Source organism: Syngnathus scovelli, chromosome 11 (assembly GCF_024217435.2).
Source record: "Syngnathus scovelli strain Florida chromosome 11, RoL_Ssco_1.2, whole genome shotgun sequence".
NCBI lineage: Eukaryota > Metazoa > Chordata > Actinopteri > Syngnathiformes > Syngnathidae > Syngnathus > Syngnathus scovelli.
In genome coordinates, this window is record NC_090857.1 from 15036510 (window position 1) to 15107721 (window position 71212).

General features: G+C 44.8%; 2 long non-coding RNA genes across 2 annotated transcripts; both read left to right on the forward strand.

Annotated features, from left to right (window-relative positions):
* Positions 1–10946: 10946 nt before the first annotated feature.
* LOC137840754 (uncharacterized) lies at positions 10947–11845 on the forward strand. The gene is made up of 3 exons (XR_011087745.1): positions 10947–11445; positions 11554–11631; positions 11706–11845. It is a non-coding gene; the product is annotated as an uncharacterized lncRNA (long non-coding RNA).
* A 12-nt stretch (positions 11846–11857) lies between these two features.
* LOC125977307 (uncharacterized) lies at positions 11858–16813 on the forward strand. The gene is made up of 2 exons (XR_011087746.1): positions 11858–11977; positions 12064–16813. It is a non-coding gene; the product is annotated as an uncharacterized lncRNA (long non-coding RNA).
* Positions 16814–71212: the final 54399 nt, after the last annotated feature.

Here is a 71212-nt window from a genome sequence, read left to right on the forward strand (position 1 = left end):
TGAGCACGTTTTCTGAAATGCGCTCCTCCCGTCACTCTGGTTGGGTGCGCATAGTAAAAAGTGCTCTTGGCAGCTAGAGAGTGCCGCGTTGACCACTGCGCATGAAGAAATAACCACCTGCAACGTTTGGTTTAGGTTTTGGGTGCATTTTTAATTTTATTGCTTAGATCGCAATTTCTCGACGAGCTGAGCACGTTTTCTGAAATGTGCTCCTCCAGTCACTCTGGTTGGGTGTGCATAGTAAAAAGTGCTCTTGGCAGCTAGAGAGTGCCGCGTTGACCACTGCGCATGAAGAAATGACCATCTGCAACGTTTGGTTTAGGTTTTGGGTGCAGTTTTAATTTTATTGCTTAAATCGCATTTTCTCGACGAGCTGAGCACGTTTTCTGGAATGTGCTCCTCCCGTCACTCTGGTTGGGTGTGCATAGTAAAAAGTGCTCTTGGCAGCTAGAGAGTGCCGCGTTGACCACTGCGCATGAAGAAATGACCATCTGCAGCGTTTGGTTTAGGTTTTAGGTGCATTTTTAATTTTATTGCTTAAATCGCATTTTCTCGACGAGCTGAGCACGTTTTCTGAAATGTGCTCCTCCCGTCACTCTGGTTGGGTGCGCATAGTAAAAAGTGCTCTTGGCAGCTAGAGAGTGCCGCGTTGACCACTGCATATGAAGAAATAACCACCTGCAACGTTTGGTTTAGGTTTTAGGTGCATTTTTAATTTTATTGCTTAAATCGCATTTTCTCGACGAGCTGAGCACGTTTTCTGAAATGTGCTCCTCCCGTCACTCTGGGTGGGTGCGCATAGTAAAAAGTGCTCTTGGCAGCTAGAGAGTGCCGCGTTGACCACTGCGCATGAAGAAATAACCACCTGCAACGTTTGGTTTAGGTTTTAGGTGCATTTTTAATTTTATTGCTTAAATCGCATTTTCTCGACGAGCTGAGCACGTTTTCTGAAATGTGCTCCTCCCGTCACTCTGGTTGGGTGCGCATAGTAAAAAGTGCTCTTGGCAGCTAGAGAGTGCCACGTTGACCACTGCGCATGAAGAAATAACCACCTGCAACGTTTGGTTTAGGTTTTAGGTGCATTTTTTATTTTATTGCTTAAATCGCATTTTCTCGACGAGCTGAGCACGTTTTCTGAAATGTGCTCCTCCCGTCACTCTGGTTGGGTGCGCATAGTAAAAAGTGCTCTTGGCAGCTAGAGAGTGCTGCGTTGACCACTGCGCATGAAGAAATAACCACCTGTAACGTTTGGTTTAGGTTTAAGGTGCATTTTTAATTTTATTGCTTAAATCGCATTTTCTCGACGAGCTGAGCACGTTTTCTGAAATGCGCTCCTCCCGTCACTCTTGTTGGGTGTGCATCGTAAAAAGTGCTCTTGCCAGCTAGAGAGTGCCGCGTTGATGACTGCGCATGAAGAAATAACCACCTGCAACGTTTGGTTTAGGTTTTGGGTGCATTTTTAATTTTATTGCTTAAATCGCATTTTCTCGTCGAGCTGAGCACGTTTTCTAAAATGCGCTCCTCCCGTCACTCTGGTTGGGTGCGCATAGTAAAAAGTGCTCTTGGCAGCTAGAGAGTGCCGCGTTGACCACTGCGCATGAAGAAATAACCACCTGCAACGTTTGGTTTAGGTTTTGGGTGCATTTTTAATTTTATTGCTTAAATCGCATTTTCTCGACGAGCTGAGCACGTTTTCTGAAATGTGCTCCTCCCGTCACTCTGGTTGGGTGCGCATAGTAAAAAGTGCTCTTGGCAGCTAGAGAGTGCCGCGTTGACCACTGCGCATGGAGAAATGACCATCTGCAACGTTTGGTTTAGGTTTTGGGTGCATTTTTAATTTTATTGCTTAAATCGCATTTTCTCGACGAGCTGAGCACGTTTTCTGAAATGTGCTCCAACCGTCACTCTGGTTGGGTGTGCATAGTAAAAAGTGCTCTTGGCAGCTAGAGAGTGCCGCGTTGACCACTGCGCATGAAGAAATAACCACCTGCAACGTTTGGTTTAGGTTTTAGTTGCATTTTTAATTGTATTGCTTAAATCGCATTTTCTCGACGAGCTGAGCACGTTTTCTGAAATGTGCTCCTCCCGTCACTCTGGTTGGGTGCGCATAGTAAAAAGTGCTCTTGGCAGCTAGAGAGTGCCGCGTTGACCACTGCGCATGAAGAAATAACCACCTGCAACGTTTGGTTTAGGTTTTAGGTGCATTTTTAATTTTATTGCTTAATTCGCATTTTCTCGACGAGCTGAGCACGTTTTCTGAAATGTGCTCCTCCCGTCACTCTGGTTGGGTGCGCATAGTAAAAAGTGCTCTTGGCAGCTAGAGAGTGCTGCGTTGACCACTGCGCATGAAGAAATAACCACCTGCAACGTTTGGTTTAGGTTTTAGGTGCATTTTTAATTTTATTGCTTAAATCGCATTTTCTCGACGAGCTGAGCACGTTTTCTGAAATGTGCTCCCCCCGTCACTCTGGTTGGGTGCGCATAGTAAAAAATGCTCTTGGCAGCTAGAGAGTGCCGCGTTGACCACTGCGCATGAAGAAATAACCACCTGCAACGTTTGGTTTAGGTTTAAGGTGCATTTTTAATTTTATTGCTTAAATCGCATTTTCTCGACGAGCTGAGCACGTTTTCTGAAATGTGCTCCTCCCGTCTCTCTGGTTGGGTGTGCATAGTAAAAAGTGCTCTTGGCAGCTAGAGAGTGCCGCGTTGACCACTGCGCATGAAGAAATGACCATCTGCAACGTTTGGTTTAGGTTTTGGGTGCATTTTTAATTTTATTGCTTAAATCGCATTTTCTCGACGAGCTGAGCACGTTTTCTGAAATGTGCTCCTCCCGTCACTCTGGTTGGGTGTGCATAGTAAAAAGTGCTCTTGGCAGCTCGAGAGCGCCGCGTTGACTGCTGCGCATGAAGAAATAACCACCTGCAACGTTTGGTTTAGGTTTTAGGTGCATTTTTAATTGTATTGCTTAAATCAAATTTTCTCGTCGAGCTGAGCACGTTTTCTGAAATGCGCTCCTCCCGTCACTCTGGTTGGGTGTGCATCGTAAAAAGTGCTCTTGGCAGCTAGAGAGTGCCGCGTTGATGACCGCGCATGAAGAAATAACCACCTGCAACGTTTGGTTTAGGTTTTGGGTGCATTTTTAATTTTATTGCTTAAATCGCATTTTATCGTCGAGCTGAGCACGTTTTCTGAAATGCGCTCCTCCCGTCACTCTGGTTGGGTGCGCATAGTAAAAAGTGCTCTTGGCAGCTAGAGAGTGCCGCGTTGACCACTGCGCATGAAGAAATAACCACCTGCAACGTTTGGTTTAGGTTTTGGGTGCATTTTTAATTTTATTGCTTAGATCGCAATTTCTCGACGAGCTGAGCACGTTTTCTGAAATGTGCTCCTCCAGTCACTCTGGTTGGGTGTGCATAGTAAAAAGTGCTCTTGACAGCTAGAGAGTGCCGCGTTGACCACTGCGCATGAAGAAATGACCATCTGCAACGTTTGGTTTAGGTTTTGGGTGCAGTTTTAATTTTATTGCTTAAATCGCATTTTCTCGACGAGCTGAGCACGTTTTCTGGAATGTGCTCCTCCCGTCACTCTGGTTGGGTGTGCATAGTAAAAAGTGCTCTTGGCAGCTAGAGAGTGCGGCGTTGACCACTGCGCATGAAGAAATGACCATCTGCAGCGTTTGGTTTAGGTTTTAGGTGCATTTTTAATTTTATTGCTTAAATCGCATTTTCTCGACGAGCTGAGCACGTTTTCTGAAATGTGCTCCTCCCGTCACTCTGGTTGGGTGCGCATAGTAAAAAGTGCTCTTGGCAGCTAGAGAGTGCTGCGTTGACCACTGCGCATGAAGAAATAACCACCTGTAACGTTTGGTTTAGGTTTAAGGTGCATTTTTAATTTTATTGCTTAAATCGCATTTTCTCGACGAGCTGAGCACGTTTTCTGAAATGCGCTCCTCCCGTCACTCTTGTTGGGTGTGCATCGTAAAAAGTGCTCTTGCCAGCTAGAGAGTGCCGCGTTGATGACTGCGCATGAAGAAATAACCACCTGCAACGTTTGGTTTAGGTTTTGGGTGCATTTTTAATTTTATTGCTTAAATCGCATTTTCTCGTCGAGCTGAGCACGTTTTCTAAAATGCGCTCCTCCCGTCACTCTGGTTGGGTGCGCATAGTAAAAAGTGCTCTTGGCAGCTAGAGAGTGCCGCGTTGACCACTGCGCATGAAGAAATAACCACCTGCAACGTTTGGTTTAGGTTTTGGGTGCATTTTTAATTTTATTGCTTAAATCGCATTTTCTCGACGAGCTGAGCACGTTTTCTGAAATGTGCTCCTCCCGTCACTCTGGTTGGGTGCGCATAGTAAAAAGTGCTCTTGGCAGCTAGAGAGTGCCGCGTTGACCACTGCGCATGGAGAAATGACCATCTGCAACGTTTGGTTTAGGTTTTGGGTGCATTTTTAATTTTATTGCTTAAATCGCATTTTCTCGACGAGCTGAGCACGTTTTCTGAAATGTGCTCCAACCGTCACTCTGGTTGGGTGTGCATAGTAAAAAGTGCTCTTGGCAGCTAGAGAGTGCCGCGTTGACCACTGCGCATGAAGAAATAACCACCTGCAACGTTTGGTTTAGGTTTTAGTTGCATTTTTAATTGTATTGCTTAAATCGCATTTTCTCGACGAGCTGAGCACGTTTTCTGAAATGTGCTCCTCCCGTCACTCTGGTTGGGTGCGCATAGTAAAAAGTGCTCTTGGCAGCTAGAGAGTGCCGCGTTGACCACTGCGCATGAAGAAATAACCACCTGCAACGTTTGGTTTAGGTTTTAGGTGCATTTTTAATTTTATTGCTTAATTCGCATTTTCTCGACGAGCTGAGCACGTTTTCTGAAATGTGCTCCTCCCGTCACTCTGGTTGGGTGCGCATAGTAAAAAGTGCTCTTGGCAGCTGGAGAGTGCTGCGTTGACCACTGCGCATGAAGAAATAACCACCTGCAACGTTTGGTTTAGGTTTTAGGTGCATTTTTAATTTTATTGCTTAAATCGCATTTTCTCGACGAGCTGAGCACGTTTTCTGAAATGTGCTCCCCCCGTCACTCTGGTCGGGTGCGCATAGTAAAAAATGCTCTTGGCAGCTAGAGAGTGCCGCGTTGACCACTGCGCATGAAGAAATAACCACCTGCAACGTTTGGTTTAGGTTTAAGGTGCATTTTTAATTTTATTGCTTAAATCGCATTTTCTCGACGAGCTGAGCACGTTTTCTGAAATGTGCTCCTCCCGTCTCTCTGGTTGGGTGTGCATAGTAAAAAGTGCTCTTGGCAGCTAGAGAGTGCCGCGTTGACCACTGCGCATGAAGAAATGACCATCTGCAACGTTTGGTTTAGGTTTTGGGTGCATTTTTAATTTTATTGCTTAAATCGCATTTTCTCGACGAGCTGAGCACGTTTTCTGAAATGTGCTCCTCCCGTCACTCTGGTTGGGTGTGCATAGTAAAAAGTGCTCTTGGCAGCTCGAGAGCGCCGCGTTGACTGCTGCGCATGAAGAAATAACCACCTGCAACGTTTGGTTTAGGTTTTAGGTGCATTTTTAATTGTATTGCTTAAATCAAATTTTCTCGTCGAGCTGAGCACGTTTTCTGAAATGCGCTCCTCCCGTCACTCTGGTTGGGTGTGCATCGTAAAAAGTGCTCTTGGCAGCTAGAGAGTGCCGCGTTGATGACCGCGCATGAAGAAATAACCACCTGCAACGTTTGGTTTAGGTTTTGGGTGCATTTTTAATTTTATTGCTTAAATCGCATTTTATCGTCGAGCTGAGCACGTTTTCTGAAATGTGCTCCTCCAGTCACTCTGGTTGGGTGTGCATAGTAAAAAGTGCTCTTGGCAGCTAGAGAGTGCCGCGTTGACCACTGCGCATGAAGAAATGACCATCTGCAACGTTTGGTTTAGGTTTTGGGTGCAGTTTTAATTTTATTGCTTAAATCGCATTTTCTCGACGAGCTGAGCACGTTTTCTGGAATGTGCTCCTCCCGTCACTCTGGTTGGGTGTGCATAGTAAAAAGTGCTCTTGGCAGCTAGAGAGTGCCACGTTGACCACTGCGCATGAAGAAATAACCACCTGCAACGTTTGGTTTAGGTTTTAGGTGCATTTTTTATTTTATTGCTTAAATCGCATTTTCTCGACGAGCTGAGCACGTTTTCTGAAATGTGCTCCTCCCGTCACTCTGGTTGGGTGCGCATAATTTTATTGCTTAATTCGCATTTTCTCGACGAGCTGAGCACGTTTTCTGAAATGTGCTGAGCACGTTTTCTGAAATGTGCTCCCCCCGTCACTCTGGTTGGGTGCGCATAGTAAAAAGTGCTCTTGGCAGCTAGAGAGTGCCGCGTTGACCACTGCGCATGAAGAAATGACCATCTGCAACGTTTGGTTTAGGTTTAAGGTGCATTTTTAATTTTATTGCTTAAATCGCATTTTCTCGACGAGCTGAGCACGTTTTCTGAAATGTGCTCCTCCCGTCACTCTGGTTGGGTGTGCATAGTAAAAAGTGCTCTTGGCAGCTAGAGAGTGCCGCGTTGACCACTGCGCATGAAGAAATGACCATCTGCAACGTTTGGTTTAGGTTTTAGGTGCATTTTTAATTTTATTGCTTAAATCGCATTTTCTCGACGAGCTGAGCACGTTTTCTGAAATGTGCTCCTCCCGTCACTCTGGTTGGTTGCGCATAGTAAAAAGTGCTCTTGGCAGCTAGAGAGTGCCGCGTTGACCACTGCATATGAAGAAATAACCACGTGCAACGTTTGGTTTAGGTTTTAGGTGCATTTTTAATTTTATTGCTTAAATCGCATTTTCTCGACGAGCTGAGCACGTTTTCTGAAATGTGCTCCTCCCGTCACTCTGGGTGGGTGCGCATAGTAAAAAGTGCTCTTGGCAGCTAGAGAGTGCCGCGTTGACCACTGGGCATGAAGAAATAACCACCTGCAACGTTTGGTTTAGGTTTTAGGTGCATTTTTAATTTTATTGTTTAAATTGCATTTTCTCGACGAGCTGAGCACGTTTTCTGAAATGTGCTCCTCCCGTCACTCTGGTTGGGTGCGCATAGTAAAAAGTGCTCTTGGCAGCTAGAGAGTGCCGCGTTGACCACTGCGCATGAAGAAATAACCACCTGCAACGTTTGGTTTAGGTTTTAGGTGCATTTTTAATTTTATTGCTTAAATCGCATTTTCTCGACGAGCTGAGCACGTTTTCTGAAATGTGCTCCTCCCGTCACTCTGGTTGGATGTGCATAGTAAAAAGTGCTCTTGGCAGCTAGAGAGTGCCGCGTTGACCACTGCGCATGAAGAAATGACCATCTGCAACGTTTGGTTTAGGTTTTAGGTGCATTTTTAATTTTATTGCTTAAATCGCATTTTCTCGACGAGCTGAGCACGTTTTCTGAAATGTGCTCCTCCCGTCACTCTGGTTGGGTGCGCATAGTAAAAAGTGCTCTTGGCAGCTAGAGAGTGCCGCGTTGACCACTGCGCATGAAGAAATAACCACCTGCAACGTTTGGTTTAGGTTTTGGGTGCATTTTTAATTGTATTGCTCAAATCGCATGTTCTCGTCGAGCTGAGCACGTTTTCTGAAATGCGCTCCTCCCGTCACTCTTGTTGGGTGTGCATAGTAAAAAGTGCTCTTGGCAGCTAGAGAGTGCCGCGTTGACCACTGCGCATGAAGAAATGACCATCTGCAACGTTTGGTTTAGGTTTTGGGTGCATTTTTAAATTTATTGCTTAAATCGCATTTTCTCGACGAGCTGAGCACGTTTTCTGAAATGTGCTGTATTGCTTAAATCGCTATTTCTCGACGAGCTGAGCACGTTTTCTGAAATGTGCTCCTCCCGTCACTCTGGTTGGGTGCGCATAGTAAAAAGTGCTCTTGGCAGCTAGAGAGTGCCGCGTTGACCACTGCATATGAAGAAATAACCACGTGCAACGTTTGGTTTAGGTTTTAGGTGCATTTTTAATTTTATTGCTTAAATCGCATTTTCTCGACGAGCTGAGCACGTTTTCTGAAATGTGCTCCTCCCGTCACTCTGGGTGGGTGCGCATAGTAAAAAGTGCTCTTGGCAGCTAGAGAGTGCCGCGTTGACCACTGGGCATGAAGAAATAACCACCTGCAACGTTTGGTTTAGGTTTTAGGTGCATTTTTAATTTTATTGTTTAAATTGCATTTTCTCGACGAGCTGAGCACGTTTTCTGAAATGTGCTCCTCCCGTCACTCTGGTTGGGTGCGCATAGTAAAAAGTGCTCTTGGCAGCTAGAGAGTGCCGCGTTGACCACTGCGCATGAAGAAATAACCACCTGCAACGTTTGGTTTAGGTTTTAGGTGCATTTTTAATTTTATTGCTTAAATCGCATTTTCTCGACGAGCTGAGCACGTTTTCTGAAATGTGCTCCTCCCGTCACTCTGGTTGGATGTGCATAGTAAAAAGTGCTCTTGGCAGCTAGAGAGTGCCGCGTTGACCACTGCGCATGAAGAAATGACCATCTGCAACGTTTGGTTTAGGTTTTAGGTGCATTTTTAATTTTATTGCTTAAATCGCATTTTCTCGACGAGCTGAGCACGTTTTCTGAAATGTGCTCCTCCCGTCACTCTGGTTGGGTGCGCATAGTAAAAAGTGCTCTTGGCAGCTAGAGAGTGCCGCGTTGACCACTGCGCATGAAGAAATAACCACCTGCAACGTTTGGTTTAGGTTTTGGGTGCATTTTTAATTGTATTGCTCAAATCGCATGTTCTCGTCGAGCTGAGCACGTTTTCTGAAATGCGCTCCTCCCGTCACTCTTGTTGGGTGTGCATAGTAAAAAGTGCTCTTGGCAGCTAGAGAGTGCCGCGTTGACCACTGCGCATGAAGAAATGACCATCTGCAACGTTTGGTTTAGGTTTTGGGTGCATTTTTAAATTTATTGCTTAAATCGCATTTTCTCGACGAGCTGAGCACGTTTTCTGAAATGTGCTGTATTGCTTAAATCGCTATTTCTCGACGAGCTGAGCACGTTTTCTGAAATGTGCTCCTCCCGTCACTCTGGTTGGGTGCGCATAGTAAAAAGTGCTCTTGGCAGCTAGAGAGTGCCGCGTTGACCACTGCATATGAAGAAATAACCACGTGCAACGTTTGGTTTAGGTTTTAGGTGCATTTTTAATTTTATTGCTTAAATCGCATTTTCTCGACGAGCTGAGCACGTTTTCTGAAATGTGCTCCTCCCGTCACTCTGGGTGGGTGCGCATAGTAAAAAGTGCTCTTGGCAGCTAGAGAGTGCCGCGTTGACCACTGGGCATGAAGAAATAACCACCTGCAACGTTTGGTTTAGGTTTTAGGTGCATTTTTAATTTTATTGCTTAAATAGCATTTTCTCGACGAGCTGAGCACGTTTTCTGAAATGTGCTCCTCCCGTCACTCTGGTTGGGTGCGCATAGTAAAAAGTGCTCTTGGCAGCTAGAGAGTGCCGCGTTGACTGCTGCGCATGAAGAAATAACCACCTGCAACGTTTGGTTTAGGTTTTGGGTGCATTTTTAATTTTATTGCTTAAATCGCATTTTCTCGACGAGCTGAGCACGTTTTCTGAAATGTGCTCCTCCAGTCACTCTGGTTGGATGTGCATAGTAAAAAGTGCTCTTGGCAGCTAGAGAGTGCCGCGTTGACCACTGCGCATGAAGAAATGACCATCTGCAACGTTTGGTTTAGGTTTTAGGTGCATTTTTAATTTTATTGCTTAAATCGCATTTTCTCGACGAGCTGAGCACGTTTTCTGAAATGTGCTCCTCCCGTCACTCTGGTTGGGTGCGCATAGTAAAAAGTGCTCTTGGCAGCTAGAGAGTGCCGCGTTGACCACTGCGCATGAAGAAATAACCACCTGCAACGTTTGGTTTAGGTTTTGGGTGCATTTTTAATTTTATTGCTCAAATCGCATGTTCTCGTCGAGCTGAGCACGTTTTCTGAAATGCGCTCCTCCCGTCACTCTTGTTGGGTGTGCATAGTAAAAAGTGCTCTTGGCAGCTAGAGAGTGCCGCGTTGACCACTGCGCATGAAGAAATGACCATCTGCAACGTTTGGTTTAGGTTTTGGGTGCATTTTTAAATTTATTGCTTAAATCGCATTTTCTCGACGAGCTGAGCACGTTTTCTGAAATGTGCTCTATTGCTTAAATCGCTATTTCTCGACGAGCTGAGCACGTTTTCTGAAATGTGCTCCTCCCGTCACTCTGGTTGGGTGCGCATAGTAAAAAGTGCTCTTGGCAGCTAGAGAGTGCCGCGTTGACCACTGCATATGAAGAAATAACCACGTGCAACGTTTGGTTTAGGTTTTAGGTGCATTTTTAATTTTATTGCTTAAATCGCATTTTCTCGACGAGCTGAGCACGTTTTCTGAAATGTGCTCCTCCCGTCACTCTGGGTGGGTGCGCATAGTAAAAAGTGCTCTTGGCAGCTAGAGAGTGCCGCGTTGACCACTGGGCATGAAGAAATAACCACCTGCAACGTTTAGTTTAGGTTTTAGGTGCATTTTTAATTTTATTGCTTAAATAGCATTTTCTCGACGAGCTGAGCACGTTTTCTGAAATGTGCTCCTCCCGTCACTCTGGTTGGGTGCGAGAGAATAAGTCAATGCGGCAAGCTTTGATGTCTATTCATATGCAAATGAGTTAGGAAGTCATAAAATTTTATGACCTATTGATGTTAAGATTTATGGCTTTTTTTTTATTGGGGGGTCATAAATCACCCTTGGGGGCATCAAGATGGCGCCAGTCATGACGGCGCCATCTTTGATTGTCGCCATTTTGGTTTGCTGGCGCCATTTTTAAGATGTGGATATGTATGGGCATGTATTTTTATGAATCAAGACAGGTGCAGCACCTGAGCTAACTTTGCTAACAGCCCTCTGAGCTACCTTTGCTTCCGGCCCGTACGTGTGAGCTTGAAGAGAGCCTTTCTGTTAAGAAGAGGAAGAGGAGGAGGGGTTTAGAGAGGCGTCATTAGAGGTGGCAAAGTCATTAGAGGTGGCAAAGTTGGCTTCAAGAGAGTTGCATATAATTTGAGAAACAATAGCTCAGCCAAAGTTATCTGAAAGCGGGAGACGCATGTAATTTGGTAAACATTGCTTTAGAGGATCAAGGGGGTTTTGGAGGATCAAGGGGGGTTTTGTTGAGAAAATCACACGGCTACAAGTCGCAAGGTGTTGGTGCATAATTTGACAAACAATACTGGGTCCGACGATATGAGAAAGACCTCTTTGATGCGTCATCAGCAAGCGGCCAAAGTTATCCGATTTCGTGCGACACGTGAGCTCATAGGCGTGGTCTTATCCCCGCCGAATTTAAAGTTTGGTGTGGACGAGCATCATTTTGGAGAAGACAAGACAAGACAACCCATCGCTCGGACCAACGGGGGTCGAAGCGCGTCAAAAAGCTGTTTTCGAGAATGGTTAAAGGTAAGTCATTTTACTACATTTCTCACAATAATAATAATAATAACAAATAATAATAATGATAAATAATAATAATAGGTTATTTTATAAAACAAGATGTATTGTTTACAGACAACATCGTTTTTGCCGATGTCCACGCATCTTTTGACGACGATTTTAGCGACGTTTACCTAACACAATCAGACTACGGTGAGTCAATCGCGCATCTAAGATAGTTCATATAGAGGGTATTAGTTGCTGATTTTATTTTTTGTATGCGTCAGATCTCCTGGCCGCTGCCACTAGAAAAAACAATCGGCCGACACAAGCTGCCTCCGACCGCCATATTGGAGCAGTCGAAACGTCCGACCGCCATATTGGAGCAGTCGAAACGTCAGCGCCAGCGCGACCGGCGGCATCAGAGTCACGTGCTATTGTTGAAGCCAATCCAATCTCAACCCGCACCGTTCAGCCGGAATCAGCGACGGACTCAGAACTAGTTGAAGCTCTGTCTACTTACGAGGGCTTGAAGCATCATCAAGAGTCGACAAACAAAGTTAGAAGCATTTCCTTCTATGTTATCATTCGACTTGCTATTTTTGATAATATAAAGGGTTAACCGTTTTTTTTGTTTTTTTATAGCCACTTCCAGGTGAGCGTCGTGACACGAGAGACAGGAAGAGGCGGGGGAGGAGGAGAGGGCACCCCTTCTACAACACGCACCACTCAACCAGCAGGGGGTCTCTAAAGTGTCGTGGTAACTGTGTCTACAAAAGACGGTTACAAGAGTGTTTTAAGATTATACGTGCTCTTACAGATTTAGCCGAATCAAAATAGGTTTGTGTTGTTTCTGTTGTGTTTTGTAAAAGAAAATATAATGGATCATCCAAACCTTACGTCAACGGAGTCAGATTTCTTAGCAAACATTTCTGAAATAGATTTACCGTCATTTAGCGGGCCAAGCCAAAGAAGTGACACACCAGAGCTAGATTTATCAAACGTTAACAATACGTCTACGAGTCAAATAACAGATTTGCTCAACAATGTGACCGCGGCTTTGTCAGAGGGGGAGAGACCAGACAGTCCTGCTATTCTCACTCATTTACAGGCTGTCATAGATGAATTGAACAATCAGAGTATGAATGAAGGTCGACAGAGTCCGACACAAATCCCGTCACAATTGCTAAACATGATAGCGGAATTAAACAACCAAGCTAATGGCAACAACGGGCGTATCAGTCCTGACATTCCTGTGCAGTTGCTAAACATGATCCAAAATCTAAATACACAGCCTCTGGTTGACCCGTTGACCGCTAACACTGTCGATTCATCATCGTTTGCTGTTGACAATGTTCAGCCGATATTTCAGCCTAACAACTGCTCTGTTATAATTGATCACGAAATAGACGTTATTGACAACAACACACCAGCATTTCAACACACGCCCCAGCAATCTAACAACGGTTCTGTATTAGCTGACCAACACGGCGGTTCTATTGTAATCAATAGGCCACATTTCAATAATGTAGAGGTAAGGCGACGGTTAAATATACCATCGCAACAGAACATTAATGATTTTGCAACCTTCTACCTCCAGATTGAAGATAAAATAGATGATGTCGTGCAAGAGGTAGCTAGCAGGGCACAAACAGGTGATGTAATTCAGATAGAGCTTGCGGCTGGTAACGATAGAGCTCACATCTACCAGCAAACTAGTGATATAAACTCTATCAGAGATAATGTATCAAACTTGCTTGAACGTTTAGCCCAATCAAACACAGAGCTTCTGGCTGATGAGGGCTTAGAGCTCATTGTACAAATAGTCACACCATTGCGTGGTGGCGGTGGAATGCGTCGAAGGCTGTTGAACACTACCAACAGAGAGATTTTGAGGTTGAAAAAACGACACCTATACATACCTCGTAATACAGACAATAAATTGTGTTTCGCTCTCTCACTAACCTATCTGCTAAATGACACACTCACGACAAAACAGGCCACAAGACAAGCGCGGCTCTTACATGAGAGTGTAGGATTGGATTGTCAAACACCTGTGAGTCTGGGCGATGTCCATAAATTTGAGAAAGTCCTCAAACGGAAAATAACTGTAATGTATCGAAAAGAGGACTGCCGCCCCATGACCTTTTTCGACACGCGTTACCCCAAAACAGATAACGATACCTTATTTGTCTTAAATCTTGAGGGCCATTTTTACGGCGTGAAAGCGATTGAGGCCTTTGTCGGCCACGCATTTTTTTGCAGGCATTGTTACAAAGGGCATGAGAATTGGCAACAGCACCATTGTGAAGGACACTGTGGCGTTTGTCTTGATCCATGCTGTAAACAGCGAGGGTTTAAACCCGTCATCTGCCCCGACTGTAACAAATCTTGTCGTAATGAGGAATGCTTTATCAAACATAAAGAGTCTCGATCAATGAATCGTGTGAGCAACTGCACTTCATACAAAAAATGCTTAGAGTGTGGTCTTCACTATTATGTGAAAGCTGATGGTACCGGTGCTAAACATCGCTGCCCCGTTAAAAAATGCGCAGTGTGTGATGAGATCATAAATCAAGATGACGCCTTGTTGAACCCTCACATGTGCTACATTCAGCCCATCAAACCTCAGCCACCGTGCAAAAATGTAGTCTACTACGATTTCGAAACTTATGTAGATTCAGACGGTTTACACAAACCTTTTCTCATCTGTTGCGAATCAAATAATGGACTGGCGAAGCATTGGTATGGCACAGATTGTGTTGATGAATTTCTCAGATTTTTCCGAAGGCCACGGTTTAAACAAACTACGTTTGTTGCACATAATGCGAGAGGTTTTGATTCATACATACTGATAAGGAGAATGCTTGAATTAGGTCTCAAACTCGACATTCTGATGCAAGGGAGTAAAGTTCTATCATTTGTCGATTTAGACACAAAATCTCGATTCATAGACTCTCTCTCATTCTTGACGATGCCTCTAAGCGCAATGCCTAAGGCCCTGGGGTTTGAAGACAAATCAAAGGGTTACTTCCCACACAAATTCAGCTCTTTAGAGCATCTAAACTACGTAGGGTCTCACCCTGACCCCACGTACTACGGCACCGAGCGAATGTCACCCTCCCAACGATCAAAGTTTGACGAGTGGTATGCCAAAGAAGCTAGCAATGTGTTTGATTTTGCTAAACAGGCAATAGCCTACTGCGAGAATGATGTTGATCTGTTAATGCAAGGGTGTGAAAAATTCAGGAGTGAGTTTTTTGAGGCCACCGGAACAGATCCATTCAATGCGGTAACAATTGCGTCGGCGTGCATGAAAGTTTTTCGAGCTAATTTTCTGACTCCTCAAACACTAGCCATTACACCATCAGACAACTATATGCGTCAGTACAAAGCTTTCTCGCACGATTCTATTCAGTACATGCAATGGATCATGCACAGCCAAAATATCCAAATTAGACATGCGTTGAACGGTGGTGAAGTTAGGATAGACAACTACTTTGTAGATGGTTATTGTGAAATCGGGGGCGTAAAAATAGTGTTTGAGTATTTTGGTTGTTATCACCACGGCTGCGCAGAATGCTTCGACCTCTCTAAAATATGCCCGACAACCAAACGCCCTTTTCAGGAGAGGTTTGATAAAACACAAAAGAAAATTCAGGATCTACAGCTTAGACAGGATGTGTACCTTGTAATTATGTGGGAGCATGAATGGTTGCAAATGAAAAAGATGGACATAGAGGTGAAGGAATTCCTTAAAAAAAACAAATTTCCTACACCGCTCAAACCGAGGCAGGCTCTTTTTGGGGGCCGAACAAACGCATTCGTTTTAAAATACACGGCAGAGCCAGACGAGCGTGTGTTGTATGTTGATGTGACATCATTATATCCTTTCATCAACAGTACAGCCACATACCCAATCGATCATCCAACGATTATCCACGGTGATTTTAAAGACCCTAGGTCGTATTTTGGTTTCATCAGCGCCACAGTCAACCCACCCCGTGGTTTATATTTTCCCGTTCTACCATTCAAAACAGCTAAAGGTAAACTCGTCTTCACACTGTGCCGCACATGTGCCGAGTGTAACAACCAGCAGACGGCTTGTACACATAGTGATGAGCAAAGATCGTTAACAGGTGTTTGGACAACCCCTGAATTTGTTAAGGCACTCGATCTCGGGTACACGGTTGCGGAAATTACAGAAGTGTGGCATTACACAAGAACGAGCGACACAATTTTCCGTGATTACATGCGAACATTTCTAAAAGGTAAACAAGAATCTTCAGGTTACCCGCCTCACGTGGTCAACCAAGCTGACAGAGAAAGATACATAGAAGGGTATGCCATTCATCAGGGTATCCAACTCGATCCTTCCAAAATTGCTGTAAACCCTGGCAAAAGGCAAGTGTCAAAACTCTGTCTTAACAATCTGTGGGGAAAACTCGCGCAACGTGACAACATGACAAACACAAAAATTGTGACAAAATCAGAGGATTTTTTTGAACTTTTGTTTTCAGGTCTGTACAATGTGAAATTCTTCCATTTTATCAATGAGAAGCTCTCAATTGTGCAGTATTGTATCAACATAAACAACGAGATCCCCGCCTCAAAAACATCAAACGTGGCTGCAGCGTGTTTCACAACAGCCTATGCACGCCTAAAAATGTACAGCTATTTAGAAATTTTACAGAGGCGTGTCCTTTACACAGATACAGACAGCCTCGTGTACACTGTGAAGCCAGGTGAAAGTGTTCTCCCGCTAGGTGATTATCTGGGTGATTTGACAGATGAGCTTTCGAACGACAGCATTTTAGAATTTGTCTCAGCCGGCCCCAAAACATACGCTTATAAAACACGAGGGTCATCTCAGACGGTCATGAAGGTAAAGGGTATCACACAAAATCACGAAAGCGGTCAGAGCATCAATCTCGACAGCATGCTCAGTTTGGTTCAAGGCTACCTCGATACAGCAGGTGCGACCTCAGATGTGCTTTACGCGCCCCAGCATAATATCGTTCGCGATAAGAGAGGGTTTCATCTCAGAAACGTGTCATTTTCCAAGCGGCTTCGTGTGGTGTACGATAAAAGAAGGCTGCTAGAGCGAGGCACCACTGAACCGTTTGGCTACTGATATTTCTATCTATCCATACGTGTGTCTGTGTGTGGAAATGGCTTTTAATCAGATTGAATTCGACCCCAGATTAGAACTCCCTTTTTCATCTCTAGTAGCAGGGCCTTCGGGTTGTGGCAAGACTTTCTTTGTAAAAAATGTATTGCAAAATCCTGAACATGTTCTGAGAAAAAAACCTGATAATATTGTCTGGGTTTATACTTCATACCAGCCAATGTACGATGAGCTCAAAAACCTGAATAAAGACATTGTTTTTATCAAGGGGCTGCCTGAATCTTTTGACGACGAGAAGCTGTTCCCGCCACAGCAGCACCATCTGTTGATTCTGGATGACGTCATCTTCCAAGCTTCGGATAACCCTGAAGTGGTTCGAATATTCACCCAATATAGACATCATAAAAATTTAAGCGTTATAATGCTAACGCAGAATGTATTCCATCAGGGGAAATTTAGCCGGACTATTAGTTTGAACAGTAATTATTTGATTTTGTTCAAAAACCCCCGCGATAAACTGCAGGTGAGTGTCCTGGCGAATCAAATTTCTCCCAGCAACCGGAAGTTTTTCCTGGAATGCTTTGAAGATGCTACAAGAGAGCCGCATGGGTATTTACTGGTAGATTTGACACCTTCATGCCCAGAACAATATAGACTACGTACAGGTGTACTACATAACCAGTGGCCTGTCGTTTATATACCCAAACAATAAAGCGATGACGAAGCTTTTAAAAACAAACGCACCGTTACTCAAATCTCTGTTTACATCCAAGCCGGCCAAACGTAAGCATTTGCTACTCAGAGGCCCCAGTAGTTTGGTGAAAGCATTATGTGAGATTGCTCTAAATCTTCTTAAAGGACATGTACCCTTAAAATCAAAACTTTACAAGAGACTTAAAAAGCAAAAGAAAAATATCCGCTTTTTGGCTGATAAGAAAAATACTTTGAAGAAGAAAAGAGCTGTGTTAGTTCAGAAAGGTGGTTTTATTTTACCGTTACTGGCCGCTTTCGCACCTGTTCTCGGGAGTGTCATTAGTGGCTTTATGAACAAAGCATAAAATGAGTTTGAAAACGGCTCAGAAAATGTTCCTGATTTCGCCTTATCAGCTCGAGAGGCTGAATCGACCAGCGCCGACCATCCGTGATACAGCAGAGCATTCTTTGGATGAAGAGATGAAACAGGTTTTGGATAATAAAAATTTAAATCAATATGAAAAGATCAAAATTTATCAGACCTTAATGCAGCGTTACTTGGGGTTGGTCAAACAAAAAGACTCCGAGCAAATTCCTATTACGATTCGCCACGAAGACAATGAGAGGGGTGAAATAAAGGCCGCTGATGAGAGCGCAACTGATGATATTCTGGACGCCATAGGTCCACGTTTCCGACGCAATGCCAGCTATGTGCTGAAAAGACTATCGGCAGAAGATGTAAGCTGGACGCCGTTAAGTGAATTTGTTTTTAGAGGAAAAACTATCAAAGGCTCCCATATGAGCGATCTGTTGAGACATTTGTGTACGAGTGGGAAAAAAATCAACGAGAAGCCGGTAGGATGGAGTGAATTTCTCCGAACGCTAGCACGGTTAAACTTGCCGGAAACAAGCATCTCCAACCCCTTGGCTCGCGCAGATTTTAAACGTTTAAAATACGCTACAGGTGAAGATGGGGATGTTTCTTATGTAGAAGATGTAAACATGATGAATAAAAAAAAAAAAAAGAGGACATCACCGGTAGTAAAATGGGTTAGTTATTAGATGACACTATTGTTGTTAGTGGAAAAAACAACGCATGACTCTGTAACTCTCTTTAACAATGTTTATTGAATAAAAGAGATTTTATAAAACATTAACATGGTTTCAGACAATGACATTTTTTAAATTTATGCAACGAACATGATGTTTGCCCGCCGCACATCCGGTCTGGTCTTCGACATTTTTTGACAAACTCTCTAACCATCGCGTCGTTATGGAGAGGGTCGGAATTGTAATGAGTCAGCACTTCACGATAAGTGTGCCCCCATCCGCGTTGGGTTAAATAATACACACAGTGTTGACCGCAGGTGTCTGTGAGCTCGTGCTGCAACTGCCCGTTCTGATAGTCGATCCGTTTAGAATGCTTCTTCAAAAATCTGTATATACTGGCCGGGTAGTACGACCCATTCGGTGGTAGCCCAAAAGGATCAAAGAATGTGGCCGAGCCGTCCGATTCTAAAGTCAAAGCGAGCCAGTGCTCTCCGGGTAAATGTCTTGGATGCGTATTGACTATGTAATGTTTCGGAGGCGTGTCTCTGACGTCACCTAGCTCATCCGATGCGAAAACGCCTCCAAATAAGGTTCTCTGCATCCGGGTCATAATCATGTCCAATTCACGGCCGTTCATAGCGTTAATAATAGTCCATCAATACTTCCCTCTTAGCATTAATCTCTATAAGCGAATCATAAACCGCGTATACAATGAGGGTTGCTGTATGCGGTAATGGGGTTCTGAAGCGCAAATCGAGTCTCAGCACCCCGTTATTGATCGGCGTTAACGCGCCTGAGTCATCCACCTGACTTAAATTGAAAACAAAAAGTGAATAGCCCTGAGTAAAATCCTGTTGGTTTATACAGAGAGGTAAATCTTTTAGAAAACGCCCCGTTGCTGTGTATAAATTATGAAATTCACGTGTACATAGTCCAGCTTCGAAATTGGGCTGAAAAGGTTTGGCAGGTATTTGTCGACCTTCGTGGCTGAGAGCTAAATACTCTATGTTATAATGCAAAAAATTAAACGGGTTTAAATCTCTCCGTCCCATAAAACTGTTGTGGTTTACGAGAGCTAATACAATTTGCTTGGGGATGTGTCCGAGGAAGAGATTATCCTGCTGACAGATTCTCGAGTTTTGCGGGATACTGAAGGTTTTCATGTTTACGCGACTGACGGGATAGAGAGCATTACCTTTTTGTAATGCGGCGGCGTGACCTATAGCTACAGCCGGTGAGATTGATACTTTTTTCACAAACAGGGATGCTCCTAGTATTTTGAGACACGAATCACTGTCTGGAGCGCTCATGAGACAGAAATCATCAGAAGCTCTAGTTAACTTTAGACGCAGATCCACATTATTCAGTAGATGGCGTTCGGAAAAGAAAATATCTCCATGAAGCGGTCCCATAAGATGAAATTCACGTGAGCCTGCAATCTGTTGTGCGCGCCGCACAAAACCAGCGTTAGCCACGCCCTCTTCGAAAGAAATGGAGTCCATGCGCCCCCTAGAGTCTTTTGCGAACATTCCTGCTGTGAATTGCGACTCCAAAGAATCGTTTGAAAAGTTTAACAGCAGCTCGATGATGGATCTGTAGGCGTGCGTGGCGCTAGATTGTGAGATTAACCGTCCACCCAACGAAATATCTAATTGACTAAAAATTGTGTTTATAGGAAAATTCACGATGCCGACTTGTTCTTGCGGTGGAATATTTGTCCCATCCCTACGCGTCACCTTTGCACGGAGATGTAGTAAAGTGTCGGATAAATCTAAATATTTTGAGCCGTCCCCGGGTATATAAAATTCTATTGGGCCTTGGTCCACGATTGCTGTTAACGGTTGGAATTCGACATATGAGCTATCTTCTATGGAGAGTTGCGTCAGGGGCGCACTAAACAGATCCAAACTTGATAGCGCCGCCTCTTGACTTTTAAAATGTAGAAGGGCCATTTTTTAAGAGAAAATATCTGTCTTGCTTCTTCTCCGCTTTTTTCTGACAACTGGTCTGAGACGGGTGGAGGAGCGTCTTTTCCTTTTAACGCTTCTTTTTCTCCGCCCCCCAGGATGGATCGTCCCACGTGACAATACAGCAAGCCCGGAACCTTCTTGCTCGGGGCCCTGTTTCTGGTGGATTCTTTGAATGACGCGCCCCGCTACATCCGTTGCTATGTTTTTAGCGGCTGCTTGAAGATGCGGCTTCGCCAAGTTAAACCCGTTTTTAAACATAGGCATCACAAAACGAAATAATTTTGCAAAAATAGACCCAATCCCTCGTCCGTACTGCACAGGGCTGCCCGAAAAACCGGCTTGAAAAGAGCCCCCCACTTGTGTTTCATAATAATCAACAAAACGATACAAGTCGGGATGCATTGACGATGACGTCATTTTTTTAATTTATTATTATTTAGATCTAAAATGCAGAGTGAGAATAACCTTCCCGTATTCGAAATCTATCGGGTTGTTCTGGTCTGTTCGTAGGTAAACCGAAATGGTTTCAATATGGCTCCTGCACACATCTAAATAGTAAACCGGATTAAAAGTTTTGTTTACAACTTCACCGTATCCGCCTTCCAGAGGCAGAGTTCGTAACATGGGGGCGTACGCGTCACCAACTGTCTGATGATGTATAATGTCGGTGTAGATGAACATGAAATATGATCCGGCGCGTATATCGGCAGGATGTTGTGCGTTGACGCCTTCCGGTTTGAGTGACAACCAATTCTCTGGCGCCATTCCGATAATGTACGCCAGGGGGCTCTTGAACATAACTCTCAATCCTTCTTCGCCCGAAAACATGAACCTCTGTTTGTGCTGATCAAATCGGACGTCAATCTTTTTGTTACTCGCTTTAGTTAATAGAGTTTGAATGTCCAAAGCTAACGAGTCATAATTTTGATAAACACCTCCCCTTGTTTTGAGCAAATGTCGAATTTCTGATGAGTCGTCTTGGAACGTATCACCTCTAGGGGGCGGATTTTTAGGTTGTTTTAGGTAAAAGTTCCGTTTTTTCTCAGGAATGGTGGGTATTGTGTTGATGTAGGAAATCTCGCATAAACCGACCTCCCACGAACCTTTTAAATCGATATGTTGAGCTAGTTCGGTTTTGAATTCTGTGAGCGTGTTTGAGCTAAAAAGATGCACACTTGCGTTTGACGCTAATGTGACGTAGAATTCTCTCTGATGGTCACCCATCTTGTAATTTCCACAGAATGGCCGTTTTAGAGACCGTCAGATGGTTTTAATACTCTTTGTGGGTACCCAACTGTCGAATTTGGCTGGCCAGCCCACCCAGTGAACGAGGGACTCGCGTTTACCTGCCACAGTACGTGATTTAAGAATTTTCTGTATGCGAAAAATTTTATTTTTTTTAATTTTTACTTTTTGTAATTCCTCTTTGTAGAAGCTGCCTTGCACGGGCATACCATCCAAGTCCGATATTTTATAGACGGGAGGAACGCGGTGGAGACGCTGTCTTATTCTGAAAATTTCATCCGTGTAACTTTGTAAATAACCTTTTTCAAAATTCCCTTTTATTTTGGAAATTCGCACAGTGTCACCCGGTGCGAACCGGAACTTGCATCCCCGTTGAAAAGGATTTTTTGAGTAGAGGTTAGTGAAAACGATATTCTTATTCTCTTCGTTTACAGCGTTAGGTGTCATTTTTATACTGCTGTGAAAACTGTTGTTATAACTGACAATAAAATCCTGAATTACATCGACGTATCGTTGTGTGTTCTTAGCAGTGAAATACCTCCACATCCGCGTTTTTAACGTTTTGTTGAACCTTTCAATCGTTTGGGCTTTGATGTCCGAGGCGGTGGAAAAATGTGTAATATTGTGCTTTCTCATTAATTTCTGGAAATGTTTGTTAAAAAACTCCACCCCTTTATCTGTTTGAAGGCGTAATGGTGAACCGCTAACTGTCAGGATATCTTCAAATGCTTTGGTGACCTGTGTACCCGTTTTCGCTTTCAAAACACGTACATATGCACGTTTCGAGAATATATCGATTGCGGTTAGTAAATATTTATATCCATCGTTGTAGCGTGCTAGTGATTGCATATCGCACAAATCTGCTTGGAATTGTCTCATAGGACCTCGAACAAAAACTTTATTTCTAGGAAAAGTTATTCTGGCTGGTTTGTGTAAAGTGTACGCATCCTGATCGGATAAAAAAGCTTTTACTTTTCTTATGTTAGTGTTTTTACAGCTATTAATCGCCTCCCTGTGCAGCCGTTTCTCGCCGCCAAAACTCGCTGGATTTTTAGCGCTATAGTAGAGTCTCTGAAGACACCTGTCGCCACCCATTGTTAGGTAAATTCTGATGGATATCAGATTGTGACGCTGTTAATAAAGCAAACAGGTCTGATATCTCGCGATTTTGAATAAACACAGAGAAACAGTCACTTTTACGGTCACAATAGTTTATTACAGAAAAAATCAAGCTACTTCTTAAAAAAAAACATTACTAGTAAACACAAACAAGTGTAAAACATGGTAAAAAAAGTTTTTCTATAAATCCTAAGGTTTGACATAACGCATGAGTTTACAGAGCTTTTCGGCCTCGTCGACGCACTTAATAGAGATGAGCAATTCAAAGACCACGGCTGGAGCTTTATCCTCGGTGAAAGTGGCCACCAGCATCTCGGTTACGTCCATAAAGTTCTTATCTTGCAGCTTGTTTTCTGCCAGCTTTATGTTACCGCGGCGGCTCACCAGAGCATTAACAAACTTTTTGAAGTTTTCCTTGGACAGGTCTTCCAGCGCGTCCATCACGAGGCCCTTTTTAGAGGGCATTATTTGAAATTTTTAGCGGGGGATTAAGTCGAGGTTAGTAAACGCACGAGATGAGAGGTTCGAACGCACTGTTGCTTTGGGCGGCCTTCGCTCTCGATTTGGCTTTATTTATTTATTTTTTTCTTACCTCTATGTGGGCGTGACTCTCGATTTGGCTTTTTTTTTTTTTTTCCCCTCTCCCCCCAAAAACTATCAGGATTCTTAGCTGAAGACATCTCTCACCATTGAATAAACATAGAGAAACGGTCACAATAGTTTATTACAGAAAAAAATCAAACTAGTTCTTAAAAAACATTACTAATAAACACAAACAAGTGTAAAACATGGTAAAAAAAAGTTTTTCTATAAATCCTAAGGTTTGACATAACGCATGAATGAAGATAACATAGATGGTGTTACTTTGGACCCTATTAGAGTTTTAAACTTCTTTAGCTGCTCCCCTGTTAAATCTAAAAGTACTGTTAGGAAAGTCATCAATTGATTCCACATTTTTTTTACAAAACCTCCCATTGTGTTTTTCCAAACGTTCTAAATAATAGAGTGACTTCGTTGCGATTCAGAAGAGTACCACCAGCTTCTTGTTTTATCGCACGGAGCCGTGTGAAGATCTTGCCTTCATGAGCTAGGTCATGTAGAATGGCAGAAACAGAATTGCGGATGTTTATAAGCGTTGCAGAGCTTTTAAAATAGAAAAACATTGTCGACAACGTGTGTAGCAAGTCAGCATTGCACAATTCACCCGTCACTGCTTCATAATTCGCATAGAAATAAAAGTTTCGATCCTCAACATATAGACACGTATGATGCATTTGGCTAAGATCATCAAGAGCACATCCGTCACAGTTAGATTTAGCATGTTTCATTAAGGCATCATACAAAAGATGAACCAGCATCAGCTTCAGGCGTGTGTAGTCTTCAATCACCAACCATTTAAGAGGCTCTATTGTCATATTATACCCTGCGTCTTGTTGTGTGTTGATTCTCAAAGGTGCCGAGGTCATCGGAGTGTCAACGATCGTGTCGTCAGCCTCCGTGTCCATCTGTGTGTTGATTCTCGCAGGTGTCGAGGTCATCGGAGGAACGACCCCAAACTCAAGGACCATCGGAGTGCCAACGATCGTGTCGTCAGCCTCCGTGTCCATCTGTGTGTTGATTCTCGCAGGCGCCGGGGCCCTCGGAGGAACGGCCCCAAACTCAAGGACCATCGGAGTGCCAACGATCGTGTCGTCAGCCTCCGTGTCCATCTGTGTGTTGATTCTCGCAGGCGCCGGGGCCCTCGGAGGAACGGCCCCAAACTCAAGGGCCATCGTGTCGTCAACCTCCTCAAAATCAGCGGGCAGGTGCGATTCTGCCTCTCTGAGTAAGACTCTAATGTCGGTAGCAGACAAGCTTGGCAAATCCATACCATTTTCAGGATAGCGTGCGCAGGCGCCATCAAACAATTCAATGGCTCGTGACGTGGACCATGGTTCATGCTGCTCCTCCTGCTGCCGCTGCTGCTGCTGCTCCCCCGAGGTTTCAGGGGTTTCAAACACGTCGAAAGTTGATGACAAAGCTCCATAGAGAGAATCGGTTTGCAGATCGTCGAGTCGAATCGGGGAGGCGCATTCGTTCGGATCGGATGGCGGCAGCGGAAGAATCTCAAATCTTTCAGCCCATGTCTCAGGCCCCACTGGCGTCGGTCTTGGCGACGCTAGGAAAGCTGTGTTCCCATCGTCAGCATCTGACTCTGCATCCGAGTTGTCAGGGGTTGACCAGAACGTGATCCCCATAGGTGTAGAACGTGGTAAAAGTCTTCTGGCAAGCATTTTTTGGGCCATCTTCTTGCTCTTGTGCGTGTGCGTGTGTGAAAGAGCCGATTGCAAGCCCGCTCTTATACAATTTAGATAGTTATGCTAATGACTATAACTCCACCTTCCTGTGACAGCAGGTGAGAAAAAGAGGGGGGTAGGAGGAGGAACAGAGTCTTGTGTGTTGAAGAGGGCCAGGGTTTAAACTTAATTTTTTAGTAAGGGTTAATCTAAAGCCAGTTTACGTTTCACTCCGACGACGTTTGTCCAGACACGGCTTGATAGAAAAAGCCTCGTAATACTCTCCCCATATGCTTGCATCGTTCCATACCATTCTGTCAACGGTATATTCAAAATTGTCTGGAAAAGCCCACATTCACTGCTGAATGCTTCAAGTTTTAAAAACAAAAAATCCATTACCTCCCCATCTTCTGACCCATCAACAGTTTGAGGAGAAACTTTCAGCCGGAAAAAACATCTCCCGCCGGCTGTGATTTTTGAAATCCAAGTTGCATTCAGCTCACCTTCTGACCCGTACTCATTGTGAAATTCAGTCAAAACCTCTGGCAGGAGTTGATTTAAAACACCCCAATCATTTGAGTTCAGAGTACCAAATGCGTGGGCCTGCACATAGTTGCTGTTGCTTGATCCAGAGCTCTCTTGGTTTCTCATAAAGAAAGACAACTCACCAGTCTCGTAAAAAAATTTAAATCCCCATTGAGTCTCTGGTGTTAGATGCCAGCTCCGCTCAAGTTTTTCTGTAGGCCTTTGTTGCATACGTCTCAGATACATCTGTTTCTTCCTAGGGGCATCTAGCAAACCATCAGGGCCTCTGCGGCAAAGATGAATACTGACCGGCGTTTCTGCTATCATGATTTGAGCTTCAGGTTTGCAGTTTAACATCACAGCTTTAGCTCTTTTTCTATGAACTATCAGCCCGATACTCTCGCGTAAATATACGAACAACAAGTCCAGCCCCTCTCTCAAACCACACCTCTGTGTATCACGTGTTTGTTTTTTTCATTTTTTAAATCAGGATATGTTTTAAACTTATACAGCCTTCATAAAAAAACAGAGGCCTTCGTCTGTCTCCCTCCAAAGTTAAACGGTTCCACCTGGACCCAGTAATGCCGGCTCCACTATTGTTTGTCAAATTACATTAGAGATAACTTGTGACTAGTAGCCGTGTGATTTTCTCAACAAAACCCCCTTGATCCTCTAAAGCAATGTTTACCAAATTACATGCGTCTCCCGCTTTCAGATAACTTTGGCTGAGCTATTGTTTCTCAAATTATATGCAACTCTCTTGAAGCCAACTTTGCCACCTCTAATGACTTTGCCACCTCTAATGACGCCTCTCTAAACCCCTCCTCCTCTTCCTCTTCTTAACAGAAAGGCTCTCTTCAAGCTCACACGTACGGGCCGGAAGCAAAGGTAGCTCAGAGGGCTGTTAGCAAAGTTAGCTCAGGTGCTGCACCTGTCTTGATTCATAAAAATACATGCCCATACATATCCACATCTTAAAAATGGCGCCAGCAAACCAAAATGGCGACAATCAAAGATGGCGCCGTCATGACTGGCGCCATCTTGATGCCCCCAAGGGTGATTTATGACCCCCCAATAAAAAAAAAGCCATAAATCTTAACATCAATAGGTCATAAAATTTTATGACTTCCTAACTCATTTGCATATGAATAGACATCAAAGCTTGCCGCATTGACTTATTCTCTGGTGCGCATAGTAAAAAGTGCTCTTGGCAGCTAGAGAGTGCCGCGTTGACCACTGCGCATGAAGAAATGACCATCTGCAACGTTTGGTTTAGGTTTTAGGTGCATTTTTAATTTTATTGCTTAAATCGCATTTTCTGGATGAGCTGAGCACGTTAAAAAGTGCTCTTGGCAGCTAGAGAGTGCCGCGTTGACCACTGTGCATGAAGAAATGACCATCTGCAACGTTCGGTTTAGGTTTTAGGTGCATTTTTAATTTTATTGCTTAATTTGCATTTTCTCGACGAGCTGAGCACGTTTTCTGAAATGTGCTCCTCCCTTCACTCTGGTTGGGTGCGCATAGTAAAAAGTGCTCTTGGCAGCTAGAGAGTGCCGCGTTGACCACTGCGCATGAAGAAATAACCACCTGCAACGTTTGGTTTAGGTTTTAGGTGCATTTTTAATTTTATTGCTTAAATCGCATTTTCTCGAAGAGCTGAGCACGTTTTCTGAAATGTGCTCCTCCCGTCACTCTGGTTGGGTGCGCATAGTAAAAAGTGCTCTTGGCAGCTAGAGAGTGCCGCGTTGACCACTGCGCATGAAGAAATAACCCCCTGCAACGTTTGGTTTAGGTTTTGGGTGCATTTTTAATTTTATTGCTTAAATCGCATTTTCTCGACGAGCTGAGCACGTTTTCTGAAATGTGCTCCTCCCGTCACTCTGGTTGGGTGCGCATAGTAAAAAGTGCTCTTGGCAGCTAGAGAGTGCCGCGTTGACCACTGCGCATGAAGAAATGACCACCTGCAACGTTTGGTTTAGGTTTAAGGTGCATTTTTAATTTTATTGCTTAAATCGCATTTTCTCGACGAGCTGAGCACGTTTTCTGAAATGTGCTCCTCCCGTCACTCTGGTTGGGTGTGCATAGTAAAAAGTGCTCTTGGCAGCTAGAGAGTGCCGCGTTGACTGCTGCGCATGAAGAAATAACCACCTGCAACGTTTGGTTTAGGTTTTAGGTGCATTTTTAATTTTATTGCTTAAATCGCATTTTCTCGTCGAGCTGAGCACGTTTTCTGAAATGCGCTCCTCCCGTCACTCTGGTTGGGTGTGCATCGTAAAAAGTGCTCTTGGCAGCTAGAGAGTGCCGCGTTGATGACTGCGCATGAAGAAATAACCACCTGCAACGTTTGGTTTAGGTTTTGGGTGCATTTTTAATTTTATTGCTTAAATCGCATTTTCTCGTCGAGCTGAGCACGTTTTCTGAAATGCTCTCCTCCTGTCACTCTGGTTGGGTGCGCATAATAAAAAGTGCTCTTGGCAGCTAGAGAGTGCCGCGTTGACCACTGCGCATGAAGAAATAACCACCTGCAACGTGTGGTTTAGGTTTTGGGTGCATTTTTAATTTTATTGCTTAAATCGCATTTTCTCGACGAGCTGAGCACGTTTTCTGAAATGTGCTCCTCCCGTCACTCTGGTTGGGTGCGCATAGTAAAAAGTGACTTGGCAGCTAGAGAGTGCCGCGTTGACCACTGCGCATGAAGAAATGACCATCTGCAACGTTTGGTTTAGGTTTTGGGTGCATTTTTAATTTTATTGCTTAAATCGCATTTTCTCGAAGAGCTTAGCACGTTTTCTGGAATGTGCTCCTCCCGTCACTCTGGTTGGGTGCGCATAGTAAAAAGTGCCCTTGGCAGCTAGAGAGTGCCGCGTTGACCACTGCGCATGAAGAAATAACCACCTGCAACGTTTGGTTTAGGTTTTAGGTGCATTTTAAATTTTATTGCTTAAATCGCATTTTCTCGACGAGCTGAGCACGTTTTCTGAAATGTGCTCCTCCCGTCACTCTGGTTGGGTGCGCATAGTAAAAAGTGCTCTTGGCAGCTAGAGAGTGCCGCGTTGACCACTGCGCATGAAGAAATAACCACCTGCAACGTTTGGTTTAGGTTTTGGGTGCATTTTTAATTTTATTGCTTAAATCGCATTTTCTCGTCGAGCTGAGCACGTTTTCTAAAATGCGCTCCTCCCGTCACTCTGGTTGGGTGTGCATAGTAAAAAGTGCTCTTGGCAGCTAAAGAGTGCCGCGTTGACCACTGCGCATGAAGAAATGACCATCTGCAACGTTTGGTTTAGGTTTTGGGTGCATTTTTAATTTTATTGCTTAAATCGCATTTTCTCGACGAGCTGAGCACGTTTTCTGAAATGTGCTCATCCCGTCACTCTGGTTGGGTGCGCATAGTAAAAAGTGCTCTTGGCAGATAGAGAGTGCCGCGTTGACCACTGCGCATGAAGAAATAACCACCTGCAACGTTTGGTTTAGGTTTTGGGTGCATTTTTAATTTTATTGCTTAAATCGCATTTTCTCGACGAGCTGAGCACGTTTTCTGAAATGTGCTCCTCCCGTCACTCTGGTTGGGTGTGCATAGTAAAAAGTGCTCTTGGCAGCTAGAGAGTGCCGCGTTGGCCACTGCGCATGAAGAAATGACCATCTGCAACGTTTGGTTTAGGTTTTAGGTGCATTTTTAATTTCATTGCTTAAATCGCATTTTCTGGACGAGCTGAGCACGTTTTCTGAAATGTGCTCCTCCCGTCACTCTGGGTGGGTGCGCATAGTAAAAAGTGCTCTTGGCAGCTAGAGAGTGCCGCCTTGACCACTGCGCATGAAGAAATAACCACCTGCAACGTTTGGTTTAGGTTTTGGGTGCATTTTTAATTTTATTGCTTAAATCGCATTTTCTCGACGAGCTGAGCACGTTTTCTGAAATGTGCTCCTCCCGTCACTCTGGTTGGGTGCGCATAGTAAAAACTGCTCTTGGCAGCTAGAGAGTGCCACGTTGACCACTGCGCATGAAGAAATAACCACCTGCAACGTTTGGTTTAGGTTTTGGGTGCATTTTTAATTTTATTGCTTAAATCGCATTTTCTCGTCGAGCTGAGCACGTTTTCTGAAATGTGCTCCTCCCGTCACTCTGGTTGGGTGTGCATAGTAAAAAGTGCTCTTGGCAGCTAGAGAGTGCCGCGTTGACCACTGCGCATGAAGACATGACCATCTGCAACGTTTGGTTTGGGTTTTGGGTGCAGTTTTAATTTTATTGCTTAAATCGCATTTTCTCGACGAGCTGAGCACGTTTTCTGAAATGTGCTCCTCCCGTCACTCTGGTTGGGTGCGCATAGTAAAAAGTGCTCTTGGCAGCTAGAGAGTGCCGCGTTGACCACTGCGCATGAAGAAATAACCACCTGCAACGTTTGGTTTAGGTTTTAGGTGCATTTTTAATTTTATTGCTTAAATCGCATTTTCTCGACGAGCTGAGCACGTTTTCTGAAATGTGCTCCTCCCGTCACTCTGGTTGGGTGCGCATTGTGAAAAATGCTCTTGGCAGCTAGAGAGTGCCGCGTTGACCACTGCGCATGAAGAAATAACCACCTGCAACGTTAGGTTTAGGTTTAAGGTGCATTTTTAATTTTATTGCTTAAATCGCATTTTCTCGACGAGCTGAGCACGTTTTCTGAAATGTGCTCCTCCCGTCACTCTGGTTGGGTGTGCATAGTAAAAAATGCTCTTGGCAGCTAGAGAGTGCCGCGTTGACCACTGCGCATGAAGAAATGACCATCTGCAACGTTTGGTTTAGGTTTTAGGTGCATTTTTAATTTTATTGCTTAAATCGCATTTTCTCGACGAGCTGAGCACGTTTTCTTGAATGTGCTCCTCCCGTCACTCTGGTTGGGTGTGCATAGTAAAAAGTGCTCTTGGCAGCTAGAGAGTGCCGCGTTGACCACTGCGCATGAAGAAATGACCATCTGCAACGTTTGGTTTAGGTTTTAGGTGCATTTTTAATTTTATTACTTAAATCGCATTTTCTGGATGAGCTGAGCACGTTTTCTGAAATGTGCTCCTCTCGTCACTCTGGTTGGGTGCGCATAGTAAAAAGTGCTCTTGGCAGCTAGACAGTGCCGCGTTGACCACTGCGCATGAAGAAATAACCACCTGCAACGTTTGGTTTAGGTTTTGGGTGCATTTTTAATTTTATTGCTTAAATCGCATTTTCTCGACGAGCTGAGCACGTTTTCTGAAATGTGCTCCTCCCGTCACTCTGGTTGGGTGCGCATAGTAAAAAGTGCTCTTGGCAGCTAGAGAGTGCCGCGTTGACCACTGCGCATGAAGAAATAACCACCTGCAACGTTTGGTTTAGGTTTAAGGTGCATTTTTAATTTTATTGCTTAAATCGCATTTTCTCGACGAGCTGAGCACGTTTTCTAAAATGTGCTCCTCCCGTCACTCTGGTTGGGTGTGCATAGTAAAAAGTGCTCTTGGCAGCTAGAGAGTGCCGCGTTGACCACTGCGCATGAAGAAATAACCACCTGCAACGTTTGGTTTAGGTTTTGAGTGCATTTTTAATTTTATTGCTTAAATCGCATTTTCTTGACGAGCTGAGCACGTTTTCTGAAATGTGCTCCTCCCGTCACTCTGGTTGGGTGCGCATAGTAAAAAGTGCTCTTGGCAGCTAGAGAGTGCCGCGTTGACCACTGCGCATGAAGAAATGACCATCTGCAACGTTTGGTTTAGGTTTTGGGTGCATTTTTAATTGTATTGCTTAAATCGCATTTTCTCGACGAGCTGAGCACGTTTTCTGGAATGTGCTCCTCCCGTCACTCTGGTTGGGTGCGCATAGTAAGAAGTGCTCTTGGCAGCTAGAGAGTGCCGCGTTGACCACTGCGCATGAAGAAATAACCACCTGCAACGTTTGGTTTAGGTTTTAGGTGCATTTTTAATTGTATTGCTTAAATCGCATTTTCTCGACGAGCTGAGCACGTTTTCTGAAATGTGCTCCTCCCGTCACTCTGGTTGGGTGCGCATAGTAAAAAGTGCTCTTGGCAGCTAGAGAGTGCCGCGTTCACTGCTGCGCATGAAGAAATAACCACCTGCAACGTTTGGTTTAGGTTTTGGGTGCATTTTTAATTTTATTGCTTAAATCGCATTTTATCGTCGAGCTGAGCACGTTTTCTGAAATGCGCTCCTCCCGTCACTCTGGTTGGGTGCGCATAGTAAAAAGTGCTCTTGGCAGCTAGAGAGTGCCGCGTTGACCACTGCGCATGAAGAAATAACCACCTGCAACGTTTGGTTTAGGTTTTGGGTGCATTTTTAATTTTATTGCTTAGATCGCAATTTCTCGACGAGCTGAGCACGTTTTCTGAAATGTGCTCCTCCAGTCACTCTGGTTGGGTGTGCATAGTAAAAAGTGCTCTTGGCAGCTAGAGAGTGCCGCGTTGACCACTGCGCATGAAGAAATGACCATCTGCAACGTTTGGTTTAGGTTTTGGGTGCAGTTTTAATTTTATTGCTTAAATCGCATTTTCTCGACGAGCTGAGCACGTTTTCTGGAATGTGCTCCTCCCGTCACTCTGGTTGGGTGTGCATAGTAAAAAGTGCTCTTGGCAGCTAGAGAGTGCCGCGTTGACCACTGCGCATGAAGAAATAACCATCTGCAGCGTTTGGTTTAGGTTTTAGGTGCATTTTTAATTTTATTGCTTAAATCGCATTTTCTCGACGAGCTGAGCACGTTTTCTGAAATGTGCTCCTCCCGTCACTCTGGTTGGGTGCGCATAGTAAAAAGTGCTCTTGGCAGCTAGAGAGTGCCGCGTTGACCACTGCATATGAAGAAATAACCACCTGCAACGTTTGGTTTAGGTTTTAGGTGCATTTTTAATTTTATTGCTTAAATCGCATTTTCTCGACGAGCTGAGCACGTTTTCTGAAATGTGCTCCTCCCGTCACTCTGGGTGGGTGCGCATAGTAAAAAGTGCTCTTGGCAGCTAGAGAGTGCCGCGTTGACCACTGCGCATGAAGAAATAACCACCTGCAACGTTTGGTTTAGGTTTTAGGTGCATTTTTAATTTTATTGCTTAAATCGCATTTTCTCGACGAGCTGAGCACGTTTTCTGAAATGTGCTCCTCCCGTCACTCTGGTTGGGTGCGCATAGTAAAAAGTGCTCTTGGCAGCTAGAGAGTGCCACGTTGACCACTGCGCATGAAGAAATAACCACCTGCAACGTTTGGTTTAGGTTTTAGGTGCATTTTTTATTTTATTGCTTAAATCGCATTTTCTCGACGCTGAGCACGTTTTCTGAAATGTGCTCCTCCCGTCACTCTGGTTGGGTGCGCATAGTAAAAAGTGCTCTTGGCAGCTAGAGAGTGCTGCGTTGACCACTGCGCATGAAGAAATAACCACCTGTAACGTTTGGTTTAGGTTTAAGGTGCATTTTTAATTTTATTGCTTAAATCGCATTTTCTCGACGAGCTGAGCACGTTTTCTGAAATGCGCTCCTCCCGTCACTCTTGTTGGGTGTGCATCGTAAAAAGTGCTCTTGCCAGCTAGAGAGTGCCGCGTTGATGACTGCGCATGAAGAAATAACCACCTGCAACGTTTGGTTTAGGTTTTGGGTGCATTTTTAATTTTATTGCTTAAATCGCATTTTCTCGTCGAGCTGAGCACGTTTTCTGAAATGCGCTCCTCCCGTCACTCTGGTTGATTGCGCATAGTAAAAAGTGCTCTTGGCAGCTAGAGAGTGCCGCGTTGACCACTGCGCATGAAGAAATAACCACCTGCAACGTTTGGTTTAGGTTTTGGGTGCATTTTTAATTTTATTGCTTAAATCGCATTTTCTCGACGAGCTGAGCACGTTTTCTGAAATGTGCTCCTCCCGTCACTCTGGTTGGGTGCGCATAGTAAAAAGTGCTCTTGGCAGCTAGAGAGTGCCGCGTTGACCACTGCGCATGGAGAAATGACCATCTGCAACGTTTGGTTTAGGTTTTGGGTGCATTTTTAATTTTATTGCTTCAATTGCATTTTCTCGACGAGCTGAGCACGTTTTCTGAAATGTGCTCCAACCGTCACTCTGGTTGGGTGTGCATAGTAAAAAGTGCTCTTGGCAGCTAGAGAGTGCCGCGTTGACCACTGCGCATGAAGAAATAACCACCTGCAACGTTTGGTTTAGGTTTTAGGTGCATTTTTAATTGTATTGCTTAAATCGCATTTTCTCGACGAGCTGAGCACGTTTTCTGAAATGTGCTCCTCCCGTCACTCTGGTTGGGTGCGCATAGTAAAAAGTGCTCTTGGCAGCTAGAGAGTGCCGCGTTGACCACTGCGCATGAAGAAATAACCACCTGCAACGTTTGGTTTAGGTTTTAGGTTCATTTTAAATTTTATTGCTTAAATCGCATTTTCTCGACGAGCTGAGCACGTTTTCTGAAATGTGCTCCTCCCGTCACTCTGGTTGGGTGCGCATAGTAAAAAGTGCTCTTGGCAGCTAGAGAATGCCGCGTTGACCACTGCGCATGAAGAAATAACCACCTGCAACGTTTGGTTTAGGTTTTGGGTGCATTTTTAATTTTATTGCTTAAATCGCATTTTCTCGTCGAGCTGAGCACGTTTTCTAAAATGCGCTCCTCCCGTCACTCTGGTTGGGTGTGCATAGTAAAAAGTGCTCTTGGCAGCTAGAGAGTGCCGCGTTGACCACTGCGCATGAAGAAATGACCATCTGCAACGTTTGGTTTAGGTTTTGGGTGCATTTTTAATTTTATTGCTTAAATCGCATTTTCTCGACGAGCTGAGCACGTTTTCTGAAATGTGCTACTCCCGTCACTCTGGTTGGGTGTGCATAGTAAAAAGTGCTCTTGGCAGCTAGAGAGTGCCGCGTTGACCACTGCGCATGAAGAAATGACCATCTGCAACGTTTGGTTTAGGTTTTAGGTGCATTGTTTATTTTATTGCTTAAATCGCATTTTCTCGACGAGCTGAGCACGTTTTCTGAAATGTGCTCCTCCCGTCACTCTGGTTGGGTGCGCATAGTAAAAAGTGCTCTTGGCAGCTAGAGAGTGCCGCGTTGACCACTGCATATGAAGAAATAACCACGTGCAACGTTTGGTTTAGGTTTTAGGTGCATTTTTAATTTTATTGCTTAAATCGCATTTTCTCGACGAGCTGAGCACGTTTTCTGAAATGTGCTCCTCCCGTCACTCTGGGTGGGTGCGCATAGTAAAAAGTGCTCTTGGCAGCTAGAGAGTGCCGCGTTGACCACTGGGCATGAAGAAATAACCACCTGCAACGTTTGGTTTAGGTTTTAGGTGCATTTTTAATTTTATTGCTTAAATAGCATTTTCTCGACGAGCTGAGCACGTTTTCTGAAATGTGCTCCTCCCGTCACTCTGGTTGGGTGCGCATAGTAAAAAGTGCTCTTGGCAGCTAGAGAGTGCCGCGTTGACCTCTGCGCATGAAGAAATAACCACCTGCAACGTTTGGTTTAGGTTTTAGGTGCATTTTTAATTTTATTGCTTAAATCGCATTTTCTCGACGAGCTGAGCACGTTTTCTGAAATGCGCTCCTCCCGTCACTCTTGTTGGGTGTGCATAGTAAAAAGTGCTCTTGGCAGCTAGAGAGTGCCGCGTTGACCACTGCGCATGAAGAAATAACCACCTGCAACGTTTGGTTTAGGTTTTGGGTGCATTTTTAATTTTATTGCTTAAATCGCATTTTCTCGACGAGCTGAGCACGTTTTCTGAAATGTGCTCCTCCCGTCACTCTGGTTGGGTGCGCATAGTAAAAAGTGCTCTTGCAGGTAGAGAGTGCTGCGTTGACCACTGCGCATGAAGAAATAACCACCTGCAACGTTTGGTTTAGGTTTTGGGTGCATTTTTAATTTTATTGCTTAAATCGCATTTTCTCGTCAAGCTGAGCACGTTTTCTGAAATGCGCTCCTCCCGTCACTCTGGTTGGGTGCGCATAGTAAAAAGTGCTCTTGGCAGCTAGAGAGTGCCGCGTTGACTGCTGCGCACGAAGAAATAACCACCTGCAACGTTTGGTTTAGGTTTTAGTTGCATTTTTAATTTTATTGCTTAAATCGCATTTTCTCGACGAGCTGAGCACGTTTTCTGAAATGTGCTCCTCCCGTCACTCTGGTTGGGTGCGCATAGTAAAAAGTGCTCTTGGCAGCTAGAGAGTGCCGCGTTGACCACTGCGCATGAAGAAATAACCACCTGCAACGTTTGGTTTAGGTTTTGGGTGCATTTTTAATTTTATTGCTTAAATCGCATTTTCTGGACGAGCTGAGCACGTTTTCTGAAATGTGCTCCTCCCGTCACTCTGGTTGGGTGCGCATAGTAAAAAATGCTCTTGGCAGCTAGAGAGTGCCGCGTTGACCACTGCACATGAAGAAATAACCACCTGCAACGTTTGGTTTAGGTTTAAGGTGCATTTTTAATTTTATTGCTTGAATCGCATTTTCTCGACGAGCTGAGCACGTTTTCTAAAATGTGCTCCTCCCGTCACACTGGTTGGGTGTGCATAGTAAAAAGTGCTCTTGGCAGCTAGAGAGTGCCGCGTTGACCACTGCGCATGAAGAAATAACCACCTGCAACGTTTGGTTTAGGTTTTGGGTGCATTTTTAATTTCATTGCTTAAATCGCATTTTCTCGACGAGCTGAGCACGTTTTCTGAAATGTGCTCCTCCCGTCACTCTGGTTGGGTGCGCATAGTAAAAAGTGCTCTTGGCAGCTAGAGAGTGCCGCGTTGACCACTGCGCATGAAGAAATGACCATCTGCAACGTTTGGTTTAGGTTTTAGGTGCATTTTTAATTTTATTGCTTAAATCGCATTTTCTCGACGAGCTGAGCACGTTTTCTGAAATGTGCTCCTCTCGTCACTCTGGTTGGGTGCGCATAGTAAAAAGTGCTCTTGGCAGCTAGAGAGTGCCGCGTTGACCACTGCGCATGAAGAAATAACCACCTGCAACGTTTGGTTTAGGTTTTGGGTGCATTTTTAATTTTATTGCTTAAATCGCATTTTCTCGACGAGCTGAGCACGTTTTCTGAAATGTGCTCCTCCCGTCACTCTGGTTGGGTGCGCATAGTAAAAAGTGCTCTTGGCAGCTCGAGAGTGCCGCGTTGACCACTGCGCATGAAGAAATGACCATGTGCAACCTTTGGTTTAGGTTTTGGGTGCATTTTTAATTTTATTGCTTAAATCGCATTTTCTCGACGAGCTGAGCACGTTTTCTGAAATGTGCTCCTCCCGTCACTCTGGTTGGGTGCGCATAGTAAAAAGTGCTCTTGGCAGCTAGAGAGTGCCGCGTTGACCGCTGCGCATGAAGAAATAACCACCTGCAACGTTTGGTTTAGGTTTTAGGTGCATTTTTAATTTTATTGCTTAAATCGCATTTTCTCGACGAGCTGAGCACGTTTTCTGAAATGTGCTCCTCCAGTCACTCTGGTTGGGTGTGCATAGTAAAAAGTGCTCTTGGCAGCTAGAGAGTGCCGCGTTGACCACTGCGCATGAAGAAATGACCATCTGCAACGTTTGGTTTAGGTTTTGGGTGCAGTTTTAATTTTATTGCTTAAATCGCATTTTCTCGACGAGCTGAGCACGTTTTCTGGAATGTGCTCCTCCCGTCACTCTGGTTGGGTGCGCATAGTAAAAAGTGGTCTTGGCAGCTAGAGAGTGCCGCGTTGACCACTGCGCATGAAGAAATGACCATCTGCAGCGTTTGGTTTAGGTTTTAGGTGCATTTTTAATTTTATTGCTTAAATCGCATTTTCTCGACGAGCTGAGCACGTTTTCTGAAATGTGCTCCTCCCGTCACTCTGGTTGGGTGCGCATAGTAAAAAGTGCTCTTGGCAGCTAGAGAGTGCCGCGTTGACCACTGCATATGAAGAAATAACCACCTGCAACGTTTGGTTTAGGTTTTAGGTGCATTTTTAATTTTATTGCTTAAATCGCATTTTCTCGACGAGCTGAGCACGTTTTCTGAAATGTGCTCCTCCCGTCACTCTGGGTGGGTGCGCATAGTAAAAAGTGCTCTTGGCAGCTAGAGAGTGCCGCGTTGACAACTGTGCATGAAGAAATAACCACCTGCAACGTTTGGTTTAGGTTTTAGGTGCATTTTTAATTTTATTGCTTAAATCGCATTTTCTCGACGAGCTGAGCACGTTTTCTGAAATGTGCTCCTCCCGTCACTCTGGTTGGGTGTGCATAGTAAAAAGTGCTCTTGGCAGCTAGAGAGTGCCGCGTTGACCACTGCGCATGAAGAAATGACCATCTGCAACGTTTGGTTTAGGTTTTAGGTGCATTTTTAATTTTATTGCTTAAATCGCATTTTCTCGACGAGCTGAGCACGTTTTTTGAAATGTGCTCCTCCCGTCACTCTGGTTGGGTGCGCATAGTAAAAAGTGCTCTTGGCAGCTAGAGAGTGCCGCGTTGACCACTGCGCATGAAGAAATAACCACCTGCAACGTTTGGTTTAGGTTTTGGGTGCATTTTTAATTTTATTGCTCAAATTGCATGTTCTCGTCGAGCTGAGCACGTTTTCTGAAATGCGCTCCTCTTGTCACTCTTGTTGGGTGTGCATAGTAAAAAGTGCTCTTGGCAGCTAGAGAGTGCCGCGTTGACCAGTGCGCATGAAGAAATGACCATCTCCAACGTTTGGTTTAGGTTTTGGGTGCATTTTTAATTTTATTGCTTAAATCGCATTTTCTCGACGAGCTGAGCACGTTTTCTGAAATGTGCTCCTCCCGTCACTGTAGTTGGGTGCGCATAGTAAAAAGTGCTCTTGGCAGCTAGAGAGTGCCGCGTTGACCACTGCGCATGAAGAAATAACCACCTGCAACGTTTGGTTTAGGTTTAGGGTGCATTTTTAATTTTATTGCTTAGATTGCATTTTCTCGACGAGCTGAGCACGTTTTCTGAATTGTGCTCCTCCAGTCACTCTGGTTGGGTGTGCATAGTAAAAAGTGCTCTTGGCAGCTAGAGAGTGCCGCGTTGACCACTGCGCATGAAGAAATGACCATCTCCAACGTTTGGTTTAGGTTTTGGGTGCAGTTTTAATTTTATTGCTTAAATCGCATTTTCTCGACGAGCTGAGCACGTTTTCTGGAATGTGCTCCTCCCGTCACTCTGGTTGGGTGTGCATAGTAAAAAGTGCTCTTGGCAGCTAGAGAGTTCCGCGTTGACCACTGCGCATGAAGAAATGACCATCTGCAACGTTTGGTTTAGGTTTTACGTGCATTTTTAATTTTATTGCTTAAATCGCATTTTCTCGACGAGCTGAGCACGTTTTCTGAAATGTGCTCCTCCCATCACTCTGGTTGGGTGCGCATAGTAAAAAGTGCTCTTGGCAGCTAGAGAGTGCCGCGTTGACCACTGCGCATGAAGAAATAACTACCTGCAACGTTTGGTTTAGGTTTTAGGTGCATTTTTAATTTTATTGCTTAAATCGCATTTTCTCGACGAGCTGAGCACGTTTTCTGAAATGTGCTCCTCCCGTCACTCTGGGTGGGTGCGCATAGTAAAAAGTGCTCTTGGCAGTTAGAGAGTGTCGCGTTGACTGCTGCGCATGAAGAAATAACCACCTGCAACGTTTGGTTTAGGTTTTGGGTGCATTTTTAATTTTATTGCTTAAATCGCATTTTCTCGACGAGCTGAGCACGTTTTCTGAAATGTGCTCCTCCCGTCACTCTGGTTGGGTGTGCATAGTAAAAAGTGCTCTTGGCAGCTAGAGAGTGCCGCGTTGACCACTGCGAATGAAGAAATGACCATCTGCAACGTTTGGTTTAGGTTTTAGGTGCATTTTTAATTTTATTTCTTAAATCGCATTTTCTCGACGAGCTGAGCACGTTTTCTGAAATGTGCTCCTCCAGTCACTCTGGTTGGGTGTGCATAGTAAAAAGTGCTCTTGGCAGCTAGAGAGTGCCGCGTTGACCACTGCGCATGAAGAAATAACCACCTGCAACGTATGGTTTAGGTTTTGGGTGCAGTTTTAATTTTATTGCTTAAATCGCATTTTCTCGACGAGCTGAGCACGTTTTCTGGAATGTGCTCCTCCCGTCACTCTGGTTGGGTGTGCATAGTAAAAAGTGCTCTTGGCAGCTAGAGATTGCCGCGTTGACCATTGCGCATGAAGAAATGACCATCTGCAGCGTTTGGTTTAGGTTTTAGGTGCATTTTTAATTTTATTGCTTAAATCGCATTTTCTCGACGAGCTGAGCACGTTTTCTGAAATGTGCTCCTCCCGTCACTCTGGTTGGGTGCGCATAGTAAAAAGTGCTCTTGGCAGCTAGAGAGTGCCGCGTTGACCACTGCATATGAAGAAATAACCACCTGCAACGTTTGGTTTAGGTTTTAGGTGCATTTTTAATTTTATTGCTTAAATCGCATTTTCTCGACGAGCTGAGCACGTTTTCTGAAATGTGCTCCTCCCGTCACTCTGGGTGGGTGCGCATAGTAAAAAGTGCTCTTGGCAGCTAGAGAGTGCCGCGTTGACCACTGCGCATGAAGAAATAACCACCTGCATTGTTTGGTTTAGGTTTTAGGTGCATTTTTAATTTTATTGCTTAAATCGCATTTGCTCGACGAGCTGAGCACGTTTTCTGAAATGTGCTCCTCCCGTCACTCTGGTTGGGTGTGCATAGTAAAAAGTGCTCTTGGCAGCTAGAGAGTGCCGCGTTGACCGCTGCGCATGAAGAAATAACCACCTGCAACGTTTGGTTTAGGTTTTAGGTGCATTTTTAATTTTATTGCTTAAATCGCATTTTCTCGTCGAGCTAAACACGTTTTCTGAAATGCGCTCCTCCCGTCACTCTGGTTGGGTGTGCATCGTAAAAAGTGCTCTTGGCAGCTAGAGAGTGCCGCGTTGATGACTGCGCATGAAGAAATAACCACCTGCAACGTTTGGTTTAGGTTTTGGGTGCATTTTTAATTTTATTGCTTAAATCGCATTTTCTCGTTGAGCTGAGCACGTTTTCTGAAATGCGCTCCTCCTGTCACTCTGGTTGGGTGCGCATAATAAAAAGTGCTCTTGGCAGCTAGAGATTGCCGCGTTGACCACTGCGCATGAAGAAATAACCACCTGCAACGTTTGGTTTAGGTTTTGGGTGCATTTTTATTTTTATTGCTTAAATCGCATTTTCTCGACGAGCTGAGCACGTTTTCTGAAATGTGCTCCTCCCGTCACTCTGGTTGGGTGTGCATAGTAAAAAGTGACTTGGCAGCTAGAGAGTGCCGCGTTGACCACTGCGCATGAAGAAATGACCATCTGCAACGTTTGGTTTAGGTTTTGGGTGCATTTTTAATTTTATTGCTTAAATCGCATTTTCTCGACGAGCTGAGCACGTTTTCTGGAATGTGCTCCTCCCGTCACTCTGGTTGGGTGCGCATAGTAAAAAGTGCTCTTGGCAGCTAGAGAGTGCCGCGTTGACCACTGCGCATGAAGAAATAACCACCTGCAACGTTTGGTTTAGGTTTTAGGTGCATTTTTATTTGTATTGCTTAAATCGCATTTTCTCGACGAGCTGAGCACGTTTTCTGAAATGTGCTCCTCCCGTCACTCTGGTTGGGTGCGCATAGTAAAAAGTGCTCTTGGCAGCTAGAGAGTGTCGCGTTCACTGCTGGGCATGAAGAAATAACCACCTGCAACGTTTGGTTTAGGTTTTAGGTGCATTTTTATTTTTATTGCTTAATTCGCATTTTCTCGACGAGCTGAGCACGTTTTCTGAAATGTGCTCCTCCCGTCACTCTGGTTGGGTGCGCATAGTAAAAAGTGCTCTTGGCAGCTAGAGAGTGCCGCGTTGACCACTGCGCATGAAGAAATAACCACCTGCAACGTTTGGTTTAAGTTTTAGGTGCATTTTTAATTTTATTGCTTAAATCGCATTTTCTCGACGAGCTGAGCACGTTTTCTGGAATGTGCTCCTCCCGTCACTCTGGTTGGGTGTGCATAGTAAAAAGTGCTCTTGGCAGCTAGAGAGTGCCGCGTTGACCACTGCGCATTAAGATATGACCATCTGCAACGTTTGGTTTAGGTTTTAGGTGCATTTTTAATTTTATTGCTTAAATCGCATTTTCTGGATGAGCTGAGCACGTTTTCTGAAATGTGCTCCTCTCGTCACTCTGGTTGGGTGCGCATAGTAAAAAGTGCTCTTGGCAGCTAGACAGTGCCGCGTTGACCACTGCGCATGAAGAAATAACCACCTGCAACGTTTGGTTTAGGTTTTGGGTGCATTTTTAATTTTATTGCTTAAATCGCATTTTCTCGACGAGCTGAGCACGTTTTCTGAAATGTGCTCCTCCCGTCACTCTGGTTGGGTGCGCATAGTAAAAAGTGCTCTTGGCAGCTAGAGAGTGCCGCGTTGACTGCTGCGCATGAAGAAATAACCACCTGCAACGTTTGGTTTAGGTTTTAGGTGCATTTTTAATTGTATTGCTTAAATCAAATTTTCTCGTCGAGCTGAGCACGTTTTCTGAAATGCGCTCCTCCCGTCACTCTGGTTGGGTGTGCATCGTAAAAAGTGCTCTTGGCAGCTAGAGAGTGCCGCGTTGATGACTGCGCATGAAGAAATAACCACCTGCAACGTTTGGTTTAGGTTTTGGGTGCATTTTTAATTTTATTGCTTAAATCGCATTTTCTCGTCGAGCTGAGCACGTTTTCTGAAATGCGCTCCTCCCGTCACTCTGGTTGGGTGCGCATAGTAAAAAGTGCTCTTGGCAGCTAGAGAGTGCCGCGTTGACCACTGCGCATGAAGAATTAACCACCTGCAACGTTTGGTTTAGGTTTTGGGTGCATTTTTAATTTTATTGCTTAAATCGCATTTTCTCGACGAGCTGAGCACGTTTTCTGAAATGTGCTCCTCCCGTCACTATGGGTGGGTGCGCATAGTAAAAAGTGCTCTTGGCAGCTAGAGAGTGCCGCGTTGACCACTGGGCATGGAGAAATAACCACCTGCAACGTTTGGTTTAGGTTTTAGGTGCATTTTTAATTTTATTGCTTAAATCGCATTTTCTCGACGAGCTGAGCACGTTTTCTGAAATGTGCTCCTCCCGTCACTCTGGTTGGGTGCGCATAGTAAAAAGTGCTCTTGGCAGCTAGAGAGTGCCGCGTTGACTGCTGCGCATGAAGAAATAACCACCTGCAACGTTTGGTTTAGGTTTTGGGTGCATTTTTAATTTTATTGCTTAAATCGCATTTTCTCGACGAGCTGAGCACGTTTTCTGAAATGTGCTCCTCCCGTCACTCTGGTTGGGTGTGCATAGTAAAAAGTGCTCTTGGCAGCTAGAGAGTGCCGCGTTGACCACTGCGCATGAAGAAATGACCATCTGCAACGTTTGGTTTAGGTTTTAGGTGCATTTTTAATTTTATTGCTTAAATCGCATTTTCTCGACGAGCTGAGCACGTTTTCTGAAATGTGCTCCTCCCGTCACTCTGGTTGGGTGCGCATAGTAAAAAGTGCTCTTGGCAGCTAGAGAGTGCCGCGTTGACCACTGCGCATGAAGAAATAACCACCTGCAACGTTTGGTTTAGGTTTTGGGTGCATTTTTAATTTTATTGCTCAAATCGCATGTTCTCGTCGAGCTGAGCACGTTTTCTGAAATGCGCTCCTCCCGTCACTCTTGTTGGGTGTGCATAGTAAAAAGTGCTCTTGGCAGCTAGAGAGTGCCGCATTGACCACTGCGCATGAAGAAATGACCATCTGCAACGTTTGGTTTAGGTTTTGGGTGCATTTTTAATTTTATTGCTTAAATCGCATTTTCTCGACGAGCTGAGCACGTTTTCTGAAATGTGCTCCTCCCGTCACTCTGGTTGGGTGTGCATAGTAAAAAGTGCTCTTGGCAGCTAGAGAGTGCCGCGTTGACCACTGCGCATGAAGAAATGACCATCTGCAACGTTTGGTTTAGGTTTTAGGTGCATTTTTAATTTTATTGCTTAAATCGCATTTTCTCGACGAGCTGATCACGTTTTCTGAAATGTGCTTTATTGCTTAAATCGCAATTTCTCGACGAGCTGAGCACGTTTTCTGAATTGTGCTCCTCCCGTCACTCTGGTTGGGTGTGCATAGTAAAAAGTGCTCTTGGCAGCTAGAGAGTGCCGCGTTGACCACTGCGCATGAAGAAATAACCACCTGCAACGTTTGGTTTAGGTTTAAGGTGCATTTTTAATTTTATTGCTTAAATCGCATTTTCTCGACGAGCTGAGCACGTTTTCTAAAATGTGCTCCTCCCGTCACTCTGGTTGGGTGTGCATAGTAAAAAGTGCTCTTGGCAGCTAGAGAGTGCCGCGTTGACCACTGTGCATGAAGAAATGACCATCTGCAACGTTTGGTTTAGGTTTAAGGTGCATTTTTAATTTTATTGCTTAAATCGCATTTTCTCGACGAGCTGAGCACGTTTTCTGAAATGTGCTCCTCCCGTCACTCTGGTTGGGTGCGCATAGTAAAAAGTGCTCTTGGCAGCTAGAGAGTGCCGCGTTGACCACTGCGCATGAAGAAATAACTACCTGCAACGTTTGGTTTAGGTTTTAGGTGCATTTTTAATTTTATTGCTTAAATCGCATTTTCTCGACGAGCTGAGCACGTTTTCTGAAATGTGCTCCTCCCGTCACTCTGGGTGGGTGCGCATAGTAAAAAGTGCTCTTGGCAGCTAGAGAGTGTCGCGTTGACTGCTGCGCATGAAGAAATAACCACCTGCAACGTTTGGTTTAGGTTTTGGGTGCATTTTTAATTTTATTGCTTAAATCGCATTTTCTCGACGAGCTGAGCACGTTTTCTGAAATGTGCTCCTCCCGTCACTCTGGTTGGGTGTGCATAGTAAAAAGTGCTCTTGGCAGCTAGAGAGTGCCGCGTTGACCACTGCGAATGAAGAAATGACCATCTGCAACGTTTGGTTTAGGTTTTAGGTGCATTTTTAATTTTATTTCTTAAATCGCATTTTCTCGACGAGCTGAGCACGTTTTCTGAAATGTGCTCCTCCAGTCACTCTGGTTGGGTGTGCATAGTAAAAAGTGCTCTTGGCAGCTAGAGAGTGCCGCGTTGACCACTGCGCATGAAGAAATAACCACCTGCAACGTATGGTTTAGGTTTTGGGTGCAGTTTTAATTTTATTGCTTAAATCGCATTTTCTCGACGAGCTGAGCACGTTTTCTGGAATGTGCTCCTCCCGTCACTCTGGTTGGGTGTGCATAGTAAAAAGTGCTCTTGGCAGCTAGAGATTGCCGCGTTGACCATTGCGCATGAAGAAATGACCATCTGCAGCGTTTGGTTTAGGTTTTAGGTGCATTTTTAATTTTATTGCTTAAATCGCATTTTCTCGACGAGCTGAGCACGTTTTCTGAAATGTGCTCCTCCCGTCACTCTGGTTGGGTGCGCATAGTAAAAAGTGCTCTTGGCAGCTAGAGAGTGCCGCGTTGACCACTGCATATGAAGAAATAACCACCTGCAACGTTTGGTTTAGGTTTTAGGTGCATTTTTAATTTTATTGCTTAAATCGCATTTTCTCGACGAGCTGAGCACGTTTTCTGAAATGTGCTCCTCCCGTCACTCTGGGTGGGTGCGCATAGTAAAAAGTGCTCTTGGCAGCTAGAGAGTGCCGCGTTGACCACTGCGCATGAAGAAATAACCACCTGCATTGTTTGGTTTAGGTTTTAGGTGCATTTTTAATTTTATTGCTTAAATCGCATTTGCTCGACGAGCTGAGCACGTTTTCTGAAATGTGCTCCTCCCGTCACTCTGGTTGGGTGTGCATAGTAAAAAGTGCTCTTGGCAGCTAGAGAGTGCCGCGTTGACCGCTGCGCATGAAGAAATAACCACCTGCAACGTTTGGTTTAGGTTTTAGGTGCATTTTTAATTTTATTGCTTAAATCGCATTTTCTCGTCGAGCTAAACACGTTTTCTGAAATGCGCTCCTCCCGTCACTCTGGTTGGGTGTGCATCGTAAAAAGTGCTCTTGGCAGCTAGAGAGTGCCGCGTTGATGACTGCGCATGAAGAAATAACCACCTGCAACGTTTGGTTTAGGTTTTGGGTGCATTTTTAATTTTATTGCTTAAATCGCATTTTCTCGTTGAGCTGAGCACGTTTTCTGAAATGCGCTCCTCCTGTCACTCTGGTTGGGTGCGCATAATAAAAAGTGCTCTTGGCAGCTAGAGATTGCCGCGTTGACCACTGCGCATGAAGAAATAACCACCTGCAACGTTTGGTTTAGGTTTTAGGTGCATTTTTAATTTTATTGCTTAAATCGCATTTTCTCGTCGAGCTAAACACGTTTTCTGAAATGCGCTCCTCCCGTCACTCTGGTTGGGTGTGCATCGTAAAAAGTGCTCTTGGCAGCTAGAGAGTGCCGCGTTGATGACTGCGCATGAAGAAATAACCACCTGCAACGTTTGGTTTAGGTTTTGGGTGCATTTTTAATTTTATTGCTTAAATCGCATTTTCTCGTTGAGCTGAGCACGTTTTCTGAAATGCGCTCCTCCTGTCACTCTGGTTGGGTGCGCATAATAAAAAGTGCTCTTGGCAGCTAGAGATTGCCGCGTTGACCACTGCGCATGAAGAAATAACCACCTGCAACGTTTGGTTTAGGTTTTGGGTGCATTTTTAATTTTATTGCTTAAATCGCATTTTCTCGACGAGCTGAGCACGTTTTCTGAAATGTGCTCCTCCCGTCACTCTGGTTGGGTGTGCATAGTAAAAAGTGACTTGGCAGCTAGAGAGTGCCGCGTTGACCACTGCGCATGAAGAAATGACCATCTGCAACGTTTGGTTTAGGTTTTGGGTGCATTTTTAATTTTATTGCTTAAATCGCATTTTCTCGACGAGCTGAGCACGTTTTCTGGAATGTGCTCCTCCCGTCACTCTGGTTGGGTGCGCATAGTAAAAAGTGCTCTTGGCAGCTAGAGAGTGCCGCGTTGACCACTGCACATGAAGAAATAACCACCTGCAACGTTTGGTTTAAGTTTTAGGTGCATTTTTAATTTTATTGCTTAAATCGCATTTTCTCGACGAGCTGAGCACGTTTTCTGAAATGTGCTCCTCCCGTCACTCTGGTTGGGTGCGCATAGTAAAAAATGCTCTTGGCAGCTAGAGAGTGCCGCGTTGACCACTGCGCATGAAGAAATAACCACCTGCAACGTTTGGTTTAAGTTTTAGGTGCATTTTTAATTTTATTGCTTAAATCGCATTTTCTCGACGAGCTGAGCACGTTTTCTGGAATGTGCTCCTCCCGTCACTCTGGTTGGGTGTGCATAGTAAAAAGTGCTCTTGGCAGCTAGAGAGTGCCGCGTTGACCACTGCGCATGAAGAAATGACCATCTGCAACGTTTGGTTTAGGTTTTAGGTGCATTTTTAATTTTATTGCTTAAATCGCATTTTCTGGATGAGCTGAGCACGTTTTCTGAAATGTGCTCCTCTCGTCACTCTGGTTGGGTGCGCATAGTAAAAAGTGCTCTTGGCAGCTAGACAGTGCCGCGTTGACCACTGCGCATGAAGAAATAACCACCTGCAACGTTTGGTTTAGGTTTTGGGTGCATTTTTAATTTTATTGCTTAAATCGCATTTTCTCGACGAGCTGAGCACGTTTTCTGAAATGTGCTCCTCCCGTCACTCTGGTTGGGTGCGCATAGTAAAAAGTGCTCTTGGCAGCTAGAGAGTGCCGCGTTGACTGCTGCGCATGAAGAAATAACCACCTGCAACGTTTGGTTTAGGTTTTAGGTGCATTTTTAATTGTATTGCTTAAATCAAATTTTCTCGTCGAGCTGAGCACGTTTTCTGAAATGCGCTCCTCCCGTCACTCTGGTTGGGTGTGCATCGTAAAAAGTGCTCTTGGCAGCTAGAGAGTGCCGCGTTGATGACTGCGCATGAAGAAATAACCACCTGCAACGTTTGGTTTAGGTTTTGGGTGCATTTTTAATTTTCTTGCTTAAATCGCATTTTCTCGTCGAGCTGAGCACGTTTTCTGAAATGCGCTCCTCCCGTCACTCTGGTTGGGTGCGCATAGTAAAAAGTGCTCTTGGCAGCTAGAGAGTGCCGCGTTGACCACTGCGCATGAAGAATTAACCACCTGCAACGTTTGGTTTAGGTTTTGGGTGCATTTTTAATTTTATTGCTTAAATCGCATTTTCTCGACGAGCTGAGCACGTTTTCTGAAATGTGCTCCTCCCGTCACTCTGGTTGGGTGCGCATAGTAAAAAGTGCTCTTGGCAGCTAGAGAGTGCCGCGTTGACCACTGCGCATGGAGAAATAACCACCTGCAACGTTTGGTTTAGGTTTTAGGTGCAATTTTAATTTTATTGCTTAAATCGCATTTTCTCGACGAGCTGAGCACGTTTTCTGAAATGTGCTCCTCCCGTCACTCTGGGTGGGTGCGCATAGTAAAAAGTGCTCTTGGCAGCTAGAGAGTGCCGCGTTGACCACTGGGCATGAAGAAATAACCACCTGCAACGTTTGGTTTAGGTTTTAGGTGCATTTTTAATTTTATTGCTTAAATCGCATTTTCTCGACGAGCTGAGCACGTTTTCTGAAATGTGCTCCTCCCGTCACTCTGGTTGGGTGCGCATAGTAAAAAGTGCTCTTGGCAGCTAGAGAGTGCCGCGTTGACTGCTGCGCATGAAGAAATAACCACCTGCAACGTTTGGTTTAGGTTTTGGGTGCATTTTTAATTTTATTGCTTAAATCGCATTTTCTCGACGAGCTGAGCACGTTTTCTGAAATGTGCTCCTCCCGTCACTCTGGTTGGGTGTGCATAGTAAAAAGTGCTCTTGGCAGCTAGAGAGTGCCGCGTTGACCACTGCGCATGAAGAAATGACCATCTGCAACGTTTGGTTTAGGTTTTAGGTGCATTTTTAATTTTATTGCTTAAATCGCATTTTCTCGACGAGCTGAGCACGTTTTCTGAAATGTGCTCCTCCCGTCACTCTGGTTGGGTGCGCATAGTAAAAAGTGCTCTTGGCAGCTAGAGAGTGCCGCGTTGACCACTGCGCATGAAGAAATAACCACCTGCAACGTTTGGTTTAGGTTTTGGGTGCATTTTTAATTTTATTGCTCAAATCGCATGTTCTCGTCGAGCTGAGCACGTTTTCTGAAATGCGCTCCTCCCGTCACTCTTGTTGGGTGTGCATAGTAAAAAGTGCTCTTGGCAGCTAGAGAGTGCCGCATTGACCACTGCGCATGAAGAAATGACCATCTGCAACGTTTGGTTTAGGTTTTGGGTGCATTTTTAATTTTATTGCTTAAATCGCATTTTCTCGACGAGCTGATCACGTTTTCTGAAATGTGCTGTATTGCTTAAATCGCAATTTCTCGACGAGCTGAGCACGTTTTCTGAAATGTGCTCCTCCCGTCACTCTTGTTGGGTGTGCATAGTAAAAAGTGCTCTTGGCAGCTAGAGAGTGCCGCGTTGACCACTGCGCATGAAGAAATGACCATCTGCAACGTTTGGTTTAGGTTTTAGGTGCATTTTTAATTTTATTGCTTAAATCGCATTTTCTCGACGAGCTGAGCACGTTTTCTGAAATGTGCTCCTCCCGTCACTCTGGTTGGGTGCGCATAGTAAAAAGTGCTCTTGGCAGCTAGAGAGTGCCGCGTTGACCACTGCATATGAAGAAATAACCACCTGCAACGTTTGGTTTAGGTTTTAGGTGCATTTTTAATTTTATTGCTTAAATCGCATTTTCTCGACGAGCTGAGCACGTTTTCTGAAATGTGCTCCTCCCGTCACTCTGGGTGGGTGCGCATAGTAAAAAGTGCTCTTGGCAGCTAGAGAGTGCCGCGTTGACCACTGCGCATGAAGAAATAACCACCTGCAACGTTTGGTTTAGGTTTTGGGTGCATTTTTAATTTTATTGCTCAAATTGCATGTTCTCGTCGAGCTGAGCACGTTTTCTGAAATGCGCTCCTCTTGTCACTCTTGTTGGGTGTGCATAGTAAAAAGTGCTCTTGGCAGCTAGAGAGTGCCGCGTTGACCAGTGCGCATGAAGAAATGACCATCTCCAACGTTTGGTTTAGGTTTTGGGTGCATTTTTAATTTTATTGCTTAAATCGCATTTTCTCGACGAGCTGAGCACGTTTTCTGAAATGTGCTCCTCCCGTCACTGTAGTTGGGTGCGCATAGTAAAAAGTGCTCTTGGCAGCTAGAGAGTGCCGCGTTGACCACTGCGCATGAAGAAATAACCACCTGCAACGTTTGGTTTAGGTTTAGGGTGCATTTTTAATTTTATTGCTTAGATTGCATTTTCTCGACGAGCTGAGCACGTTTTCTGAATTGTGCTCCTCCAGTCACTCTGGTTGGGTGTGCATAGTAAAAAGTGCTCTTGGCAGCTAGAGAGTGCCGCGTTGACCACTGCGCATGAAGAAATGACCATCTCCAACGTTTGGTTTAGGTTTTGGGTGCAGTTTTAATTTTATTGCTTAAATCGCATTTTCTCGACGAGCTGAGCACGTTTTCTGGAATGTGCTCCTCCCGTCACTCTGGTTGGGTGTGCATAGTAAAAAGTGCTCTTGGCAGCTAGAGAGTTCCGCGTTGACCACTGCGCATGAAGAAATGACCATCTGCAACGTTTGGTTTAGGTTTTACGTGCATTTTTAATTTTATTGCTTAAATCGCATTTTCTCGACGAGCTGAGCACGTTTTCTGAAATGTGCTCCTCCCATCACTCTGGTTGGGTGCGCATAGTAAAAAGTGCTCTTGGCAGCTAGAGAGTGCCGCGTTGACCACTGCGCATGAAGAAATAACTACCTGCAACGTTTGGTTTAGGTTTTAGGTGCATTTTTAATTTTATTGCTTAAATCGCATTTTCTCGACGAGCTGAGCACGTTTTCTGAAATGTGCTCCTCCCGTCACTCTGGGTGGGTGCGCATAGTAAAAAGTGCTCTTGGCAGCTAGAGAGTGTCGCGTTGACTGCTGCGCATGAAGAAATAACCACCTGCAACGTTTGGTTTAGGTTTTGGGTGCATTTTTAATTTTATTGCTTAAATCGCATTTTCTCGACGAGCTGAGCACGTTTTCTGAAATGTGCTCCTCCCGTCACTCTGGTTGGGTGTGCATAGTAAAAAGTGCTCTTGGCAGCTAGAGAGTGCCGCGTTGACCACTGCGAATGAAGAAATGACCATCTGCAACGTTTGGTTTAGGTTTTAGGTGCATTTTTAATTTTATTTCTTAAATCGCATTTTCTCGACGAGCTGAGCACGTTTTCTGAAATGTGCTCCTCCAGTCACTCTGGTTGGGTGTGCATAGTAAAAAGTGCTCTTGGCAGCTAGAGAGTGCCGCGTTGACCACTGCGCATGAAGAAATAACCACCTGCAACGTATGGTTTAGGTTTTGGGTGCAGTTTTAATTTTATTGCTTAAATCGCATTTTCTCGACGAGCTGAGCACGTTTTCTGGAATGTGCTCCTCCCGTCACTCTGGTTGGGTGTGCATAGTAAAAAGTGCTCTTGGCAGCTAGAGATTGCCGCGTTGACCATTGCGCATGAAGAAATGACCATCTGCAGCGTTTGGTTTAGGTTTTAGGTGCATTTTTAATTTTATTGCTTAAATCGCATTTTCTCGACGAGCTGAGCACGTTTTCTGAAATGTGCTCCTCCCGTCACTCTGGTTGGGTGCGCATAGTAAAAAGTGCTCTTGGCAGCTAGAGAGTGCCGCGTTGACCACTGCATATGAAGAAATAACCACCTGCAACGTTTGGTTTAGGTTTTAGGTGCATTTTTAATTTTATTGCTTAAATCGCATTTTCTCGACGAGCTGAGCACGTTTTCTGAAATGTGCTCCTCCCGTCACTCTGGGTGGGTGCGCATAGTAAAAAGTGCTCTTGGCAGCTAGAGAGTGCCGCGTTGACCACTGCGCATGAAGAAATAACCACCTGCATTGTTTGGTTTAGGTTTTAGGTGCATTTTTAATTTTATTGCTTAAATCGCATTTGCTCGACGAGCTGAGCACGTTTTCTGAAATGTGCTCCTCCCGTCACTCTGGTTGGGTGTGCATAGTAAAAAGTGCTCTTGGCAGCTAGAGAGTGCCGCGTTGACCGCTGCGCATGAAGAAATAACCACCTGCAACGTTTGGTTTAGGTTTTAGGTGCATTTTTAATTTTATTGCTTAAATCGCATTTTCTCGTCGAGCTAAACACGTTTTCTGAAATGCGCTCCTCCCGTCACTCTGGTTGGGTGTGCATCGTAAAAAGTGCTCTTGGCAGCTAGAGAGTGCCGCGTTGATGACTGCGCATGAAGAAATAACCACCTGCAACGTTTGGTTTAGGTTTTGGGTGCATTTTTAATTTTATTGCTTAAATCGCATTTTCTCGTTGAGCTGAGCACGTTTTCTGAAATGCGCTCCTCCTGTCACTCTGGTTGGGTGCGCATAATAAAAAGTGCTCTTGGCAGCTAGAGATTGCCGCGTTGACCACTGCGCATGAAGAAATAACCACCTGCAACGTTTGGTTTAGGTTTTGGGTGCATTTTTAATTTTATTGCTTAAATCGCATTTTCTCGACGAGCTGAGCACGTTTTCTGAAATGTGCTCCTCCCGTCACTCTGGTTGGGTGTGCATAGTAAAAAGTGACTTGGCAGCTAGAGAGTGCCGCGTTGACCACTGCGCATGAAGAAATGACCATCTGCAACGTTTGGTTTAGGTTTTGGGTGCATTTTTAATTTTATTGCTTAAATCGCATTTTCTCGACGAGCTGAGCACGTTTTCTGGAATGTGCTCCTCCCGTCACTCTGGTTGGGTGCGCATAGTAAAAAGTGCTCTTGGCAGCTAGAGAGTGCCGCGTTGACCACTGCGCATGAAGAAATAACCACTTGCAACGTTTGGTTTAGGTTTTAGGTGCATTTTTATTTGTATTGCTTAAATCGCATTTTCTCGACGAGCTGAGCACGTTTTCTGAAATGTGCTCCTCCCGTCACTCTGGTTGGGTGCGCATAGTAAAAAGTGCTCTTGGCAGCTAGAGAGTGTCGCGTTCACTGCTGGGCATGAAGAAATAACCACCTGCAACGTTTGGTTTAGGTTTTAGGTGCATTTTTATTTTTATTGCTTAATTCGCATTTTCTCGACGAGCTGAGCACGTTTTCTGAAATGTGCTCCTCCCGTCACTCTGGTTGGGTGCGCATAGTAAAAAGTGCTCTTGGCAGCTAGAGAGTGCCGCGTTGACCACTGCACATGAAGAAATAACCACCTGCAACGTTTGGTTTAAGTTTTAGGTGCATTTTTAATTTTATTGCTTAAATCGCATTTTCTCGACGAGCTGAGCACGTTTTCTGAAATGTGCTCCTCCCGTCACTCTGGTTGGGTGCGCATAGTAAAAAATGCTCTTGGCAGCTAGAGAGTGCCGCGTTGACCACTGCGCATGAAGAAATAACCACCTGCAACGTTTGGTTTAAGTTTTAGGTGCATTTTTAATTTTATTGCTTAAATCGCATTTTCTCGACGAGCTGAGCACGTTTTCTGGAATGTGCTCCTCCCGTCACTCTGGTTGGGTGTGCATAGTAAAAAGTGCTCTTGGCAGCTAGAGAGTGCCGCGTTGACCACTGCGCATGAAGAAATGACCATCTGCAACGTTTGGTTTAGGTTTTAGGTGCATTTTTAATTTTATTGCTTAAATCGCATTTTCTGGATGAGCTGAGCACGTTTTCTGAAATGTGCTCCTCTCGTCACTCTGGTTGGGTGCGCATAGTAAAAAGTGCTCTTGGCAGCTAGACAGTGCCGCGCTGACCACTGCGCATGAAGAAATAACCACCTGCAACGTTTGGTTTAGGTTTTGGGTGCATTTTTAATTTTATTGCTTAAATCGAATTTTCTCGACGAGCTGAGCACGTTTTCTGAAATGTGCTCCTCCCGTCACTCTGGTTGGGTGCGCATAGTAAAAAGTGCTCTTGGCAGCTAGAGAGTGCCGCGTTGACCACTGCGCATGGAGAAATAACCACCTGCAACGTTTGGTTTAGGTTTTAGGTGCAATTTTAATTTTATTGCTTAAATCGCATTTTCTCGACGAGCTGAGCACGTTTTCTGAAATGTGCTCCTCCCGTCACTCTGGGTGGGTGCGCATAGTAAAAAGTGCTCTTGGCAGCTAGAGAGTGCCGCGTTGACCACTGGGCATGAAGAAATAACCACCTGCAACGTTTGGTTTAGGTTTTAGGTGCATTTTTAATTTTATTGCTTAAATCGCATTTTCTCGACGAGCTGAGCACGTTTTCTGAAATGTGCTCCTCCCGTCACTCTGGTTGGGTGCGCATAGTAAAAAGTGCTCTTGGCAGCTAGAGAGTGCCGCGTTGACTGCTGCGCATGAAGAAATAACCACCTGCAACGTTTGGTTTAGGTTTTGGGTGCATTTTTAATTTTATTGCTTAAATCGCATTTTCTCGACGAGCTGAGCACGTTTTCTGAAATGTGCTCCTCCCGTCACTCTGGTTGGGTGTGCATAGTAAAAAGTGCTCTTGGCAGCTAGAGAGTGCCGCGTTGACCACTGCGCATGAAGAAATGACCATCTGCAACGTTTGGTTTAGGTTTTAGGTGCATTTTTAATTTTATTGCTTAAATCGCATTTTCTCGACGAGCTGAGCACGTTTTCTGAAATGTGCTCCTCCCGTCACTCTGGTTGGGTGCGCATAGTAAAAAGTGCTCTTGGCAGCTAGAGAGTGCCGCGTTGACCACTGCGCATGAAGAAATAACCACCTGCAACGTTTGGTTTAGGTTTTGGGTGCATTTTTAATTTTATTGCTCAAATCGCATGTTCTCGTCGAGCTGAGCACGTTTTCTGAAATGCGCTCCTCCCGTCACTCTTGTTGGGTGTGCATAGTAAAAAGTGCTCTTGGCAGCTAGAGAGTGCCGCATTGACCACTGCACATGAAGAAATGACCATCTGCAACGTTTGGTTTAGGTTTTGGGTGCATTTTTAATTTTATTGCTTAAATCGCATTTTCTCGACGAGCTGATCACGTTTTCTGAAATGTGCTGTATTGCTTAAATCGCAATTTCTCGACGAGCTGAGCACGTTTTCTGAAATGTGCTCCTCCCGTCACTCTTGTTGGGTGTGCATAGTAAAAAGTGCTCTTGGCAGCTAGAGAGTGCCGCGTTGACCACTGCGCATGAAGAAATGACCATCTGCAACGTTTGGTTTAGGTTTTAGGTGCATTTTTAATTTTATTGCTTAAATCGCATTTTCTCGACGAGCTGAGCACGTTTTCTGAAATGTGCTCCTCCCGTCACTCTGGTTGGGTGCGCATAGTAAAAAGTGCTCTTGGCAGCTAGAGAGTGCCGCGTTGACCACTGCGCATGAAGAAATAACCACCTGCAACGTTTGGTTTAGGTTTTGGGTGCATTTTTAATTTTATTGCTCAAATCGCATGTTCTCGTCGAGCTGAGCACGTTTTTTGAAATGCGCTCCTCCCGTCACTCTTGTTGGGTGTGCATAGTAAAAAGTGCTCTTGGCAGCTAGAGAGTGCCGCGTTGACCAGTGCGCATGAAGAAATGACCATCTCCAACGTTTGGTTTAGGTTTTGGGTGCATTTTTAATTTTATTGCTTAAATCGCATTTTCTCGACGAGCTGAGCACGTTTTCTGAAATGTGCTCCTCCCGTCACTCTGGTTGGGTGCGCATAATAAAAAGTGCTCTTGGCAGCTAGAGAGTGCCGCGTTGACCACTGCGCATGAAGAAATAACCACCTGCAACGTTTGGTTTAGGTTTTGGGTGCATTTTTAATTTTATTGCTTAGATCGCAATTTCTCGACGAGCTGAGCACGTTTTCTGAAATGTGCTCCTCCAGTCACTCTGGTTGGGTGTGCATAGTAAAAAGTGCTCTTGGCAGCTAGAGAGTGCCGCGTTGACCACTGCGCATGAAGAAATGACCATCTGCAACGTTTGGTTTAGGTTTTGGGTGCAGTTTTAATTTTATTGCTTAAATCGCATTTTCTCGACGAGCTGAGCACGTTTTCTGGAATGTGCTCCTCCCGTCACTCTGGTTGGGTGTGCATAGTAAAAAGTGCTCTTGGCAGCTAGAGAGTGCCGCGTTGACCACTACGCATGAAGAAATGACCATCTGCAGCGTTTGGTTTAGGTTTTAGGTGCATTTTTAATTTTATTGCTTAAATCGCATTTTCTCGACGAGCTGAGCACGTTTTCTGAAATGTGCTCCTCCCGTCACTCTGGTTGGGTGCGCATAGTAAAAAGTGCTCTTGGCAGCTAGAGAGTGCCGCGTTGACCACTGCGCATGAAGAAATAACCACCTGCAACGTTTGGTTTAGGTTTTGGGTGCATTTTTAATTTTATTGCTTAAATCGCATTTTCTCGACGAGTTGAGCACGTTTTCTGAAATGTGCTCCTCCCGTCACTCTGGTTGGGTGTGCATAGTAAAAAGTGCTCTTGGCAGCTAGAGAGTGCCGCGTTGACCACTGCGCATGAAGAAATGACCATCTGCAACGTTTGGTTTAGGTTTTAGGTGCATTTTTAATTTTATTGCTTAAATCGCATTTTCTCGACGAGCTGAGCACGTTTTCTGAAATGTGCTCCTCCCGTCACTCTGGTTGGGTGCGCATTGTAAAAAGTGCTCTTGGCAGCTAGAGAGTGCCGCGTTGACCACTGCGCATGAAGAAATAACCACCTGCAACGTTTGGTTTAGGTTTTGGGTGCATTTTTAATTTTATTGCTCAAATCGCATGTTCTCGTCGAGTTGAGCACGTTTTCTGACATGCGCTCCTCCCGTCACTCTAGTTGGGTGTGCATAGTAAAAAGTGCTCTTGGCAGCTAGAGAGTGCCGCGTTGACCACTGCGCATGAAGAAATGACCATCTGCAGCGTTTGGTTTAGGTTTTAGGTGCATTTTTAATTTGATTGCTTAAATCGCATTTTCTCGACGAGCTGAGCACGTTTTCTGAAATGTGCTCCTCCCGTCACTCTGGGTGGGTGCGCATAGTAAAAAGTGCTCTTGGCAGCTAGAGAGTGCCGCGTTGACTGCTGCGCATGAAGAAATAACCACCTGCAACGTTTGGTTTAGGTTTTAGGTGCATTTTTAATTTTATTGCTTAAATCGCATTTTCTCGACGAGCTGAGCACGTTTTCTGAAATGTGCTCCTCCCGTCACTCTGGTTGGGTGCGCATAGTAAAAAGTGCTCTTGGCAGCTAGAGAGTGCCGCGTTGACTGCTGCGCATGAAGAAATAACCACCTGCAACGTTTGGTTTAGGTTTTAGGTGCATTTTTAATTTTATTGCTCAAATCGCATTTTCTGGATGAGCTGAGCACGTTTTCTGAAATGTGCTCCTCTCGTCACTCTGGTTGGGTGCGCATAGTAAAAAGTGCTCTTGGCAGCTAGAGAGTGCCGCGTTGACCACTGCGCATAAAGAAATAACCACCTGCAACGTTTGGTTTAGGTTTTGGGTGCATTTTTAATTTTATTGCTTAAATCGCATTTTCTCGACGAGCTGAGCACGTTTTCTGAAATGTGCTCCTCCCGTCACTCTGGTTGGGTGCACATAGTAAAAAGTGCTCTTGGCAGCTAGAGAGTGCCGCGTTGACTGCTGCGCATGAAGAAATAACCACCTGCAACGTTTGGTTTAGGTTTTAGGTGCATTTTTAATTTTATTGCTTAAATCGCATTTTCTCGACGAGCTGAGCACGTTTTCTGAAATGTGCTCCTCCCGTCACTCTGGTTGGGTGTGCATAGTAAAAAGTGCTCTTGGCAGCTAGAGAGTGCCGCGTTGACCACTGCGCATGAAGAAATAACCACCTGCAACGTTTGGTTTAGGTTTTAGGTGCATTTTTAATTTTATTGCTTAAATCGCATTTTCTCGACGAGCTGAGCACGTTTTCTGAAATGTGCTCCTCCCGTCACTCTGGTTGGGTGCGCATAGTAAAAAGTGCTCTTGGCAGCTAGAGAGTGCCGCGTTGACTGCTGCGCATGAAGAAATAGCCACCTGCAACGTTCGGTTTAGGTTTTTTAATTTTATTGCTTAAATCGCATTTTCTCGACGAGCTGAGCACGTTTTCTGAAATGTGCTCCTCCCGTCACTCTGGTTGGGTGTGCATAGTAAAAAGTGCTCTTGGCAGCTAGAGAGTGCCGCGTTGACCACTGCGCATGAAGAAATGACCATCTGCAACGTTTGGTTTAGGTTTTAGGTGCATTTTTAATTTCATTGGTTAAGTCGCATTTTCTCGACGAGCTGAGCACGTTTTCTGAAATGTGCTCCTCCCATCACTCTGGTTGGGTGCGCATAGTAAAAAGTGCTCTTGGCAGCTAGAGAGTGCCGCGTTGACCACTGCGCATGAAGAAATAACCACCTGCAACGTTTGGTTTAGGTTTTAGGTGCATTTTTAATTTTATTGCTTAAATCGCATTTTCTCGACGAGCTGAGCACGTTTTCTGAAATGTGCTCCTCCCGTCACTCTGGTTGGGTGCGCATAGTAAAAAGTGCTCTTGGCAGCTAGAGAGTGCCGCGTTGACCACTGCGCATGAAGAAATGACCATCTGCAACGTTTGGTTTAGGTTTTAGGTGCATTTTTTATTTTATTGCTTAAATCGCATATTCTCGACGAGCTGAGCACGTTTTCTGAAATGTGCTCCTCCCGTCACTCTGGTTGGGTGCGCATAGTAAAAAGTGCTCTTGGCAACTAGAGAGTGCCGCGTTGACCACTGCGCATAAAGAAATAACCACCTGCAACGTTTGGTTTAGGTTTTAGGTGCATTTTTAATTTTATTGCTTAAATCGCATTTTCTCGACGAGCTGAGCACGTTTTCTGAAATGTGCTCCTCCCGTCACTCTGGTTGGGTGCGCATAGTAAAAAGTGCTCTTGGCAGCTAGAGAGTGCCGCGTTGACCACTGCGCATGAAGAAATAACCACCTGCAACGTTTGGTTTAGGTTTTAGGTGCATTTTTAATTTTATTGCTTAAATCGCATTTTCTCGACGAGCTGAGCACGTTTTCTGAAATGTGCTCCTCCCGTCACTCTGGTTGTGTGCGCATAGTAAAAAGTGCTCTTGGCAGCTAGAGAGTGCCGCGTTGACCGCTGCACATGAAGAAATAACCACCTGCAACGTTTGGTTTAGGTTTTAGGTGCATTTTAAATGTTATTGCTTAAATCGCATTTTCTCGACGAGCTGAGTACGTTTTCTGAAATGTGCTCCTCCCGTCACTCTGGTTGGGTGCGCATAGTAAAAATTGCTCTTGGCAGCTAGAGAGTTCCGCGTTGACTGCTGCGCATGAAGAAATAACCACCTGCAACGTTTGGTTTAGGTTTTGGGTGCATTTTTAATTTTATTGCTTAAATCGCATTTTCTCGACGAGCTGAGCACGTTTTCTGAAATGTGCTCCTCCCGTCACTCTGGTTGGGTGCGCATAGTAAAAAGTGCTCTTGGCAGCTAGAGAGTGCCGCGTTGACCACTGCGCATGAAGAAATGACCATCTGCAACGTTTGGTTTAGGTTTTAGGTGCATTTTTTATTTTATTGCTTAAATCTCATATTCTCGACGAGCTGAGCACGTTTTCTGAAATGTGCTCCTCCCGTCACTCTGGTTGGGTGCGCATAGTAAAAAGTGCTCTTGGCAGCTAGAGAGTGCCGCGTTGACCACTGCGCATGAAGAAATAACCACCTGCAACGTTTGGTTTAGGTTTTGGGTGCATTTTTAATTTTATTGCTAAAATCGCATTTTCTCGACGAGCTGAGCACGTTTTCTGAAATGTGCTCCTCCCGTCACTCTGGTTGGGTGCGCATAGTAAAAAGTGCTCTTGGCGGCTAGAGAGTGCCGCGTTTACCACTGCGCATGAAGAAATAACCACCTGCAACGTTTGGTTTAGGTTTTGGGTGCATTTTTAATTTTATTGCTTAAATCGCATTTTCTCGACGAGCTGAGCACGTTTTCTGAAATGTGCTCCTCCCGTCACTCTAGTTGGGTGTGCATAGTAAAAAGTGCTCTTGGCAGCTAGAGAGTGCCGCGTTGACCACTGCATATGAAGAAATAACCACCTGCAACGTTTGGTTTAGGTTTTAGGTGCATTTTTAATTTTATTGCTTAAATCGCATTTTCTCGACGAGCTGAGCACGTTTTCTGAAATGTGCTCCTCCCGTCACTCTGGGTGGGTGCGCATAGTAAAAAGTGCTCTTGGCAGCTAGAGAGTGCCGCGTTGACCACTGCGCATGAAGAAATAACCACCTGCAACGTTTGGTTTAGGTTTTGGGTGCATTTTTAATTTTATTGCTTAAATCGCATTTTCTCGACGAGCTGAGCACGTTTTCTGAAATGCGCTAGTCCCGTCACTCTTGTTGGGTGTGCATAGTAAAAAGTGCTCTTGGCAGCTAGAGAGTGCCGCGTTGACCACTGCGCATGAAGAAATGACCATCTGCAACGTTTGGTTTAGGTTTTAGGTGCATTTTTAATTTTATTGCTTAAATCGCATTTTCTCGACGAGCTGAGCACGTTTTCTGAAATGTGCTTCTCCCGTCACTCTGGTTGGGTGCGCATAGTAAAAAGTGCTCTTGGCAGCTAGAGAGTGCCGCGTTGACCACTGCGCATGAAGAAATAACCACCTGCAACGTTTGGTTTAGGTTTTGGGTGCATTTTTAATTTTATTGCTCAAATCGCATGTTCTCGTCGAGCTGAGCACGTTTTCTGAAATGCGCTCCTCCCGTCACTCTTGTTGGGTGTGCATAGTAAAAAGTACTCTTGGCAGGTAGAGAGTGCCGCGTTGACCAGTGCGCATGAAGAAATGACCATCTCCAACGTTTGGTTTAGGTTTTGGGTGCATTTTTAATTTTATTGCTTAAATCGCATTTTCTCGACGAGCTGAGCACGTTTTCTGAAATGTGCTCCTCCCGTCACTCTGGTTGGGTGTGCATAGTAAAAAGTGCTCTTGGCAGCTAGAGAGTGCCGCGTTGACCACTGCGCATGAAGAAATGACCATCTGCAACGTTTGGTTTAGGTTTTAGGTGCATTTTTAATTTTATTGCTTAAATCGCATTTTCTCGACGAGCTGAGCACGTTTTCTGAAATCTGCTCCTCCCATCACTCTGGTTGGGTGCGCATAGTAAAAAGTGCTCTTGGCAGCTAGAGAGTGCCGCGTTGACCACTGCGCATGAAGAAATAACTACCTGCAACGTTTGGTTTAGGTTTTAGGTGCATTTTTAATTTTATTGCTTAAATCGCATTTTCTCGACGAGCTGAGCACGTTTTCTGAAATGTGCTCCTCCCGTCACTCTGGTTGGGTGCGCATAGTAAAAAGTGCTCTTGGCAGCTAGAGAGTGCCGCGTTGACTGCTGCGCATGAAGAAATAACCACCTGCAACGTTTGGTTTAGGTTTTGGGTGCATTTTTAATTTTATTGCTTAAATCGCATTTTCTCGACGAGCTGAGCACGTTTTCTGAAATGTGCTCCTCCCGTCACTCTGGTTGGGTGTGCATAGTAAAAAGTGCTCTTGGCAGCTAGAGAGTGCCGCGTTGACCACTGCGCATGAAGAAATGACCATCTGCAACGTTTGGTTTAGGTTTTAGGTGCATTTTTAATTTTATTGCTCAAATCGCATGTTCTCGTCGAGCTGAGCACGTTTTCTGAAATGCGCTCCTCCCGTCACTCTTGTTGGGTGTGCATAGTAAAAATTCTCTTGGCAGCTAGAGAGTGCCGCGTTGACCAGTGCGCATGAAGAAATGACCATCTCCAACGTTTGGTTTAGGTTTTGGGTGCATTTTTAATTTTATTGCTTAAATCGCATTTTCTCGACGAGCTGAGCACGTTTTCTGAAATGTGCTCCTCCCGTCACTCTGGTTGGGTGCGCATAGTAAAAAATGCTCTTGGCAGCTAGAGAGTGCCGCGTTGACCACAGCGCATGAAGAAATAACCACCTGCAACGTTTGGTTTAGGTTTTGGGTGCATTTTTAATTTTATTGCTTAAATCGCATTTTCTGGACGAGCTGAGCACCTTTTCTGAAATGTGCTCCTCCCGTCACTCTGGTTGGGTGTGCATAGTAAAAAGTGCTCTTGGCAGCTAGAGAGTGCCGCGTTGACCACTGCGCATGAAGAAATGACCATCTGCAACGTTTGGTTTAGGTTTTAGGTGCATTTTTAATTTTATTGCTTAAATAGCATTTTCTGGACGAGCTGAGCACGTTTTCTGAAATGTGCTCCTCCCGTCACTCTGGTTGGGTGCACATAGTAAAAAGTGCACTTGGCAGTTAGAGAGTGCCGCGTTTACCACTGTGCATGAAGAAATAACCACATGCAACGTTTGGTTTAGGTTTTGGGTGCATTTTTAATTTTATTGCTTAAATCGCATTTTCTCGACGAGCTGAGCACGTTTTCTGAAATGTGCTCCTCCCGTCACTCTTGTTGGGTGTGCATAGTAAAAAGTGCTCTTGGCAGCTAGAGAGTGCCGCGTTGACCACTGCGCATGAAGAAATGACCATCTGCAACGTTTGGTTTAGGTTTTGGGTGCATTTTTAATTTTATTGCTTAAATCGCATTTTCTCGACGAGCTGAGCACGTTTTCTGAAATGTGCTGTATTGCTTAAATCGCAATTTCTCGACGAGCTGAGCACGTTTTCTGAAATGTGCTCCTCCCGTCACTCTGGTTGGGTGTGCATAGTAAAAAGTGCTCTTGGCAGCTAGAGAGTGCCGCGTTGACCACTGCGCATGAAGAAATGACCATCTGCAACGTTTGGTTTAGGTTTTAGGTGCATTTTTAATTTTATTGCTTAAATCGCATTTTCTTGACGAGCTGAGCACGTTTTCTGAAATGTGCTCCTCCCGTCACTCTGGTTGGGTGCGCATAGTAAAAAGTGCTCTTGGCAGCTAGAGAGTGCCGCGTTGACCACTGCGCATGAAGAAATAACCACCTGCAACGTTTGGTTTAGGTTTTGGGTGCATTTTTAATTTTATTGCTCAAATCGCATGTTCTCGTCGAGCTGAGCACGTTTTCTGAAATGCGCTCCTCCCGTCACTCTTGTTGGGTGTGCATAGTAAAAAGTGCTCTTGGCAGCTAGAGAGTGCCGCGTTGACCAGTGCGCATGAAGAAATGACCATCTCCAACGTTTGGTTTAGGTTTTGGGTGCATTTTTAATTTTATTGCTTAAATCGCATTTTCTCGACGAGCTGAGCACGTTTTCTGAAATGTGCTCCTCCCGTCACTCTGGTTGGGTGCGCATAGTAAAAAGTGCTCTTGGCAGCTAGAGAGTGCCGCGTTGACCACTGCGCATGAAGAAATAACCACCTGCAACGTTTGGTTTAGGTTTTGGGTGCATTTTTAATTTTATTGCTTAGATCGCATTTTCTCGACGAGCTGAGCACGTTTTCTGAAATGTGCTCCTCCCGTCACTCTGGTTGGGTGTGCATAGTAAAAAGTGCTCTTGGCAGCTAGAGAGTGCCGCGTTGACCACTGTGCATGAAGAAATGACCATCTGCAACGTTCGGTTTAGGTTTTAGGTGCATTTTTAATTTTATTGCTTAATTCGCATTTTCTCGACGAGCTGAGCACGTTTTCTGAAATGTGCTCCTCCCGTCACTCTGGTTGGGTGCGCATAGTAAAAAGTGCTCTTGGCAGCTAGAGAGTGCCGCGTTGACTGCTGCGCATGAAGAAATAACCACCTGCAACGTTTGGTTTAGGTTTTAGGTGCATTTTTAATTTTATTGCTTAAATCGCATTTTCTCGACGAGCTGAGCACGTTTTCTGAAATGTGCTCCTCCCGTCACTCTGGTTGGGTGCGCATAGTAAAAAGTGCTCTTGGCAGCTAGAGAGTGCCGCGTTGACTGCTGCGCATGAAGAAATAACCACCTGCAACGTTTGGTTTAGGTTTTAGGTGCATTTTTAATTTTATTGCTTAAATCGCATTTTCTCGACGAGCTGAGCACGTTTTCTGAAATGTGCTCCTCCCGTCACTCTGGTTGGGTGTGCATAGTAAAAAGTGCTCTTGGCAGCTAGAGAGTGCCGCGTTGACCACTGCGCATGAAGAAATAACCACCTGCAACGTTTGGTTTAGGTTTTAGGTGCATTTTTAATTTTATTGCTTAAATCGCATTTTCTCGACGAGCTGAGCACGTTTTCTGAAATGTGCTCCTCCCGTCACTCTGGTTGGGTGCGCATAGTAAAAAGTGCTCTTGGCAGCTAGAGAGTGCCGCGTTGACTGCTGCGCATGAAGAAATAGCCACCTGCAACGTTTTGTTTAGGTTTTGGGTGCATTTTTAATTTTATTGCTTAAATCGCATTTTCTCGACGAGCTGAGCACGTTTTCTGAAATGTGCTCCTCCCGTCACTCTGGTTGGGTGCGCATAGTAAAAAATGCTCTTGGCAGCTAGAGAGTGCCGCGTTGACCACTGCGCATGAAGAAATAACCATCTGCAACGTTTGGTTTAGGTTTTGGGTGCATTTTTAATTTTATTGCTTAAATCGCATTTTCTCGTCGACCTGAGCACGTTTTCTGAAATGCGCTCCTCCCGTCACTCTGGTTGGGTGTGCATAGTAAAAAGTGCTCTTGGCAGCTAGAGAGTGCCGCGTTGACCACTGCGCATGAAGAAATGACCATCTGCAACGTTTGGTTTAGGTTTTAGGTGCATTTTTAATTTTATTACTTAAATCGCATTTTCTGGATGAGCTGAGCACGTTTTCTGAAATATGCTCCTCCCGTCACTCTGGTTGGGTGCGCATAGTAAAAAGTGCTCTTGGCAGCTAGAGAGTTCCGCGTCGACTGCTGCGCATGAAGAAATAATCACCTGCAACGTTTGGTTTAGGTTTTAGGTGCATTTTTAATTTTATTGCTTAAATCGCATTTTCTCGACGAGCTGAGCACGTTTTCTGAAATGTGCTCCTCCCGTCACTCTGGTTGGGTGCGCATAGTAAAAAGTGCTCTTGGCAGCTAGAGAGTGCCGCGTTGACTGCTGCGAATGAAGAAATAACCACCTGCAACGTTTGGTTTAGGTTTTAGGTGCATTTTTAATTTTATTGCTTAAATCGCATTTTCTCGTCGACCTGAGCACGTTTTCTGAAATGCGCTCCTCCCGTCACTCTGGTTGAGTGTGCATCGTAAAAAGTGCTCTTGGCAGCTAGAGAGTGCCGCGTTGATGACTGCGCATGAAGAAATAACCACCTGCAACGTTTGGTTTAGGTTTTGGGTGCATTTTTAATTTTATTGCTTAAATCGCATTTTCTCGTCGAGCTGAGCACGTTTTCTGAAATGCGCTCCTCCTGTCACTCTGGTTGGGTGCGCATAATAAAAAGTGCTCTTGGCAGCTAGAGAGTGCCGCGTTGACCACTGCGCATGAAGAAATAACCACCTGCAACGTTTGGTTTAGGTTTTGGGTGCATTTTTAATTTTATTGCTTAAATCGCATTTTCTCGACGAGCTGAGCACCTTTTCTGAAATGTGCTCCTCCCGTCACTCTGGTTGGGTGCGCATAGTAAAAAGTGCTCTTGGCAGCTAGAGAGTGCCGCGTTGACCACTGCGCATGAAGAAATAACCACCTGCAACGTTTGGTTTAGGTTTTGGGTGCATTTTTAATTGTATTGCTTAAATCGCATTTTCTGGACGAGCTAAGCACGTTTTCTGAAATGTGCTCCTCCCGTCACTCTGGTTGGGTGTGCATAGTAAAAAGTGCTCTTGACAGCTAGAGAGTGCCGCGTTGACCACTGCGCATGAAGAAATTACCATCTGCAGCGTTTGGTTTAGGTTTTAGGTGCATTTTTAATTTTATTGCTTAAATCGCATTTTCTCGACGAGCTGAGCACGTTTTCTGAAATGTGCTCCTCCCGTCACTCTGGTTGGGTGCGCATAGTAAAAAGTGCTCTTGTCAGCTAGAGAGTGCCGCGTTGACCACTGCGCATGAAGAAATAACCACCTGCAACGTTTGGTTTAGGTTTTAGGTGCATTTTTAATTTTATTGCTTAAATCGCATTTTCTCGACGAGCTGAGCACGTTTTCTGAAATGTGCTCCTCCCGTCACTCTGGTTGGGTGCGCATAGTAAAAAGTGCTCTTGGCAGCTAGAGAGTGCCGCGTTGACTGCTGCGCATGAAGAAATAACCACCTGCAACGTTCGGTTTAGGTTTTTTAATTTTATTGCTTAAATCGCATTTTCTCGACGAGCTGAGCACGTTTTCTGAAATGTGCTCCTCCCGTCACTCTGGTTGGGTGTGCATAGTAAAAAGTGCTCTTGGCAGCTAGAGAGTGCCGCGTTGACCACTGCGCATGAAGAAATGACCATCTGCAACGTTTGGTTTAGGTTTTAGGTGCATTTTTAATTTTATTGGTTAAGTCGCATTTTCTCGACGAGCTGAGCACGTTTTCTGAAATGTGCTCCTCCCATCACTCTGGTTGGGTGCGCATAGTAAAAAGTGCTCTTGGCAGCTAGAGAGTGCCGCGTTGACCACTGCGCATGAAGAAATAACCACCTGCAACGTTTGGTTTAGGTTTTAGGTGCATTTTTAATTTTATTGCTTAAATCGCATTTTCTCGACGAGCTGAGCACGTTTTCTGAAATGTGCTCCTCCCGTCACTCTGGTTGGGTGCGCATAGTAAAAAGTGCTCTTGGCAGCTAGAGAGTGCCGCGTTGACCACTGCGCATGAAGAAATGACCATCTGCAACGTTTGGTTTAGGTTTTAGGTGCATTTTTTATTTTATTGCTTAAATCGCATATTCTCGACGAGCTGAGCACGTTTTCTGAAATGTGCTCCTCCCGTCACTCTGGTTGGGTGCGCATAGTAAAAAGTGCTCTTGGCAACTAGAGAGTGCCGCGTTGACCACTGCGCATAAAGAAATAACCACCTGCAACGTTTGGTTTAGGTTTTAGGTGCATTTTTAATTTTATTGCTTAAATCGCATTTTCTCGACGAGCTGAGCACGTTTTCTGAAATGTGCTCCTCCCGTCACTCTGGTTGGGTGCGCATAGTAAAAAGTGCTCTTGGCAGCTAGAGAGTGCCGCGTTGACCACTGCGCATGAAGAAATAACCACCTGCAACGTTTGGTTTAGGTTTTAGGTGCATTTTTAATTTTATTGCTTAAATCGCATTTTCTCGACGAGCTGAGCACGTTTTCTGAAATGTGCTCCTCCCGTCACTCTGGTTGTGTGCGCATAGTAAAAAGTGCTCTTGGCAGCTAGAGAGTGCCGCGTTGACCGCTGCACATGAAGAAATAACCACCTGCAACGTTTGGTTTAGGTTTTAGGTGCATTTTAAATGTTATTGCTTAAATCGCATTTTCTCGACGAGCTGAGTACGTTTTCTGAAATGTGCTCCTCCCGTCACTCTGGTTGGGTGCGCATAGTAAAAAGTGCTCTTGGCAGCTAGAGAGTTCCGCGTTGACTGCTGCGCATGAAGAAATAACCACCTGCAACGTTTGGTTTAGGTTTTGGGTGCATTTTTAATTTTATTGCTTAAATCGCATTTTCTCGACGAGCTGAGCACGTTTTCTGAAATGTGCTCCTCCCGTCACTCTGGTTGGGTGCGCATAGTAAAAAGTGCTCTTGGCAGCTAGAGAGTGCCGCGTTGACCACTGCGCATGAAGAAATGACCATCTGCAACGTTTGGTTTAGGTTTTAGGTGCATTTTTTATTTTATTGCTTAAATCTCATATTCTCGACGAGCTGAGCACGTTTTCTGAAATGTGCTCCTCCCGTCACTCTGGTTGGGTGCGCATAGTAAAAAGTGCTCTTGGCAGCTAGAGAGTGCCGCGTTGACCACTGCGCATGAAGAAATAACCACCTGCAACGTTTGGTTTAGGTTTTGGGTGCATTTTTAATTTTATTGCTAAAATCGCATTTTCTCGACGAGCTGAGCACGTTTTCTGAAATGTGCTCCTCCCGTCACTCTGGTTGGGTGCGCATAGTAAAAAGTGCTCTTGGCGGCTAGAGAGTGCCGCGTTTACCACTGCGCATGAAGAAATAACCACCTGCAACGTTTGGTTTAGGTTTTGGGTGCATTTTTAATTTTATTGCTTAAATCGCATTTTCTCGACGAGCTGAGCACGTTTTCTGAAATGTGCTCCTCCCGTCACTCTAGTTGGGTGTGCATAGTAAAAAGTGCTCTTGGCAGCTAGAGAGTGCCGCGTTGACCACTGCATATGAAGAAATAACCACCTGCAACGTTTGGTTTAGGTTTTAGGTGCATTTTTAATTTTATTGCTTAAATCGCATTTTCTCGACGAGCTGAGCACGTTTTCTGAAATGTGCTCCTCCCGTCACTCTGGGTGGGTGCGCATAGTAAAAAGTGCTCTTGGCAGCTAGAGAGTGCCGCGTTGACCACTGCGCATGAAGAAATAACCACCTGCAACGTTTGGTTTAGGTTTTGGGTGCATTTTTAATTTTATTGCTTAAATCGCATTTTCTCGACGAGCTGAGCACGTTTTCTGAAATGCGCTAGTCCCGTCACTCTTGTTGGGTGTGCATAGTAAAAAGTGCTCTTGGCAGCTAGAGAGTGCCGCGTTGACCACTGCGCATGAAGAAATGACCATCTGCAACGTTTGGTTTAGGTTTTAGGTGCATTTTTAATTTTATTGCTTAAATCGCATTTTCTCGACGAGCTGAGCACGTTTTCTGAAATGTGCTTCTCCCGTCACTCTGGTTGGGTGCGCATAGTAAAAAGTGCTCTTGGCAGCTAGAGAGTGCCGCGTTGACCACTGCGCAGAAGAAATAACCACCTGCAACGTTTGGTTTAGGTTTTGGGTGCATTTTTAATTTTATTGCTCAAATCGCATGTTCTCGTCGAGCTGAGCACGTTTTCTGAAATGCGCTCCTCCCGTCACTCTTGTTGGGTGTGCATAGTAAAAAGTACTCTTGGCAGGTAGAGAGTGCCGCGTTGACCAGTGCGCATGAAGAAATGACCATCTCCAACGTTTGGTTTAGGTTTTGGGTGCATTTTTAATTTTATTGCTTAAATCGCATTTTCTCGACGAGCTGAGCACGTTTTCTGAAATGTGCTCCTCCCGTCACTCTGGTTGGGTGTGCATAGTAAAAAGTGCTCTTGGCAGCTAGAGAGTGCCGCGTTGACCACTGCGCATGAAGAAATGACCATCTGCAACGTTTGGTTTAGGTTTTAGGTGCATTTTTAATTTTATTGCTTAAATCGCATTTTCTCGACGAGCTGAGCACGTTTTCTGAAATGTGCTCCTCCCATCACTCTGGTTGGGTGCGCATAGTAAAAAGTGCTCTTGGCAGCTAGAGAGTGCCGCGTTGACCACTGCGCATGAAGAAATAACTACCTGCAACGTTTGGTTTAGGTTTTAGGTGCATTTTTAATTTTATTGCTTAAATCGCATTTTCTCGACGAGCTGAGCACGTTTTCTGAAATGTGCTCCTCCCGTCACTCTGGTTGGGTGCGCATAGTAAAAAGTGCTCTTGGCAGCTAGAGAGTGCCGCGTTGACTGCTGCGCATGAAGAAATAACCACCTGCAACGTTTGGTTTAGGTTTTGGGTGCATTTTTAATTTTATTGCTTAAATCGCATTTTCTCGACGAGCTGAGCACGTTTTCTGAAATGTGCTCCTCCCGTCACTCTGGTTGGGTGTGCATAGTAAAAAGTGCTCTTGGCAGCTAGAGAGTGCCGCGTTGACCACTGCGCATGAAGAAATGACCATCTGCAACGTTTGGTTTAGGTTTTAGGTGCATTTTTAATTTTATTGCTCAAATCGCATGTTCTCGTCGAGCTGAGCACGTTTTCTGAAATGCGCTCCTCCCGTCACTCTTGTTGGGTGTGCATAGTAAAAAGTGCTCTTGGCAGCTAGAGAGTGCCGCGTTGACCAGTGCGCATGAAGAAATGACCATCTCCAACGTTTGGTTTAGGTTTTGGGTGCATTTTTAATTTTATTGCTTAAATCGCATTTTCTCGACGAGCTGAGCACGTTTTCTGAAATGTGCTCCTCCCGTCACTCTGGTTGGGTGCGCATAGTAAAAAATGCTCTTGGCAGCTAGAGAGTGCCGCGTTGACCACAGCGCATGAAGAAATAACCACCTGCAACGTTTGGTTTAGGTTTTGGGTGCATTTTTAATTTTATTGCTTAAATCGCATTTTCTGGACGAGCTGAGCACCTTTTCTGAAATGTGCTCCTCCCGTCACTCTGGTTGGGTGTGCATAGTAAAAAGTGCTCTTGGCAGCTAGAGAGTGCCGCGTTGACCACTGCGCATGAAGAAATGACCATCTGCAACGTTTGGTTTAGGTTTTAGGTGCATTTTTAATTTTATTGCTTAAATAGCATTTTCTGGACGAGCTGAGCACGTTTTCTGAAATGTGCTCCTCCCGTCACTCTGGTTGGGTGCACATAGTAAAAAGTGCTCTTGGCAGTTAGAGAGTGCCGCGTTTACCACTGTGCATGAATAAATAACCACATGCAACGTTTGGTTTAGGTTTTGGGTGCATTTTTAATTTTATTGCTTAAATCGCATTTTCTCGACGAGCTGAGCACGTTTTCTGAAATGTGCTCCTCCCGTCACTCTTGTTGGGTGTGCATAGTAAAAAGTGCTCTTGGCAGCTAGAGAGTGCCGCGTTGACCACTGCGCATGAAGAAATGACCATCTGCAACGTTTGGTTTAGGTTTTGGGTGCATTTTTAATTTTATTGCTTAAATCGCATTTTCTCGACGAGCTGAGCACGTTTTCTGAAATGTGCTGTATTGCTTAAATCGCAATTTCTCGACGAGCTGAGCACGTTTTCTGAAATGTGCTCCTCCCGTCACTCTGGTTGGGTGTGCATAGTAAAAAGTGCTCTTGGCAGCTAGAGAGTGCCGCGTTGACCACTGCGCATGAAGAAATGACCATCTGCAACGTTTGGTTTAGGTTTTAGGTGCATTTTTAATTTTATTGCTTAAATCGCATTTTCTCGACGAGCTGAGCACGTTTTCTGAAATGTGCTCCTCCCGTCACTCTGGTTGGGTGCGCATAGTAAAAAGTGCTCTTGGCAGCTAGAGAGTGCCGCGTTGACCACTGCGCATGAAGAAATAACCACCTGCAACGTTTGGTTTAGGTTTTGGGTGCATTTTTAATTTTATTGCTCAAATCGCATGTTCTCGTCGAGCTGAGCACGTTTTCTGAAATGCGCTCCTCCCGTCACTCTTGTTGGGTGTGCATAGTAAAAAGTGCTCTTGGCAGCTAGAGAGTGCCGCGTTGACCAGTGCGCATGAAGAAATGACCATCTCCAACGTTTGGTTTAGGTTTTGGGTGCATTTTTAATTTTATTGCTTAAATCGCAATTTCTCGACGAGCTGAGCACGTTTTCTGAAATGTGCTCCTCCCGTCACTCTGGTTGGGTGCGCAGAGTAAAAAGTGCTCTTGGCAGCTAGAGAGTGCCGCGTTGACCACTGCGCATGAAGAAATAACCACCTGCAACGTTTGGTTTAGGTTTTGGGTGCATTTTTAATTTTATTGCTTAGATCGCAATTTCTCGACGAGCTGAGCACGTTTTCTGAAATGTGCTCCTCCAGTCACTCTGGTTGGGTGCGCATAGTAAAAAGTGCTCTTGGCAGCTAGAGAGTGCCGCGTTGACCACTGCGCATGAAGAAATGACCATCTGCAACGTTTGGTTTAGGTTTTGGGTGCAGTTTTAATATTATTGCTTAAATCGCATTTTCTCGACGAGCTGAGCACGTTTTCTGGAATGTGCTCCTCCCGTCACTCTGGTTGGGTGTGCATAGTAAAAAGTGCTCTTGGCAGCTAGAGAGTGCCGCGTCGACCACTGCGCATGAAGAAATAACCACCTGCAACGTTTGGTTTAGGTTTTGGGTGCATTTTTAATTTTATTGCTTAAATCGCATTTTCTCGACGAGCTGAGCACGTTTTCTGAAATGTGCTCCTCCCGTCACTCTGGTTGGGTGCGCATAGTAAAAAGTTCTCTTGGCAGCTAGAGAGTGTCGCGTTCACTGCTGCGCATGAAGAAATAACCACCTGCAACGTT